Source organism: Chiloscyllium plagiosum, unplaced genomic scaffold (genome assembly GCF_037043375.1).
Source record: "Chiloscyllium plagiosum isolate Xiang-an unplaced genomic scaffold, Cpla_swu_hap1 HiC_scaffold_30, whole genome shotgun sequence".
NCBI lineage: Eukaryota > Metazoa > Chordata > Chondrichthyes > Orectolobiformes > Hemiscylliidae > Chiloscyllium > Chiloscyllium plagiosum.
The window spans coordinates 25589235-25661323 of NW_028270168.1; the positions used below are offsets into that span (position 1 = coordinate 25589235).

The 72089-nt window shown below is 41.6% G+C and overlaps 1 long non-coding RNA gene across 1 annotated transcript; it reads left to right on the plus strand.

Moving 5' to 3' along the window:
• Window positions 1-36687: 36687 nt before the first annotated feature.
• Window positions 36688-58628, plus strand: LOC148142166 (uncharacterized). The gene is made up of 3 exons (XR_015752213.1): window positions 36688-36809; window positions 53905-54091; window positions 58544-58628. It is a non-coding gene; the product is annotated as an uncharacterized LOC148142166 (long non-coding RNA).
• Window positions 58629-72089: the final 13461 nt, after the last annotated feature.

Here is a 72089-nt window from a genome sequence, read left to right on the forward strand (position 1 = left end):
CAGCGACATCAACCTGGAGAGCAAATCTACAGGGGAAGATACAAAGAGAAGATTCAACAGCTGACCTGTTTTGAAGTTTGATTTTTTTCTGTAAACCTTAATCAGGGGTTTTATTGGACCAGTATTGTGGAGGGGAAGGTAAAAGATAGGTTTAGATAAATGAGTTATAAATAGTTGTTAGTTAATTATTCTCTGTTAGACTTTAAAAGATAAAGTTGTTAATTTTTACTTTAAGTTGTAACTTTTGGGATAGTTCTTGGCCTCTTGAATTTTCACAGGTTACAGCACTGGGTAGATCTTTCTGTGTTGCTGGTTTAAATTAGTTGGGGGATGCGTTTACCCTGTGTCATAACAGTTTGGGGTTTTTCATCCAAGATTTGAACAGGTTTAGACAGATTTAAATAGATTTGGGGTACAGAAAAGCCCAGTAGATATAAACAGTTGCAGGTTAGTGTCCGAGATCTTTAAATAAACGTAGGTGAGGCAATTTCTTTAATTTCAGTGATTTGTGAGAGAAATTGCTCTTTAAATTGCTATAGAGATTTTGGGATTTGAAGATGATTTACCAAGAAAGTTCAGAAGGAAAGAAATAAGCCATACTTTTGAATTAGCAAAGAAGTTTGATTTGGGTTTAACCAATGACAAAAGTAAAGCTGAAATTGTAATGTGGTTACTCAAACACTTAGGTGTGTCAGAGAAACAGACAAGTGCAGCAGAGTTAGAAACACTTAAATTACATTTGAGGAAAATAGAGTTTGAAGATAAAGAAAGAGAGAAAGAGGGAAGAGAGAGAGGAAAAGGTACTGAGAGGACAAAGGGAGAGTGAAAGTTCTTAGCTGAGCAAAAAGAGAGAGAAGAATGGGAGAGACAACGAGAGAGAGAACAAAGGGAGAGACAAAGAGAGAATTTGAACTTGAGAAGTTGCGACTAGTCAGCAAAGTCAGGTTAACAGGATGGAGATTAAAAGAGAAGGTATATGTCAAAACTCTGCCACGTTTTGATGAGAAGGATGTTGAAGCCTTCTTTATTTCATTTGAAAAATTGGCCAGTCAGATGGAGTGGTCTGAGAATTTATGGGTAATGCTGGTTCAGACTAAACTGGTAAGCAGAACTAGTGAGGTATTTCCCTCACTAGTAGGATAGATGGACAGAAATTTAGCATTCCCCTGTGTAAGATCAGGTTGGAGTGCCAACTCAAGACTGGGGAAGTTCCAGTGAGAGTGATTGACAGTGTCAGTTCCAGGAATTTAGTTTGTTCTTGGGAATGATTTGGCAAGATCCAAGTTGGGAGTAACACCCCTTGTTGTGGAGAAGTCCAAGTGTTACAACACGGGGTAAACCTTCCTGCTTAATTTTAAACAAGCAACATAGAAAAGATTTATCCCGTGCATTAATCTGAAAGTTTGAGAGGCCAAGAACTACTTAAAGTAAAATTTAACAACTTTATTTCTTCAAGTATAACAGAGAATAATTATTTACAACTCCTTCCTTTAACCGATCTTTTACCTTCCCTTCTATAATACTAGTCTGATAAAACCCCTGATTAAGATTTATTGAAAAATTCAAATTTCAAAACCAGCCAGCTGTCAAATCTTCTCTTTGCAGATTTGTTCTCCTGGTCACTGTCGATGTTTTTCTTTGTGCAAACTCCTTCTCGAGAAGTCACCTCTCAGACAGTTCTGAGTAGGAGTCCACATTTGTTGGTCTTGTGACAGATCTCTTCCCAACTGTTCAATTTTCCCTGGTCTTATACCCCATCAAAGCATCAGATTGTATCATTGGCTTTTACGATTGTCAATATACTACAACACACCTATCGGCTTAATCCTTTCAAAGCCAGGTAGGTCCATATGGAGGTGGAGGCCATGCTCGATGAGGACATCATCAAGCCAAGCCAGAGCGAATCGAGTTCACTGATCATCTTTGTTCCCAAACCAGACAGAACTCAACGATTTGCATGGATATTGGAATGCCAAAGCCATTACAAAATTGGACTCATAGCCAATTCTGAGATTGAAGGACTGTATCAAGAAAGTCGGACAAGCCAGTTACATCACCAAGTTGGACTTACTGAGTGGTTACTGGCAGGTATCTTGATCAGAGACGGTGAAAGAAATTTCTGCGTTTGTAACCTCAAATGGGCTATATCAGTTTAAAGCAATGCCCTTTGGAATGAAGAATGCCACATTTCAAAGACTCATGAATAGAGTTGTGGCTGGGCTAACAAATGGTGCAGTATTTGGACGATGTAGTGATCTTTAGTAAGTCCTGGAAAGATCACATGGTACAGTTAGCAGAGCTCTTTGAACAACTGGAGAAGCAAAACTGGTAATAAACTTCAACAAAACTAAATTCACAAAAGCAGAGGTGATGTACTTGGGACTTAACATTGGTCATGGACGGTTGACCTCACGGAACACAAAGATGAAGGCCATTGAGGAATTTCCATGAGCAACCTCAAAGAAAGAGGTGCTTCAATTCTTAGAACTCAACGGATTCTATTGGAAGTTTGTTCCAAACTGCAGCCATGTAGTGGCACCGATAACCGATTTGCCGATGAAGACCACAAAGTTTCGGTGAACAGAACAATGCTAGGAGGCATTCAACAATTTGAAAGCCATAATTTTAACTACACCAAACTTTTCAAAACCTTTTAAGGTCCCCAGCGATGCTAGTGACATAGGAGTTGGAGCTGTACTGCTACAGAAAGACGAGGATAGGATTGAACTGCCAGTTAGGTAAAAACAAGGACTGCAGATGCTGGAAACCAGAGTCTAGATTAAAGTGGTGCTGGAAAAGCACAGCAGGTCAGGCAACATCCGAGGAGCAGGAAAATCAATGTTTCCGACAAAAGCCTGCAGAGCACCGTGCTTCTATTCCTGATGAAGGGCCACTCTAATCTTGAACTGCCAGTTAGTTACTTTTCGAAGAAACTCAGCATCCAGCAGAGGAAATACTCCACGATTGAAAAAGAACTATTGAGTTGGTACTGGCCTTACAACATTTTAACATGTGTGTCACGAACAATGTGTTGGAGATGGTTTTGTACACAATCTGCTTACATTCTTAGAACAGTTTAAAGTCATTGGAATCTTATGTTACAGACTTTTAATTTTAGAAAATTGTATATGTTACGGGTCATAAGAATGTAATTGCAGATGCGTTATTCTAGATTTAACTGATACAGTTTAGATGAGATTTGTAGTTGTGTATATATACGGGAATAAGTTAAGGTGAACTTAGATTAAAGTTATCTGTATGTTATGGTAATGTGTTTAAAGAATAGAACAAAAAAATGAAGCCATCTTTTCATTCTGATGGTTCATTTTTTTTCCCTAAGCGGGGAGGAGTTATGAAGGTATAAGGGGTACTGTACCTTTAAGAGAGTTGAAAGCTAGCAAGGACTTAGAAAGGCACAGAGAGTCTGGAACAAGGTACAACCCAGTACTGGCTGGGTTGCTATGAGATAAAAACAAATTCAAATTTGGCCAATCGGTTTAAATTATGCCCTAAGATACCAAACTTCAATCAAGTTTGAATTTGGTATTTTGACAATATTAAAACCAACGAAACAATCCAATGTTTTGGGGCATAAAGCTGGAAAAATTGAACAGTTGAGGGAGAACTGCCAAATGACTAACAGATATAGGCTGCAAGTATGAACTCTCTGAGAGGTACCTGTCTGGAAAAGGAGTTCGCACAGAAAAAAACATTGTCACCAACCTGGAGAGCAAATCTTCAGAGGAAGATACAAAGAGAAGATTCAACAGCTGACTGGTTTTGAAATGTGAACTTTTCTGTAAATCTTAATCGGGAATTTTATCGGATCAGTATTGTAGAGGGGAAGGTAAAAGATAGATTTATATAAATGAGTTATAAATAGTTTTTAGTTAATTATTCTCTGTTAGACTTTAAAAAATAAAGTTGTTCATTTTTAAATTGAATTGTGACTTTTGGGATAGTTCTTTGCCTCTCAAACTTTTACAAATTACAGCAAGGGGTAAATCTTTTCTGTGTTGCTGGTTTAAATTAGTGGGGGGTTACCCTGTGTCGTAACACAAGCCTCTTCCGTTATTATCAAGGGTTTTGCTTTCAATCTAAAATTTGAAAGGGGCAGCACAGCAGCTTAGTGGTTACTGCTGTTACCTCACAGTGCCAGGAGCTAGGTTCAATTCCAGCCTCGGGTTACTGTTTGTGTGGAGTTTGCACATTCTCCCTGTTCCTGGGGTTTCCTCCTACAGTCCAAAAATGTGCAGGTTAGGTGGATTGACCATGCAAAATTGTCTATAGTGTCCAGAGATATGTAGGCTAGGTGGATTAGCCATGGGAAATGTGGGGTTATAGGTCTGAGTGAGATGCTCTTTGGAGAGGTGGGGTAGACATGAGGGGCTGAATGGCCTCTTTCTGCACTGCAGGAATTCTATTACTCAATGATTTGAGATTGACCTATGAAAAAAACTGGGTGAAAGAGGAATTGCAATCTTAGAGGTTAAAAGTGACCTTGTTAAAAGTTCCTGTCTAGAAAGACATTTGGATGGGGGATTAATTAAATGAAAAATGTATTAATAAATCTAGATCTGTCTCTAACTCAGTTAGCTCATATGCATTTTATATGCACAAGCTGGTTGTAGAGAATACATTGATAAGAATAGTTCTAATGGAATCAAGATGCAATAAATAGCAATATCCACCATCATTCAAAACATTTAATTTATTGATACATAGATATCAGGTCAAATGCTTGGAATCCTGCAATGAGTAACTCATCTCCTGATTCCCTGAAGCCTGTCCATGAGCTGCAAGGCACAAGTCAGGAAAATGATGGAATACTCCCCATTTACCTGGATGAGCACAGTTCCAGTCATACTCAAAAATCTTGACACCATCCAGAACAAAGCAGCCTGCTTGATTGACACCACATCCACAGGCATCCCTCCATCTTTCAAACTTAGTCTCATCAATGTGTACAATATACACAATGTACTACAGAAATGTACCAAGGTTCCTTAGCATCTTCCAAACTCACAACCACAGCAATTGATATCGATTAGAATGGCAGATATACAGGAATGCTACCACCTGCAAGTTGATTACTCACCATCCTGACTTGAAAACATATTGTTCTTTAATGTTGCTGTATCAAAAACCTGGAACTTCCTCCCTAACAGCTTTGTGGAAGTATTTATACTGAGTGCACTGCAGTGGTTCAAGAAGTGAAGGTGTCTGTGTTGGACTGGGTTGGACAAGGTCAAAAATTACACTAGACCAGGTTTTAGTCCAATGGGTTTATTTGAGAACACTACCTTTTGGAGTGCTGCTCCTTCATCAGGTGCTAGTGGCCTGATGAAGGAGCAGTGCTTTGAAAGATAGTGTTTTCAAAGAAACCTGTTGGACTATAATCTGGTGTGGTGTGATTTTTGACCATGGTTCAAGCTGGCAGCTCACAATCACCTTTTCAAGAGCAACTAAGGATGGACAATAAATGTTTGCCCAACAGGTAACACTCACATCCCATGAATGATTAAAAACAAATCTGTTCATATGAATTGTTAGTCATTGCTCAAAACAAGAAAAAAATGATTTGAGATTGACCTATGGAAAAAACTGGGTGAAAGAGGAATTGCAATCTTAGAGGTTAAGAGTGATCTTGTTAAAAGTTCCTGTTTAGAAAGACATTTGGATGGGGGATTAATGAAATGAAAAACTTATTAATAAATCTAGATCTGTCTCTAACTCAGTTAGCTCATATGCATTTTATATACACAATTAATTTTACACGAAATAATCCAAAAATGTGCAGGTTAGGCGAATTGGCCATGCTAAATTGCCCGCAGTATTAGGTGTAGGGGAATGGGTCTGGGTGGGTTACGCTTCGGCAGGTCGGTGTGGACATGTTGGGCCGAAGGGCCTGTTTCCACACTGTAAGTAATCTAAATATATGGAGAATTTAGAATAAGAAAGTGCTGCATTCAGATAAGCCTTTAAACCAACATCTCTCTTCAGATTTGTTTTCGCTATTCTTTCATAGGCTATGGGTATTGCTGGCAAGACTATCTATTATTGCCTTAGAGCTGTTTGGCTTACTAGCACATTTCTGAGTGTAGTTAGATGCTATAGGTCTGACCAGGTAAGAACATTAATAGACATGATGTTTACAACAATTAATAATACTGGTCATTGCCATCATTATTTAGATTAGCTTTATAGACAAGATTCATTTTATTCATTGAATTTAAATTCCACCAGTTTCTGTGGTATAATTTGAACCTACTTCCACGGGCCATTATGTTGGGTCTTTGGATAACTAGGAGAAAGTGAGGACTGCAGATGCTGGAGAATATATCAGAGTCAAAAAGTGTGGTGCTGGAAAAGCACAGCCGGTTAGGCAACATCTGAACAGCAGAAGAGTCGATGTTTCGAGCATAAGCTCTTCTTCAGGAATGTGATTCCTGACAAACTGCTTATGCTCGAAATGGCGACTCTCCTGTTCCTGTTCCGGCTGTGCCTTTAGATTAATAGTAGAGCAATATTACCAATACACCACTAACTCTTCAGAAGTAGAATAAATGCAATTACTATTTGAAGAGGGACAAGGGTGCCTCCCAGTCTTCAAGCCAATAATCCTGCCTCAACCCAGAGCCTTTCATTTCATTACTTGTTTGTGGATACTTGCAACATGCAAAATAGCTGCTGTCTATGTCTTCAACATTTAGAAAACAATTAATTTGTTCTGAAATGCTTGACAAAACCTAAACAAGGCACTGGAAAAATCAGAGCTGAAAATGTGTTGCTGGAAAAGCGCAGCAGGTCAGGCAGCATCCAGGGAACAGGAGAATCGACGTTTCGGGCATAAGCCCTTCTTCAGGAATGAGGAAAGTGTGTCCAGTAGGCTAAGATAAAAGGTAGGGAGGAGGGACTTGGGGGAGGGGCATTGGAAATGCGATAGGTGGAAGGAGATCAAGGTGAGGGTGATAGGCCGGAGTGGGGTGGGGGCGGAGAGGTCAGGAAGAAGATTGCAGGTTAGGAAGGCGGTGCTGAGTTCGAGGGATTTGACTGAGACAAGGTGGGGGGAGAGGAAATGAGGAAACTGGAGAAATCTGAGTTCATCCCTTGTGGTTGGAGGGTTTCTAGGCGGAAGATGAGGCGCTCTTCCTCCAACCGTCGTGTTGCTATGGTCTGGCGATGGAGGGGTCCAAAGACCTGCATGTCGTTGGTGGAGTGGGAGGGGGAGTTCAAGTGTTGAGCCATGGGGTGGTTGAGTTGGTTGGTCCGTGTGTCCCAGAGGTGTTCTCTGAAACGTTCCGCAAGTAGGCGGCCTGTCTCCCCAATATAGAGGAGGCCACATCGGGTGCAGCGGATGCAATAGATGATGTGTGTGGAGATGCAGGTGAATTTGTGGCGGATATGGAAGTATCCCTTGAGGCCTTGGAGGGAAGTAAGGGGGAAGGTGTGGGCGCAGGTTTTGCTGCCTGACCTGCTTCGCTTTTCCAGCAACACATTTTCAGCTCTGATCTCCAGCATCTGCAGTCCTCACTTTCTATTGGAAAAATCTTAGTTCATTCTTAACAGAACAAAAATTATCAAGTGTCTGCATTGCCACAAAAGGTTCAATGTTTTGTCAAAAATGGCATTGTGAACCTGTATACATTAAGAAAGGAAAATTGCTGGATTTACGCAGTACTTATCATAAGCACTAGACTTTCCTGAAGAAGGGCTTATGCCTGAAACGTCGATTCTCCTGCTCCTTGGATGCTGCCTGACCTGCTGCGCTTTTCCAGCAACACATTTTTCAGGACAAGACTTAAATAGCCTTACAGTCAATGAAGTAGGTTTTTGAAAATGTAATCACTGTTAACTTTGAGCCAATTTGCATGAAGCAAACTCTCACAAACAGCAATGTGATAATGATGTGATAATTCACTTTTGTGATGTTGGTTGAGGAATAAATATTGGCCAAAACACAACAAATAATTGCCCTGCTGTTCTTCAAAATATTTCCATATGAACTTTTACATCCTCCAAACCAGGTAGGTGGGGCCTTGGTTTAACACCTTAACAAAAAGACAAAATAACATTCCAAAATAGCATACCCGATCACACCTGGAGTCAGGCAGGACTACTGTCTCTCTGCTTATTTATATGTCATATAAAGCCTTTTGCTGAGTCCATCAGGAAGGATGTGAGCTGAAAGGTGAAACTATTCCAGGCAGTGAGGGCGTGCTGGTCAAAGCCTCTGTGTACATGGACAACATCACCATTTTTTGCTCGGATCCGCAGACTCATGAGCATCTGTGACCTGTTCGAACTGGCCTCGGGAGCCAAAGTAAATCAAGGCAAAAGCAAGGCCATGTTCTTTGGGAACTGGGCCGACCAATCCTTTATCCCATTCACTGTCAGGACAGATTGCCTGAAGCTAAGAATATGGATCGGAGGGATTGGTGCATGCTGAAAATCTTGGGAGGAGCGTATCGTCAAGGTGAGTCAGAAACTGGGCTTTTGGGAGCTTCGCTCCCTGTCCATTATGGGTAAAAACTTGGTCTTCAGGTGTGAGGTATTTTTGGTGTTGCAGCATGTGGCACAGGTCTGGCCTATTCCCCAAACCTGCACTGTTGCAGTCACCCTCCACTTCATCTGGAGGTCTAAGATGGACCATGCCTGCAGGAACTCCATGTACAAAGTTGTGGATAAATTGGGGCAGGGAAAGAACATAGCCAACACCACCCTCATCCTGATGGACACCTTTGTGCATGGCTGCATCAAGATGTGTGCTGACCCTCAGTGTGCAAACACAAAGTGTCACTACAGGTTCTACCTGTGCCGCTATTGCAAAGGACAGGCCTAGATGAGACTATCACACATCTCCTTCTGGAATGTGCCTTTGCAAAGGAAATCTAAAGAGAGATGCAATGGTTTTTGTTGAGGTTCCTGCTGAGCAGCTCTGTGATGCAGGACTCTGTGCTCAACGGTCTGTTCCTCCAGACTGACATCAAGACATACATCGACTGCACCTGGAGGACAGTCAACTTGGTGAAAGACGTTCTTTGTCTGCCCAAAACTTGGCCAAAGCCCGTTCTCTACAAACTCTTTATTCACAGAATTTGTGTATTCGCTGAGCTCCAAAGATCCTGCTGCAACCTTTACTTCCTTCCACAGAATCCTCTCCACAGAATCATGTGATATTGTACGTCATTCCCACTGATGTAGCTATGGATATTACTGGTATAACTTCTACACTTTTTGTCCACCCATTTAAGGCAACGTTTGTGTGCTAAATTCAAAAAGTATTGTTCTGGCCTACCACTGCCTTTCCACCTCCAATATTATCCTGTTGAAAACCCTCACTTCTTGTATACTGCCTGTCCAGTGTTCCCCAACAGTCCCCCAACTCCCATCATTGGTAAAAGGGGATCATGTGAATGTGGCTAATGTCTGTGTCATTCTACCTGCAAACTTACACTAATAAATCAAAGATGGTGTAAATGCAGGTAAGAGCTAACCATCAATACCTCAGAGATATTGAAAAGACCACTTTTGTTTTCCTTACTTAAGCATGGAGAAGCTTTCCCCGTACATTGATTTTTTTTTGTGGGTGTTTGTCCCAAAAGTCCTCAGAAGGTTTCTCCCAACAGTTGTGTGAATAAAGAAAGTTAATGTTGAGATTGGACAAATAGATTTCCCAAACCAGTCTATTCAAGGAGGATAAAAAAAGGAGGATAAAATTATAGAAGGGGTTTGAAGAGGATTGAAAAATCTTTGAATAAGGCATCAAAGAAGGAATTTAATTCTTATATGTGAATGCCGACCCCACAGGATTTACTAACCGAAAATAACTTACTTCGATTTCTATGTCTGTTAATGCCTCAGAAGACAATGCTCCACCCTAGAGACTATTCGGGGATTATTTCACCAACTGGTTGAAATTCTAAAGCTCACTTCCAATGGAAAACAGTATTGCCTTTAGCAGAGGCAATGGATATCTTAAAGGCACAAGCACTTTCTTGTATAATGTCTTTCAATTTTCCGAGTGATCCTTTAGTTAGTGCTTTCATTAAAATACATTTTATCTTTTATTCTGACCTTTTTTTTCAGGGAAGGATTTTTTTTGTTATCTATTTGTGGACATATTTACTTTAACTTACAGAGAAAAAGGGACAGCTTAAATCAAAAACAAACCAAATAATGTGTCTGAAATTTAAAATCACAAATGGAATTGAAGTATTTACAAGAATGGAACATAAAGACTTTTCTTTTTTAAAAAATGATAAATGTAGAGGCTCTTACAATACACAATTTCACAGGCTGGCAACCACAAAACCAAGTTGAAGTTATTAATTGGGATTTAGTTTTAAATCACTTGAAATATCAGCTTTCATTGTTGAATTAAGTTTAAAGAAAGCAAACTCAATAGATTGGAATACACAGAGCCAGACTACCTGTTTATAATGCTGTCAACCAGTTCCCAGCAAAAATATCTGGTAATGAACAAAAGCAACTGCTTCTGGGACGAAAGGGTAGCCATTGAAAAGCTGCCTCATCCATTGAAAGGACACCTGCAGCCAACTCTGTACCATAGGGACTGCATTTCACCTGGCAGTCAATTCATCACTCCTCTTTGCTATTTTATCTCTGCCCCAGGCTAGTTTTGCAGTATCAGTTAATATTGTGTCTGTAGATGTGACTGATACATCAACAGAAATTGCTGGAAGAGCTCAGCAGGTCTGGCAGCCTCTGTGGAGAGAAATCAGATCTGAAGAAGACTCACAGGACCTGAATTTTTAACTCTGTTTTCGCTCTGTTGATGCTGTCAGTCTTGCTGAGTTTTTCCAACAATTTCTGATTTTGTTTCTGATTTCCAGCATCCACGGTTCTTCGTTTTTTTTATTTGACTAATACATTAGTTCATTTCTTCTCTGGCCAAATAGGAACCGGACAATGTAAACATTTCTTATTACCCTGACACTGCCGCATCTTCCAGAGTTCAAAGGTGAAAGCCAGGTAGGTACCGATGCATTGGCTCCTGCTGCTTCTCCCCACATCTCTTTTCCCTTTGGCTGTGACTTTGACTCACGAAGTGTTACTTTCTCAAGCTTACTTGACTCTCCAGGATATGTGTGGGAAATTGCAAGTATCAGTGTAAAAGTGTTGTGAACTGCTTGCAGCTGAATGTGTGCTCTGCTGGAGTACAGGGTAAGAAAGAAAAAAGTGTTGTAGGGTTGTGTAAAGAATTGACATATGCCAATGATGAATGTGGAGCAGACTGATATATTAGCTGCATGCACGTTTGGGCTGCTGTCTAATATATGGTACTGTAGCTAGATCTTATCACCCTTTTCAGACATGTGTTTACATACCTTTGGAATGAGTGGGACTTCAACACAGGCCTCCTGGCTCAGAGTTGAGATACTACCACTGTGTCACATAACTACTACTTCTGGGTAATCTTACATTGATAGCTCCCTTCTGGTGGTGCTATTTCTTTTCCATATTGATTTGTAGATCTACCTTTACTTTGCATTCACTGCTGCTAAAACATCTGTTGTTTCCAGACTGGACCCTCCGACACACTCTCTAGCTGTTTCTGAAATTCCAATCTCTTCCAAGCTCTACAATGAGCATCCAGTTCTCAAGCATTAATGATGCATCATTCCTTCCTCACTAATGTCCAATGGTTCTTTCTATCTTTTCACATCTTTCAACTTTCACACACTTTTAATCCCGCCTATCCAGTAGCTGTGCACTCCGGTCTGCTCATTTTGACTTCCCAGAAGCCCTATGTAATGGCTAAACGATTGACATCAGAACCTTCAGCTGACACAGTTACATTTTCCGAAAATGCAACCACCTGACCACTCCTAGATCTCAATCACCACAAATAAGCAGCTTCTATATTGAGGAGAAAGTGAGGACTGCAGATGCTGGAGATCAGAGCTGAAAATGTGTTGCTGGAAAAGCGCAGCAGGCCAGGCAGCATCCAGGGAACAGGAGAATCGATGTTTCGGGCATAAGCCCTTCTTCAGGAATGAGGAAAGTGTGTCCAGCAGGCTAAGATAAAAGGTAGGGAGGAGGGACTTGGGGGAGGGGCGTCGGAAATGTGATAGGTGGAAAGAGGTCAAGGTGAGGGTGATAGGTCAGACTGGGATGGGGGCGGAGAGGTCAGGAAGAAGATTGCAGGTTAGGAAGGCGGTGCTGAATTCGATGGATTTGACTGAGACAAGGTAGGGGGAGGGGAAATGAGGAAACTGGTGAAATCCGAGTTCATCCCTTGTGGTTGGAGGGTTCCTAGGCGGTGATGAACTCGGATTTCACCAGTTTCCTCATTTCCCTTCCCCCCACCTTGTCTCAGTCAAATCCATCGAATTCAGCACAGCCTTCCTAACCTGCGATCTTCTTCCTGACCTCTCCGCCCCCACCCCAGTCTGACCTATCACCCTCACCTTGACCTCTTTCCACCTATCACATTTCCGACGCCCCTCCCCCAAGTCCTTCCTCTCTACCTTTTATCTTAGCCTGCTGGACAAACCTTCCTCATTCCTGAAGAAGGGCTTATGCCCGAAACGTCGATTCTCCTGTTCCCTGGATGCTGCCTGACCTGCTGCGCTTTTCCAGCAACACATTTTCAGCTTCTATATTGACCAAATCTGATCAGGGTTCTGGCTAATTCTCCCAACTCTCTTTTCCTTCTTAGTGAAATGCCTATTAAAGGACCTCGTTATTGCTGAGCTATAATTTCTTGATTGGCATGCTTATATTATCAATTTTTTAGCAGGCCCACTGCACTGATGAATAAACTCCTTCCCACATCTCAAGGAACAATATGTCCACTCTGCAGTCCATGAGGCAGGGTGTGTTTCCATGTTGTGTTTCTCCCTTAGTTGCCATCCATTGGCTTTTTGGCAGGATATATTGTCTTTTTTTCATATTGTCTTTGAATCATCTTAAAGTCTATGCAACCTTTGCAAAACCTGAAATGATGTTAATCACAAATGCTGCCACATACTTTCAAATTATTACATCCCCTTAAATCTGACATGTGGATCTTTAGAAGTTAATAATGGGCACAGTTTCCTATTCTCAAGTCCCCTTGGTGGACAGATAAGTCTGAATCTCATTTTGAATATTTAATAAAACACAATTTTTAAAAGAAACTGAAAGAACTGTAGATGCTGGAAATCAGAACAAAAGCAGAAATTGTTGGAAAAACCTAGCACGTCTGGCAGCAGTGGTGGAAAGAAAGCAGAGTTAACATTTCTTCAGAACTGATTATAACTATGAAAAGGTTGTTTTTTTATGCAGAAGATGGGGCCAGGGCGAGGGGTGCAAGGAGGAATAAAAGATACATGGAGATAAAGTCCAAAGAAAGAGAAAAGCAGTTGGACAGACAAAGGACTGGGTAAAAGTCAGCCTGAGAGAATGAATGGCTAGCTGACAATGTGTTGTGTGTAATAGCAGCCCACATGATGACAAGGCCTGGTATGTGGGGACTGGGGAAAGGACAAGGGAGAAGGTGCTTTAAGCCCTAAAATTGTTGAATTCAATATTGAGTCCAGAAGGCTGCAGAGTTCCTAACCGGAAAATGGGAGGTCCTTCTTACAGCTTCCTTGGAGCACTGCAGCAAGCCTGTGACAGAGATATTAGCCAGGGAATTAGAATTCCTAAGTGTGGAAACAGGCCCTTTGGCCCAACAAGTCCACATTGATCCTCCAAAGAGTAACCCACCCAGAACCATCTTCCTACCCTATATTTACCCTGACTAATGCACCTAACCGAAACATCCCTGAACACAAGAGACCATTTAGCCTGGCCAATTCACCCTAAGCTGCACATCTTTGGACAGTGGGACGAAACCGGAGCACCCAGAGGAAACCCAGGCAGACACGGGGAGAATGTGCAAACTCCACACAGACAGTCGCCCAAGGCTGGAAATCGAACCTGGGTCCCTGGTGCTCTGAGGCAGCAGTGCTAATCACTGAGCCACCCCACAGAACAAGGTGGTATGTTGAAGTGGCAGGCTACTTGAACATTAGGGTCACTTTTTTTCTGACAGAATGTTGACTCTCTTCAAAGCAGTCATCCAATCTGCACTTTGTTTCCCCAATGTAGAGGAGCCAATATTGTGAGCAGCAAATGCAGTAGACAAGATTGAGTGAAGTGCAGGTTGAGTGCTGCTTCACCTGGAAGGTGTGTTTGGGGCCTTAGATGGTGAAAATAAAATACAATGACTGAGATATAATAAAAGTGAAATCCTGCAGATGCTGAAAATATGAAATAAAAGCAGAAAGTGTAGAAGTTCAGCTGGTCTTGCAGCGTTTGTGAAGAGAGAAACACAGTTGACGTTTTGAGTGCAATATTAACATAATAACATGAAAACATTCCAAAGAGTCATATTGGACTCAAACTCTCGCCACAGATGCTATTGATTTGCAAAGCTTCTCCAGTACCTTTTTACAAAGAACAAAGGACAAAGAAAATTTACAGCCCAAGAACAGGCCCTTCGGCCCTCCAAGCCTGAGCCAATCCAAATGTACTGCCTAAACCTGTCAGTCAATTCCTAAGCATCTGTATCCCTCTGCTCCCCACCTACTGATGCATCTGTCCAGATACATCCTAAATGAATCTACTGTGCCTGCCTCTATCACCTCTGCTGGCAACGCGTTCCAGGTACCCACCACCCTCTGTGTGAAGTACTTGCCGTGTGTATCTCCCTTAAACTTTCCATCTTTGTTTCCAGAAGATTTAAATCCTTCCAAATGAAAAGCTTGCAGCATCCAGGTGTCACTTGGAAGGATTTGAAGTTTCTGGAACTCCATCCTGGACTCATAAAATAGGCCATATAGCCCCTTTTAGTGAATTAGAACTTGATCTTTCTTTTAAAAGCAACACCTGAATTCACAAACTTGAGATGAATCTTGAACACTTTGCCTAAATGCAATTCACATTAGTCATTTCATGGTATAATTAGAAAAATAACTAAAAATTATTGAACTTTTCAGTCCCTTTCTACAGATTTATTCCCCTTCTAAAAACTATTAACCTGTCAGCCATACATCAGTCTAAACTTATTAAGAATGCAGAACCATTTGCTTATTCACATACTGGCACTGTGCTTGATTCTCTCAGTCAAAGACAGTGAATGTATCAGCAGATCTCAGGCAGCACCCTGTCAGGAAACCAGTGAAATACAACTAACTGCTTTGATGAATTAGAGAAAAATAGTTCAATGCCCATGACAGGCAAATACAATATTTTCTGGAACAAATTAATATAGGTTTAAAACTCCAGTAACGGGAGTTCTATTGCAATTAATTTTGTTAACATAGATAGTGGCAGAGAAGACCTATTAAAAATATATATGTTGTACACATTAAATTGTGCAGCAGTAATGACTATGAGAATCTGGAAATTGAAAACATTGAAATCAATTCAGCTCAGACAGAGTTGCAGTTAATAAAGTCTTGGGCTATATTAGCACAGTGATGTGCTTTGTATTGTAACTAAATAAAAAAAACAATTATTTCACACATTTCTGTAATTTTGTGCTAAATATGTCAGTATTAGAAATGAATATGACAATTTCTTTTGTGACTAAAGTGCTATTGAAATTGGAAATTACAGAAAGCATTTCCATTGTTAAAGAGATACAGATTGAATTGTTACCATTATGAAAAGATTGTTTGGAACCCACTTGGAGAATAATAGCACGTGGTGCTTTTAAAATGTGCAGTAAGCTTTCATCAATCCTTGTGTTTTAAACCAGTTAATTTCCCATTTTAGTCCATAATAAAAGGTACAGAAAATAAAAAGAGATAATCTTTACACTTGGATATAGGACGTAAATGCACTATTGCCAAGTTTGCAGATGACACAAAGAAATCTACGCAAGTATTTAAACAGGTTAAAGTGGGAAAGTGTGTGGTAATGCACTTTAGCATGAAAAAAATGAGGAGTTAAACATTATTTGAATGGAGAAAGACTGTAGAAAGCCTAATCACGTCAAAACATTGAAGAGCTGAGTTCCTAATTGGAGTTAGATGTGAAAACACAGTTCCTCCTGAAGAAAGCAAATAATTCAAAACAGTTAAAAACAGATCACCTCAGTTTTAGTTTGTAGTTCCAAACCAGAATGTTTTGTTAGTACCCTGATGGGGCTATTTCTAATGGAGAAAGTCTAAGATCAGTTGTGGGAATAATCAAGGAAGACGTTATAAAATTCTCAAGTCAAGTAATTGAAAGAAAATGTTAAGTAAAACTGATAAATGTGATAAAAAAGAGAATTCTCTTTGGCATTTGAATACTGTGAGTTGATAGTCTTGGAATAGATGTGTTTTGAAACCTTTCAGTTTATGTTATTTGTAAATAGCTTGGGTTTATTCTATTCCATAATTTCTTTTGTATACTAAATTTCAATGTTATTGTTAAAACTAAATCTGCAACATTCTGTGCTTGTGTTTCACAGAATAACCACCTTGTAAATAAAAAAAAAATCTGTCAAGCCAGATTTCTCTCTATGTTCTCACTTGTTCGGTAGTAACATCAGCTGGGATTATAATAAAATGATTAGCTTTTCCTTGACTGATCTTGATGCAATGAATTTCAATGTAGCAGCCATTCATTTCAGTAATTCTCATGGACGTAGTTGTATGAAACAGATTTCTGTATTTAAAAAGATCTCCGTTCACATTTGTTCTCTCTTAGGGATGATCACTGTTGCATAACTGGTCACATCACTTCCAAAGAATGCAACATACACACAAAATGTGTCAGCTTGTTTTTGGTATAGCAATGTCTCAAATATCTGCTCCTGCTTGGTAAAGCTCTTGAGGTACACTGTTTGTCTGTATATTGTATACAGAAATTCTGTTAGCTCATGTCAATGTTAAACAGGCCATGGCAAGATGAGACAGACAGAACAAATCTAAGATTTAACAAACGTTTAAGACTAGAATTTGCAAAAAGGTGACATGGTGGCTCAGTGGTTAGCACAGCTGCCTCACAGCACCTGGGTTCAATTCCCACCTGTCTGTGTGGAGTTTGCACATTCTCCCTGTGTCTGCATGCGTTTCCTCCAGATGCTCCTGTTTCCTCCCCCAGTCCAAAGATGTGCAGGTCAGGTGAGTTGGCCATGTTAAATTGCCCAAAGTGTTAGGTGTGTTAGTCATGGGTAAGTGTAGGGTGTGGGTTTGGGTGGATTTCTCTTTGGAGGGGTGGTGTGGACTTGTTGGGCTGAAGGGCCTGTTTCCACACTGTTGAGAATCTAATCTAAAAGCTCTTTATCTGAATGCGAGAATTCTTTTCTTACTCTCACACTACATCTCAGTGTTGTCCCAGGCGTAGCAGTAGGGTAGAACAGCTTCTGCTCAGCAGTGAAGCCTGTTGGCCTTTGAGGTTTGGTCAGGCAATCTTGGAGTCATTTGTGTCTAGATGGACCAGACATGCTGAGAGTTTCCTTACCATAATCAAAGGGACTCTCCTTAGCTTGAACTTCTATGGATTGGAGGAGACCAGGCAGAGTGAAGGTCAAAGGCGTAATGACATCTGGAGTATCCTGAGAGAAGACTTCTGAGGGGCCTGAGTATGTTTCCTTATCTTTTTCCTAGCACTGCCTGTTTACTGGACTGAGTTCAAGTTTGCCTAGACCCCTGTCGCCATGCCTTCAGTCATGAAAATCAATGGCAAAGATGATGCAGTGCAGGTTTGTGCACAAATCCAGCAGACTCAGAGACCGCTGAAGCTGCATCGTCATGGCAGCTGTCAACCTGTCCACAGTGGCAGACAGACAATTGTATTCTTGAGGCAGCTGAATCCCATAGTGACTGCAGAACTGCAGCTGTACTATCACCAGGGAAAGATTGCTAGGAAAGCAATTAGGCTTTCTGTTCACAAGTTCCCAAGAACTGATGGCACAGCTCTTAAGGCCTTAAAAGAAGAGACTGCAGAAGTAGTAATGACATTGGTTAAAATCTTCCAAAATTCCTTTGATTCTGGAGAGGTCCCTGTTTATTGGGAAATGGCAAACTTAACATAATGATTCAAAACAACAGGAAATCAGAAAACTACGGGGCAGTTAGTCTAACAGTTGTCACGTGGGAATTGCTGGAATCTACTATTAAATCCACGTTGTGTTTAACTAAAATAGAATTATTTTGAGAAAGTAACAAGCAAGCTGTATAAAGGGGGAACTTGTGAGTGTTGTATTATTAGATTTTCAAAAGGCATTTAATAAGGTGTCACAAAATAAGATGTCATGGTACACAGGGTAACACATCAGCATGGATAAAGTCAACAAGCAGGATGCAGAGAGTAGGCATAATTTGTATTTTTCGGGTTGGCAAGCTTAAACTGGTGAATTGTCACAGGGTCAGTGCTAGGATTTCAGCGATTTACAACTTATGTCACTGACTTGGATGAAGGGACCAAATGTACGGCAGCTAAAATTGGTAGGTCAGAAGGTTAAGTTGTGAGAAAAAAGGTAGAGGGGCTGCGAAAGAATATAAATATTAAGTGAGTGGGAAAACAATTAGTAGATGGAGTATAATGTAGAAAAATGTTATCTTGTCCACTTTTGCAGGTAGAAAAGCTTCATACAATTTAACCAGAGAGAAATTGTAGAACATGGAGTACAGAGGGATCTAGGTATCCTGGTACATAATGTTAGTTTGCAACTACAAGTGATTAGAAAGATGTTTATTACAGTGGGAATAAAATGCAAGAGTGGGGAATTTTACTGCAGTTACACCAAGCCATGCTGAAATCACATTGGGATTACTGTGTACAGTTTGATCTCCTTATTTGAAAAAGGACATGATTTTATTAGACGCACTTCAGAAAAAGGATTGAAATAACTCCACAGTGGCTAGTATCCCATCACCAAGTCACCCTTTATTTACACGTGGAGAATCCTTCACACTGATCCATCTCCATCAGAGCTAGCTCTCAGAGTGAATAGAACCTCTGACACTCCTGTTTATATCTGTCAGCCAGGGCTCCCTGATCGATCCAGGTTAACAGCCCCAATCAGGGAACTTATACTTTATGAGGCCAATCTGGGTAACCTCATTGCACTCACCACAAGGTTCACTTGCCTCATTCCTGGGATGAAGAGCTTATGTTATGAAGAAAGCTTTAGAAGAATGAGAGGTGATTTTACTGAATCATGTAAGTTCTTAATGAAACAATGCCAATCCTGAAAGACCCCTTGAAGGAGTCTAGAATTAGGAAACATAGTATAAGAATAAGAGGTCTCATTTTTAAATAGGGAATGAGGAAATTTTATTCCTCTCTGAAGTTTGTTATTCTGTGGAATTCTTTTCCTTAGAAAATAGCAGAGTCTGAGTCAGATAGATTTCTGCTAGATAGGAGACTCCAGGGTCATGGGAGGAAGACAACAAAGTGGAATTAGCTAAATTAGCTAAAATAACTAAAGCAGATCCTAATGAACAGCAGAGCAAACTCATCATGCCAAATGACTTAATCCTGTTCCTAAATTCAATGTTTCTATGTAATTAATCTCTTAACTGTCTCAGCCAATAACTTCAATAGCATGCATTCTTCTGGGTTTGGTGAGATAGGAGTGGTCTAGAGAATCCTAGATGTGTTTACCTCTGTAGTAATGTGTTTGAATGTCAAATGCCTTCACATATCTGTGTATGTCTGCCTGTAATCCTTCTTGAGATTAGTACTGGTTCCTTCAGCAGGCTAATTACAGTTGAAACCACAAGAAAAGTTGAGTGAATGTTAGGAGCCATGTTCAAAAGCTCATTTTTATCAATTTTTAAAAAGGAACTTATAGTTTCTTGCAAAATTTAAAATATTATAACTACAAATTCATAACAAGTATGCACACATAATTTTTTTTTAAACAATTACAGATTCCATTTTAAAGAAATTACAAATTTTCCTTACCGTACATCCAAGTCAAAGGTCAGCACAGTGGGTAATTGCAGCTTATAAAAAGTAACATTTTGAAAAAAGAATCCATTCTCATTGCTGGAAATTCTATAGTAAGATACAGTACATTACTAACTGTCAGCATGGTTTCACACACAAACACAATAAATAATGTGGGACTACTCCAGCTCTCCATCATAACTAAGACGTTAACTCCAACCATCAGTCAGTAAAGCAAATGATTATACTCAGTTACCATCAAATCCACACACCAACACCTCCATGCTCCTGTGCACAGGGAAAGACAATTAAAAAAATATTGCCTGTGAATCAGAAGTCGTTGCAACTGAATAAAAGTCACAATTTTTCAAGTTAATCTCAATCAGCAAAATCAGGCCTTTAAGAAACTATAGGATGGTCTTGAAATCTGAAAATGTAATTTGATATTGATATGTCTTAAAAGCGGACCCAGAAGCAAGTTATTAAATATGATCATGAAGTAGTGCAAAATAAGTAGCTTTCATTTTAAGCTCTGGTCGACTGTGTGCAGAATGGAAATTGAAAACAATTTTGATACTTCACCACATTAAGCAGATTTCATTTGTGCAATTTTAGATTTTGAGAAAGATGCACAATTAGAATGGACTAATTGGAATGTTATGAGCTGAATATGCAGATGAAGCATCAATGGATACAATCACATGCTTCAGACTCTGGCCAACTCTTAGTCTATTTCACCTTCAACTTGTTATTTAGGAGAACAGTTACTGAGACATTAAACTGCTAGTTCTTGAGGGTATACTGCATTAATACATCCATTTGATTTTTGGTAGTCAAGGGAGGCTAAAGACAGCTGGTATTATCATTCTGACTCACCCAGCTAATCACTATTAGTCTGCCAGGGACAGGGGCAATGGATTCATTCCAATCATGCATCTGTGCAATCTAGAGAACAGAAATCCAAATGCTGGCAATTCTCAATTTCAGGCTTAGCATGTGTGAACTGTTCCATAATATCATAGCCTTGTGTGACTGTTACTAAGGAGCATGGTTAAGGACTATTCAAGAAAAGAGAATAAAGGAAAACAGGGAAATAAGACCAGTTGGCTTGATTTAGATTGTTAAGAAATTATGGAATCTTGTATCAAGGGTACTTAGAAAATTATGATATGGTTTGAGGGAGTCAACATGGTTTTATGAAAGGGAAATTTTCTTTTTGAGAGATTAGGTGATATAACTCGATGGGTAAATAAAGGGGAACCAGCAGATGTAGTAAGTTTAGATTTTTAGAAAGCAGTTGATACAGAGCACACAATAGGTTGCTGCATAAATTCTTAAGAGATTGGAGATGTTTATTAGCATGAATAGAAGATTGAGGTTCAAAAAACCAAAGTGGGGCTGTGGACACTCAGTGACTGAGTATGATCATGGCTAAGAAGGATAAATTGTTCAAAAGCAGCAATAGATGAAGGAATCCATGTGGAAATGGAATTGATGTTGTTGATAAGCTGTGGTCTTACTAAACATAGAGCAGATTCAAGAGGCTATTTGACTAGCTGCTGCTCCTATATTTGATGTTCTTGAAGTAGTGAGTCTGGATTTTCAGAAAGCTTTTGATAAGATGCTTCATAGGAGGATGATTAGAAAATTAAAGCACAGAATACAGAAGCATGGATTAATGAATTGCTAACAGACATGAAACTTGAAAGGGTTCAGAAAAGCTTTACAAGAATGTTGCCAGGGTTGGAGGATTTGATCTATAGGAAGAGGTTTAATAGGCTAGGGCTGTTTTCCCTGGAGCATTGGAGGCTGAGGGGTGACCTTACAGAGGTTTACAAAATCATGAGGAGCAACGATAGGATAAATAGACAAAGTCTCTTTCCTGGGTTGGGGGAATCCCGAACTAGAGGGCCTTGGTTTAGGGTACGAGGGGACAGTTATAAAAGAGACCAAAGGGGCAACTTTTTCACACAGAGGATGGTACATGTATGGAATGAGTTGCCAGAGGAAGTGATGGAGGCTGGTACAACTGCAACATTTAAAAGGCATTTGGACAGATATGTGAGTAGGAAAGGTTTGGAGGGATATGGGCTGGGTGCTGGCAAGTGGCACTAGATTGGGTAGGGATATCTGTTTGGCATGACAGAAGGGTCTCTTTCTGAGCTGTACACCTCTATGATTCTATGAACAGACAAAATACAGAGCAGGAATAAATGAGCTATTTTCATATTGGCAGGCTATGACTCAAGGATCAGTAGTTGGGCTTCAGAGGTTGGCAGTAGAGTCATAGAGATGTACAGCATGGAAACAGACCCTTCAGTCCAACCTATCCATGCCGACCAGATATCCCAACCCAATCTAGTCCCACCTGCCAGTACCTGGCCCATATCCCTCCAAACCCTTCCTATTCATATACCCATCCAAATGCCTCTTAAATGTTGCAATTGTACCAGCCTCCACCACATCCTCTGGCAGCTCATTCCATACACGTACCACCCTCGGTGTGAAAAAGTTGCCCTTAGGTCTCTTTTATATCTTTCTTCTCTCAGCCTAAACCTATGCCCTCTAGTTCTGGACTCCCCGACCCAGGGAAAAGACTTTGTCTATTTATCCTATCAATGCCCCTCATAATTTTGAAAACCTCTATAAGGTCACCCCTCAGCCTCCGACGCTCCAGGGAAAACAGCCCCAGCTTGTTCAGCCTCTCCCTGTAGCTCAGATCCTCCAACCCTGGCAACATCCTTGTAAATCTTTTCTGAACCCTTTCAAGTTTCACAACATCTTTCCAATAGGAAGGAGACCAGAATTGCACACAATATTCCAACAGTGGCCTAACCAATGTCCTGTACAGCTGCAACATAACCTCCCAACTCCTATACTCAATACTCTGACCAATAAAGGAAAGCATACCAAATGCCTTCTTCACTATCCTATCAACCTGCGGCTCCACTTTCAAGGAGCTATGAACCTGCACTTCAAGGTCTCTTTGTTCAGCAACACTCCCTAGGGCCTTACCATTAAGTGTATAAGTCCTGCTAAGATTTGCTTTCCCGAAATGCAGCATCTCGCATTTATCTGAATTAAACTCCAACTGCCACTTCTCAGCCCATTGGCCCATCTGGTCCAGATCCTGTTGTAATCTGAGGTAACCCTCTTCACTGTCCACTATACCTCCAATTTTGGTGTCATCTGCAAACTTACTAACTGTACCTCTTATGCTCGCATCCAAATCATTTATGTAAATGACAAAAAGTCGATGGCCCAGCACCGATCCTTGTGGCACTCCACTGGTCACAGGCCTCCAGTCTGAAAAATAACCCTCCACCACCACTCTCTGTCTTCTACCTTTGAGCCAGTTCTGTATCCAAATGGCTAGTTCTCCCTGTATTCCATGAGATCTAACCTTGCTAATCAGTATCCCATGGAGAACCTTGTCGAACGCCTTACTGAAGTCCATATAGATCACATCTACTGCTCTGCCCTCATCAATCTTCTTTGTTACTTCTTCAAAAAACTCAATCAAGTTTGTGAGACATAATTTCCCACACAAAGCCATGTTGACTATTCCGAATCAGTCCTTGCCTTTCCAAATACATGTACATCCTGTCCCTCAGGATTCCCTCCAACAACTTGCCCACCACCGAGGTCAGGCTCACCGGTCTATAGTTCCCTGGCTTGTCTTTACCGCCCTTCTTAAATAGTGGCACCACGTTTGCCAACCTCCAGTCTTCTGGCACTTCACCTGTGACTATGGATAATACAAATATCTCAGCAAGAGGCCTAGCAATAATTTCTCTAGCTTCCCACAGCGTTCTTGGGTACATCTGATCACGTCCTGGGGATTTATCCACTTTTAACCGTTTCAAGACATCCAGCACTTCCTCTTCTGTAATCTGGACATTTTGCAAGATGTCACCATCTATTTCCCTACAGTCTATATCTTCCATATCCTTTTCCACAGTAAATACTAATGCAAAATATTCAATTAGTATTTCCCCCATTTTCTGCGGCTCCACACAAAGGCTGCCTTGCTGATCTTTGAGGGGCCCTATTCTCTCCCTAGTTACTCTTTTGTCCTTAATATATTTGTAAAATCCCTTTGGATTCTCCTTAACTCTATTTGCCAAAGCTATCTCATGTCCCCGTTTTGCCCTCCTGATTTCCCTTTTAAGTACACTCCTACTTTCTTTGTACTCTTGTAAGGATTCACTCGATCTATCCTGTCTATACCTGACATATGCTTCTTTCTTTTTCTTAACCAAACCCTCAATTTCTTTAGTCATCCAGCATTCCCTATACCTACCAACCTTCTTATTCAACCTGACAGGTAAATGTCAATGATTTGGACTTGAGGACCAAATGTAATGTTTATAGACTTGCAGACGATAACAAGCTAAGTGAGAATGTCTGTAATAAAGAAAGCATCAAGTTTTGTTTTACTTTCAAGAGGTTTTGGGCAGAAGTAGTGAATGGGCTAGAATTTGGTAGATGGGATATAACTTGGAAAAATTTAAGATATTACACTTTGGTAGGAGAAAAAGATGTGTAAAGTATTTGTTAAAAGGTGAGAGGTTGGAAAGTGCAGTTGTCCAATGTGCAGATGAAGTGGCCTTGCCAATAAGTCACTGAAGGCTAACATGCAGGTACAGCAAACACAATGTTAGCCTTTGTCACAACATGTGTTCAATACAGTAGGGAAGTATTGCTTCAATTGTAGGGAAATTTGGCTTGACTGAACTTCGAATAATGTATATAGTTTTGCTCTCCTTATCTCAGGAAATATGTTATTGTCTTAGAGGGAGTGTAACAAACGTTTGTGGGATGGTGAGGCTGCCCTATGAAAAGACCTGGACCTGTATTCTCTGCATTTCAAAGAATGAGGGTGATCTCATTGAAATCCACAAAGTACTTAAAGGGACTGACAGGGTAGATGCAGGTAAGGTGTTTCCTCTGGTTGGATGAGTCTAGAAACAGGAGGCACAATTTAAAAATAAAGGGAGTGCTACTTAGAACAAAGATGAGAAAAAATAATTTATTCAGAAGGTGGTGAACCTTTGGAATTCTCTACCCCAGAGGACTGTCAAGGTTCAATTTGATGTGGGAAGTAAAACGTTACTGCAGTTTGTAATGTTAAAATTGTTTTGCTTTCTCTACCTGTGTTACTTGTGTGTATGAAACAAATGCTATTATGCAAAGGACATAAACATGATTATGAAAGAAAACACAAAATGTGATTAAACAAGGAGACAGTTTCCTGAAACTGACGTATAAATAACTACTGTAATTTCTTTCCCCGAGAGACTTCTCCTCATTGAGAGTTCCTTCCTACAAACTCGTAAAAAAGACTTTCTGACTTCAGCTTACCCTAAACTCCTGTTGGCTTTTGTTTCACAACAAATATTAAAATTGAATATATTTAAGATGTTATTTTTCAAAGTAAACATGGATGCGTGCTGTAAGTGCTTGTGTAGACTGTAATGCTACATCAATTTGATAGGCAGTAAGGTACACTGTCCCTGTAAATCTGTGAGAGTATTGTATGGGTTTTCAAAGACACAACCAGGAGAACTCTCATCTCTGGATTAGGTGGTAAAGTATATCTATCATGCAGAGTCCCATCAGTATAAGTCACCCTAATGTTCAAGGTGACGGAACAATGTGACTCTAGGAGCTGAATGTACTTTAGATAATTGAAAATGCATTTTTTCTTCTAATATACAGCAACTAGGAAAATAATTTTTTCAAGATTAAAACTATTATTAGAAGGAACTGAATTAAATGAGCATGTGTTCCTTCAAATAATAAATGTAACATTGTTATGTTTTCTCTGAGTCTGATTGCCACTGTACTTCTCAAAGAACTCAGTTGAACAATTACAGAAATGGAGCATGAATGATTTTTGTCTCATCAGTTCATGACACGATGACACAAGCTTTTTGCATTGTGTACCATACTTAAGGTTTATGCATTTTAATTAAGACCACGGATGGTAGTAGTCAGAATAATTTCCCCACATTTTTTATCTCAGCCGTAATATCAATCTCTGTTAGCTTATAGATGAAATAGATTAGATGTAACCCTGTCAATGAATTCCAAATGGCAGCTTTGGAGATTCACCATTTGATGCAATACCTCCATTTGCCACACTCCCACTGTTGTGGTTAATGTATGAGATTGATTATTTTAATTCCACGCAGGTTTGTGCAATGATTGTCTTCATTTTTCATGTGAAGTAGGTCCCAATATTATTCAGCATATCCCACGCAATCCTGGCTGTCAGCTTATCCTTGAGATGTGAATAATATGAATGATCGATTGCAAAATACACTTGAGAGCAACAATTGATTTTGCCAAAATTTGGTCTTTAAAGTCAGGGCTATTCTTAAATAATTAAGCCCCCTGTAGTACTGTCAGCATATTTAATCACATTACCCTTCCGTCAACTAGTACAAAATTTTATTGTTTCTGTTGCCATTTTCACCAGAATAAGAATGCTCTGAATGAGTGAGAGGTTTATAAAATTATAATGAAATTCCCTACTGCGCTTTTAAATACAAACTATTTGATTTCTGTGATGATTGTTGCCCACTGTGCATTCTCACTGTGAAAATGAACAGCTCTGAAACCAAAGAGCTGTACATGGTGTGATCCAGATCTGCAAGTCATGGTTCATGTAAACCTCCCCACTGAGTAATCCGAGCTTTGCTGACTTCATACAGTGACCTTCGGCAATCAAAATCATTACTGTTGCATGTTGAGTTGGAAATATTTTGAAAGTTATCTATTTACTTGTCCATTATATTTATTTTGCTTATTGGTTTCACTTCTTATTTCCCTACAGGATTCATGTGAAACCTTTCTCAGACAAGAACACTTTAATAGACTGTAACCCCTCAGTGTTGCAGTAGAATTAAATGATGAAGGGTGAATTTATAGAGAGGATACAATAATGTCATTTTCCCATGATGTTGACATTCAAATGAAAAAATAAACCTCAATTTAGTAACCCTGCATGAAACTGCTGTTTTGCATTTAGATCACTTACATTTCTCATTCAAATTAACATTTACAGCTGAGTCTCATTGCAAGGGAATTACATGTAACAGGTTTGTCAAAACAAAAGTCCTGAAAATTCAGCTTTGGGCTCTCAGTATATAATTCCGAGCAGCAGTACTACACAGTCAGTTAAAACAGTCCTTGGAACAGTTCTTTTAATTGACCCATGTTTATAATTAAAGATTAAATTAGCAATCAATTGTATTATACGCAGGAGAGACATTTTACTTGTTTATTCGCACATTGACTGTTGCCAACTCTATCAAATGGAGGGAACTGTACCTTGCAGCTATTTTTCTCCTTAGCTGAGTTACGTTGAGAGCAAATCAAATGAAACAATTGCCTATCCCAGTCCCTGCTGGGAAACAAACCAAAACGTGGCTCTGAATAAATCTGCAGTAAAAGGGGATTTGAATCTGCAAAACAGGTATTGGGTTGAGTGAGATGTAAAAGCTTTTTATTTTTCAAGCCCAAATGAAACCCATCTTGAATGTGCCTCAATTGTGTGGTCTTTGCTTCCAGCAAGGGATTTGCTCTCAATGCAACAATCCTTATGTTAGCTCCTGGAATGTTAGATTTAGATGTGGCTAATATAGTTTTGAAATATTCAACAGGTGTTTAATACAGCTCCTGGCATCATTGAATCTCTACAGTGTGGAAGCAGGCCTTTCAGTCCATCAAGTCCATACCGACCCTCTGAAGGCTATCCCACCCACACCTACTGCCCTACCCTTCGAATCATAGAATCCCTACAGTGTGGAAACAGGACCTTTGGCCCAACAAGTCCACAGCAACCTTCTGAAAAGTAACCCACCCTCTACCCTCTTACTCTACATTTACCTGTGACTAATGTACCTAAGTTACACATAGAGTCATAGAGTCATAGAGATGTACAGCATGGAAACAGACTCTTCGGTCCAACCCGTCCATGCCAACCAGATATCCCAACCCAATCTAGTCCAACCTGCCAGCACCGGGCCCATATCCCTCCAAACCCTTCCTATTCTTATACCCTTCCAAATGCCTTTTAAATGTTGCAATTGTACCAGCCTCCACCACATCCTCTGGCAGCTCATTCCATACACGTACCACCCTCTGCATGAAAAAGTTGCCCTTAGGTCTCTTTTATATCTTCCTTCTCTCACCCTCTAGTTCTGGACTCCCCGACCCAGGGAAAAGACTTTGTCTATTTATCCTATCTATGCCCCTCATAATTTTGTAAACCTCTATAAGGTCACCCCTCAGCCTCCGACGCTCCAGGGACAACAGCGCCAGTCTGTTCAGCCCCTCCCTGTAGCTCAGATCCTCCAACTCTGGCAACATCCTTGTAAATCTTTTCTGAACTCTTTCAAGTTTCACAACATCTTTCCAATAGAAAGGAGAACAGAATTGCATGCAATATTCCAACAGTGGCCTAACCAATGTCCTGTACAGCCGCAACATGACCTCCCAACTCCTGTACTCAATATTCTGACCAATAAAGGAAAGCATACCAAACGCCTTCTTCACTATCCTGTCTACCTGCGACTCCACTTTCAAGGAGCTATGAACCTGCACTCCAAGGTCTCTTTGTTCAGCAACACTCCCTAGGACCTTACCATTAAGTGTATAAGTCCTGCTAAGATTTGCTTTCCCGAAATGCAGCACCTCGCATTTATCTGAATTAATCTCCATCTGCCACTTCTCAGCCCATTGGCCCATCTGGTCCAGATCCTGTTGTAATCTGAGGTAACCCTCTTTGCTGTCCACTACACCTCCAATTTTGGTGTCATCTGCAAACTTACTAACTGTACCTCTTATGCTCGCATCCAAATCATTTATGTAAATGACAAAAAGTCAAGGGCCCAGCACCGATCCTTGTGGCACTCCACTGGTCACAGGCCTCCAGTCTGAAAAACAACCCTCCACCACCACTCTCTGTCTTCTACCTTTGAGCCAGTTCTGTATCCAAATGGCTAGTTCTCCCTGTATTCCACAAGATCTAACCTTGCTCACTAGTCTCCCATGGGGAACCTTGTCGAACGCCTTACTGAAGTCCATATAGATCACATCTACTGCTCTGCCCTCATCAATCTTCTTTGTTACTTCTTCAAAAAACTCAATCAAGTTTGTGAGACATGATTTCCCACACACAAAGCTATGGTCAATTTAGCATGGCCAATTCACCTAACCTGCACATCTTTGGATCGTGGAAAGAAACCGGAGCAAACCACACAGACACGGGGAGAATGCGCAAACTCCACACAGTCACCCGAAGCTGAAATCGATCCCGGGTGCCTGGCGCTATAAGGCAGTAGTGCTAACCACTGAGCTACCATATTCTATTTGCTGTAACCTTGCATTTCCCATGGCTAATTCACCTAAACTGCACATCTTTTGACAGTGGGAGAAAATTGGAGCACCCTGAGGAAACATATGCAGACACAGGGAGAATGTGCACACTCCACACAGACAGTTGCCTGAGGCTGGAATTGAACCCAGGTCTCTAGAGATGTGAGGCAGCATTGATCCACTGTGCCTCCCCGATCCATTGTGCCTCCCCGAACCACTGAGCCACATGTCTCAGGCACCTCAAGTGTGGGCTAACACTACGTTATTCAATTTCAAACAGTAGCATGCTTCGATCAGTGTATCATGCTTCAAATGGCCTTAGTTAAGAGAGAGACTGAGACCTTCATACCCTCAGATCACATACTACAGTATGGTGATGATATCATGAGCATGTGTATTCATAGTGCGCTGACATGCTGACTGAGATATAGTTCAAAAGGCTAGAGATTTGGGAGGCCACCAATTGCTTTCATAAGACATTTAACTATTTTCATAAGAGTCCATACCTTAGATTTCAATTTTCTTCAAGGTTTGACATTGACTGAATAACTTTTCTGGTCTTCTCAGAGGCACAATGGGGAAAGTTAAAAATCACACAACTCCAGGTTATAGTCCAACAGGTTTAATTGGAAGCACTAGCTTTCAGCGCACTGCTCCTTCTTCAGGTAGTTGACAACTACCTGATGAAGGAGCAGTGCTCCGAAAGCTAGTGCTTCCAAATAAATCTGTTGGACTATAACCTGGTTTTATGTGATCTTTAACTTTAACCGGCTCCTCCAAATCATGACAATGAGGAAAGACCACTGTCCTTCCCTATGTTATCTAGAAATGGTTGGAAACTGTATTACCCTTTGGGTTGTTTTGTAAATTGTAAATATAATCTGCAATTATACACATGGTGAAGCACCTCAGAATTCGACATATTGTATTAAATGATACAGATTGGTGTTTATCCTTTAATGTGAAGTCAACTTTGAACTATCATATAGTGTAGTTTAATGAGTAATGTATATCATTGGAACCAACATTTGCCTGTAGGACTGAGGAGATGCAGCATCTAAATAGGTGAGGATGATTGCATGAAATAACACCACATGGGTTATGGGGAGCAGGACCGCTCCCACCAGTTGACCATTCTAATACACTTCCCTCAGTCACCGTCAGACTTCCCACCACCCATCATAATCAGAACTTCGTCCAATATCACCAACCTCATCCTTACAACCACGGAAAACCACCCACAATTGGGCCACCCACTCCCAATTAATGACTCACCTAGCTCTGTCCCTTAGTCAACAATCTTGTGTGAGTAACACCTCACTTTCAAAGCCACTCTGTACCCACCTTCTTCAGTCTCCATCACCTGGAAGGACAAACCTATCTGCTTCAAGGCTTTAACCTCTTTAGGAGCAGTCTCTGACTGGATGAAAAACTTATCAGGTGAGGTTTCTGGGTCCAGACCCTGTTAAAAACAATGCAAGCAGAAATCCGATCTGCACTTGGAAATCAACTTCCCAATAAACATTCTCTTAATTGTAACATAAACAAAATTATACATTTGTGGGCAATTTTATAAAATTAATATGGTCGCAGTGTTACTGAGTAAATAGTGTAACAAAATACATCTAAAAATTATGGTGACGGGGGCTGTGTGTTGTATAAGGACTACATATGTTCAGATGGCAGAAATACACTGTTTGTTATCAAAGGAAAGGAAATCACTGACAGGGAAAAGACACAATTTCCTCCTTTTTTATTACTTATTACTCCAGACTCATAAATATTTAAAGTTGGGAGGACAAGTTGGTAATGTTTTTGGGAAAGGAGATGGGATCACAAATTTTACAAATCCGTGTGTAAATGTAAAGAAATGTGAATGTTAGCCTTGGTTCAATTAGTAGTGTTCTTATATTTGAGTCAAAAGTTTGTGGGTTTAAGTCCCACTCTAATTAAACATTAATATCCAAACTGACAGTTGTATGGTACTGAATGGATGTTGCAAGAAGGTGACAACTTTTGAATCAGATGTTAAATGGAGGCCCCAACTGCCCTTACAAGTACAGTATTATAAAATAATCCATGATGTTATTTCAAAGAAAAGTAGAGAAGGTGCCCTCACTAATATTTATCCTTTAATCAACATTGTAAGACAGACCATCTGGTCAGAATCACATCATTGCCGATGGGAATTTACTGTGTGCAAATTGGCTGCTGCATTTCTTTCATTAACTTGACTGCACTTCATCAATATTTAATTGACCATAAAAAACTTTGGGATGTCTTGAGGTTTTGAAAGGTGCTATACAAGTCATTCCTTCATGTTCAATCTAAACATTATTAAGCCACAGCTAAAGCCATTGAGGATAATATTAAATTTATCTGATTCATGAATGGCCACTTCAAATTGCCTAAATTATGTACCCAATGAAGCATATACAGGAAACACTAAATATGTAATGTAAACCTGCCTCCCTGACCAGGCAGGATGAACTCCAGCAGGATTTGTTTATGATACAATTAAGAGAATGTTTATTGGGAAGTTGATTTCCAAGTGCAGATCGGATTTCTGCTTGCATTGTTTTTAACAGGGTCTGTACCCAGAAACCTCACCTGATTATTTTTCATCCAGTCAGGGACTGCTCCAGAAGAGGTCAAAGCCTAGGAGCAGATAGGTTTGTCCTTCCAGGTGATGGAGACTGAAGAAGGTGGGTACAGAGTGGCTTTGAAAGTGAGGTGTTACTCACACAAGATTGTTGGCTAAGGCTAAGCGACAGAGCTAAGTGAGTCATCATGCTGGAGTTAAAGTCAGCAGGATCCTTATTTGTTCTGAAGAAGGGACACTGGACTCGAAGCGTTAACTCTGATTTCACTCCACAGATGCTGCCAGACTTGCTGAGCTTTTCCAGCAATGTCTGCTTTTGTTTCAGATTTCCAGCATTCCCCACAGTTTGTTCAGTTTTTATTCCTTGTTAGCACTTGCCTGTCAGTTGCCAATGATATCCTCAAGATACAACAGAAACTTTACGTCAAGCCTGAGCAGAAAAAAAAAGAGGAAAATGGATTTTAAAAAAACAAACAGTAAAGGGATATTTGTAAAAGAGAAGAGGAATGGAATAAACTACCAGAGACTGAGAACACTGCAATGAACAGAATGGTCTCCTTCTGGATTAGAAAACTGTGGCACTTTTAAAAGTACTCCCAAGAAAGACTCACCACTACTTGACATAAAATAATGCACAATGTACACTACCTATACAACAATTGTTGTGATATAATGATGTTTTCATTGCATTTAGATTGGGATGGTGTAAATCAAACAGTAACATTTTGTGTAAAGTCTTTCAAATAATCTAGACCTGAGCAATGTCACTTCCACTGAGACCTGCCTGAGCTTTGATCTCAAAGAAGAGGAACACGCAGGGATTGATTGAACTGTCAGGGAAGTCAGGCTAAAATTCAATGTCTAAATAATACACATTATAGCTAGCTATCCTCACAGCTCTAATACAAACCCTCAGATTGCTAACTCACTCGACAAGTTAAACTAGGTACAACAATGTTGCAATTGTTTTCAAGTACATACATGCCTTGGTATCTCAGCTGGTACGAATAATTACAATCCATTCTGCAAAGTACTTTACCTGCAGACTTTCTATAATGAAAATTTCACACAACAGAGGTCTTAAAAATTATAAAACCGCAGAGCCACAATTCAATACATTCAAGAGGCACCTCAGGTCTGCAGCATTCCATTCATGGATGGTTAATTGTTAACATTAAGAGACAGTGGCTGCAAGTAGAAGACTTCTGCTATCATTGAATAGATCTCATTGAGTATTAAAGGTCCTGAGATCATCCAGTAAACCTCCATGGTTTAAGACCTGGTCTTTGTGTGTCTTAGTGAAAAGCTTCACTGTAATGTTTGAGTAAAAATATTGAGGTTGACATTCCCCATGAAGGAGTTCTGCGCTGGTGGACGTGTTTGTTGGATGCCCATGAGACTATCCCAAAGAAAAGTGAGGGAGTTGTTCCATATTTATTGCTCAACCCAAATCTCAAACTACATAATCTGAGCATTATCACATTGGTATTTCAGGGAGTTTGCTATGTGCAAATTAGCTATCATATTTCTGATATTACAACAAGGATTACATTAAAGAAATGCTTCATTGGTGAAAAACATTCTGACACATCTGGATGGTCATGAAAAGGGCAATAAAAATGCGTACCTATTTTTATTTCTTCACATTGGACTGGAATTATAGAAAAGGCTGACTCAAGCCCCGTAGATAGGAAACAACTTCATAATGCATTTAAAGAAAAACAGATGCACAAACAAAAGAGAAAGCATTTTTTTTAAAAAGGGATATGATGATAGGATTAGATACGAAAGTTTGGGAATCATGACTTGTGCTTGATGAAGGAGCAGTGCTCCGAAAGCTAGTGCTTCCAAATAAACCTGTTTGACTATAACCTGGTGTTGTGTGATTTTTAACTAAAGTTTGGGAAGAAATTAATGTGGAGTGTCATTCCCTTGATTTATGTGTCTGCTGATTATCAATGATCCCATATGTTTTGTGATGAAAAAGGTACGTGTTTTCCTTATCCTCAGTGTGGGGCACAACTAAATGTTCTAGCAGCAAGCTTTTGAGAGTTTATAAATAAGTTATTAATTCTCTCAAAATAATCTCAAATTAAATGTGATTTGTCACAGACACAAAGACAAAAATGTGAATGTGGCAGTATACAGTTAAAGATGAAAATTATCTCAGTCTCTGATTTAAGATATTTGGTCCCCCTTATAGATGTTTTTGATCTTTTAAGGCTTTATAAAGTGAAGAGTCCTCCACCTGTAAGCTGTTCTGTATTTAAATTTTCATCTTGCTTCTCATATGAATTTGAGGTTGGGACAAAGATGGTGACTGAGACCTTTATTTGGTTGGGATCTCCCACTTGACGCATTCCTGGTATTGTGGTAGATTATTTTGTAAAATAATCTCAGGAGCCTCAAGGTACAGGTCAACAAGCATTTATTGAGCCAATATTGGCATAGTCATGCCAGAAAAGATTCCAAGGTAGCAGTCTAACTCAATGAGGATCCATCGGATATTTATACATTGTATACAGTAACGCAGACAGTACATTGCTTAGATTCCGAAATAGTCTGTTTTAGACAAATACCTTGTTTTTTACCTATTGCAAAGGTGGCAAGGTGCCTGTTTCCCCTTGGTCTCACCACTCCCTATCTTCCCAGGTGCCATCTTCTCTCCTCTCTGAAGTCTGTGCTTTGTTGCGATTCTTGACTCAACCATATTGTGTTGTTTTTCTCAGTGTGGTACAGGCTTATCCTCACATTCCATTCCCGAGTAAGACCTCAGGATTAATGCTGGAGCAGCCACATTGCATTTTCACAGAAACTCTGTCTATACGTGTCTGCTGCATCAACATCTGAGCGTGTCTATGCGGATCAACGAACTTTACTTTTAACCTGACTACTTTCTTGAATAGGAATAAATGAAAATCAATCTTGAATCATAGATATAATTATTGCTTATGAAGTTAACTAAAACTCTCTACCTTATTCTAATCCCACCTGGAAATTCATGTGGACTTTTAAATTCACTGATGTCATACCCAAATTTCTCTCAAACACTGTTAAATACCACAGCTGTTTGCTGACTGATGGGGTCATTTGTTGGGGGTCTGTCGACCAGTCTGAAAGCACTTGTACTGATGTTTACTGATATTTTTGCCTCACCATGTTCAAAATCCATTCTAAATAACGTGTAGTGTTTATGTTGATTCAATATTCTGTTATTATTTAATATTTGGGATTTACCGCATCAAGAACAAAGAACAGTCCAACACAGGAACAGGCCTTTTAGCCAACCAAGTCTACCGAGATACATGATGTCTTTCTAAGCTAAAATCCTTTGCCTCCATGCGGTACATGGCACATAAGTACAGGCCCTTTGGTCAATGATGTTGTGCCCAGCATTTATCTTAACCTCAGATCTACCTAACCTACACACCCCTCAATTTATTGCTGTCCATGTACTGGTCCAGCACTCGCTTAAATGTCCCTAATGTCTCTGATTCTACTACCACCGCTGGCAATACATTCCAGACACCCACCACTATGTGTGCAAAGAACCTACCTCTGATATCTCCCCTATACCTTCCTCCAGTCACTTTAAAGGTATGATCTGTTGTGACAACCGTTTCTGCCTTGTGGAAATGTCTCTGGCTGGCTACTCTATCTAAGCCTCTTATTACCTTGTACACCTTTATCAAGTCACCTCTTTTCCTTCTTCTCTCCAGTGTGAAAATCCCTAGCTCACTCAACCTCTCTTCATAAGACAAGCCTTCCAATCCAGGCAGCATCCTGGTAAATCTCCTCTGCACCCTCTCTTATAGCATGTACATCCTTCCTATATTGATGTGACCAGAACTGAACACAATATTCCAAGTGTGATCTAACCAAGGTTTTACAGAGCTGCAGAAAAATCTCGCGGCTCTTAAACTGAATTCCCCCTGTTACTGAAAGCCAAAACACCATACAGCTTCTTAACAACCCTATCAACTTGGTTGGCAACTTTGAGGGATCTGTGTATGTGGACCCCAAGATCCCACTGTTCCTCCACACCTGGCTGTTGGTGCTACATTGCCCTGAGAGTCCAACACCCCCTTACATTTTCCAAAACAGCAGACTTGTTTGAGATGGGGATAGCCACAGGAAACTCCTGCACTCTCTGCCTCCTTCTCCTACCTTTCCTGGAGGTAACCCACCTACCTGATTGTATTTTGGTTTATCTCTCTTCATACAAATACCATCCATCACACCCCTAGCTTCTGTAAATTCCTCATTGCTTCAAACTTCCATTCCAGCCTACCCAGGTGATTTGATAAAGTTGGCAACCAAATACATTTCCTGCAGACATAATCATCAGTGACATGGAAACTCTCCCTAATCTCCTGCATCCAACAGGAAGAGCACATCACTCTACTAAAGGCCATCTTTGCACCATAACAATTTACAGACCCAAAAATAGTACAGTCATACTGCTCTAAAAACACTACCCTCAGCTAGCGTGATACCTATGTGTTTATATTTTTAGAGTTTAATCTAGAGACAGATCTCAATAAAACATATAATTAACAAAGAACTGACTCTACTCCCAATTGTACATTTACAAAAGAAAAACAATAAGGTCAAACTTTAAAAAGCCACTTAGCTGCTCCCATGCTGTGAGCTCCCACATACAGGCTTTTCAAAGGTAATCTGTGACTTTTGCTGTTTGTTTTTTTTTAGAAGGAACGCCAATATCCAGAGATACTTGAAACCAAACAGCAAATGCAGCAGCCATGCCGGGTACTGTTGGATCAGGCAGCTTCAGAGTTAAAATGTTCCATGTTGGTGAATCTCCTCTGCGGGCCCTCCAGGGCAATCACATCCTTCCTATAGAGCAGTGATCAGGCTGTGACCTAAGCAAATCTTATACCCCTCCAACATAACCTCCCTGCTACGAGTGATAAAGGTATGTGTCCTGTATGCCTTCTCAACTACATTGTTAACCTGTCCTGCCACCTTCAGGGATTAGTGGACAAGCACTCAAGATCCCTTTGTTCCTCTGAGCTTCCTGAACTCCTGCCATTCAATGACTACTCCCTTGTCTTGTTATGTCTTCCAAATGATCATCTCACAGTTTTCGGGGTTTAATTCCATCTGCCACTGATCTGCTTATCAGACCAATCTGTCTAAAACTGTCTTATGTGCACCTTTTATGATTTAGATTATGTCAATCACTTTCTAGAATATTAAAATGTTGTGATGTTGAAATGGTTGAACACCCTGGATGTGGGGAACCCTTTAAACTGTTTAGGTGATATCACAACACCATAAAAACTCACTTGCAAACTGTGAGAATAGAAATTGCTGAAAAATGTGTTGCTAGAAAAGCGCAGCAGGTCGGGCAGCATCCAAGAGCAGAAGAATCAACGTTTCGAGCATAAGCCCTTCTTCCGAAACGTCAATTCTCCTACTCCTTGGATGCTGCCTAACCTGCTGCGCTTTTCCAGCAACACATTTTTCAGCTCTGATCTCCAGTATCTGCAGTCCTCACTTTCTCCCAGAATAGAAATTGCTGCTACTTCCAGTTAGCTATGGGGCAAGAACATCATCAGCCACCAGCTCAACACAAGCATGAACTGTAGATGCTTGACGTTGCTGATGCTACTGTGCCAATCTTGAAGGAGTTGGAAATAAAAGGGGTTTAGGGCTGAAATGATCTTGACTTCAAGAGGCAGTAGGTTTCCACTGAGTTGCAAGTCTTGCAGTCTTCCTAAAGAAATATCATTTTGTCACTGCTTCTGAAAACTGTCGGTTTGCTGTTTTGTGGAAGGTTAGGATTCCTGTGAGCACATTTCCTTGCTTCTCTGCAGCAGTAGCTGTACTTACCTCTTCCTCTTCTTTCTGTTGTGTTTATTTCTGGAATTGCTCAAAGGACATCAGCCTAGAGTCTTCCCATTTTCCAGCCATCTCTTTACCCCCTGTGAATGTCTGCCCTCAATCAACTTTTGAACATTCTTACCTAATACTGTCAAAATTGGCCTTCCTCCAATTTAGAACTTTAACTTTAAATCTGATCTATCCCTTTCCATCACTATTTTAAAACTAATAGAATTATGGTCACTGATCCCAAAGTGTTCCTCCACTGACACCTCAGTCACCTGCCATGCCTTATACCCCAAGAGTAGGTCACATTTTGCACCTTCTCTAGTAGGTACATCCACATGTTTTACAGGAATCCCTTAAGAGTTTAAAATATTCTCCAGCCGTGACAATCACGTGAAATTACGTAGTTAAAACACCCCAAAGTCACACATGCTGACTATCACTCAACATGTTCTAACCTCAGATTTGAAAGATCCCTTTAAATCACTGCAAGTGACAGTCCCACAATTTGTACTATTTATGATTTGTATGGAAGATCAGAAACTGCAGCAGCAGCAACATAGGCAAGGAGGAAAAATAGCGCTTTGAGTGATCAATACAACCATCAATTTGCATCTATCTGCCAAGTCCCTGCCTGTTTCTACAAGCTCTAATTGTTTAAAGTGAGGTGCACCTGAAAACTGCAGATAAGCAGAGGCAAGTTGGCATTCCCCCAGCTCTTTGGACCATATTTTACACTGTTTTTAGAAACCAACAGGGCAGTAATAACACAAATATTGCCCCCTTTCTATTTTGAAAATGGACAATGTACGTAGGGTAGGTTGACTTTGCATATGAGTCAGATTAACACAAATGGCATGGGATTTGATTTCCTATTCTGTTTGGAGATTCAGGGCAATTAACATAATGTATAAAGGAATATGAAGTATCCAATTTATAGAAATTCACTGAATTTTGTTTTTAAAAAAATCAGAAATCATTGTGCCTGTAGAGATCCTTACAGTTGTTTATATTGTCTGCTACTTTCAGCGTACATTTCTCCAAAAAAAAACAAACCTCTGTCTCCTCATTACATACACAGTAAGATTATAACAGAATGTCGACTAACACAGTGTATGATTTAAAGAAGGAGTTGAAAAAAGCACTTGGGGCTAAAGGGATCCAAAGAATATGGCGCAAGAGCAGATTGAATTGAATGATCAGCCATGAATGGCAGAACAGGTTTGAGGAGCCAAATGCCCTACTCCTGCTTCTATTTTCAATGTTTCTATAAAACAAAACCACAGATTTCAGTATCCAAAATGTTTTTTTCCCACTTTACGGATTTCATACAGGAGAGAAAACTTAAGTTTGTCAGAGCTCTCAGAATTAATTAAGCAGAGTTGAAATTTCACCTGCTGTAGTGAGGAGGGGGTTAGGGTGTTGGGGAATTTGGAGGGTGCAGGAGGGAGAATACAGCTGAATAATTCAACCAAGATTTGAAAATAAAGCCCACTCTGAGCCCACGTTTAAAAAAGGACAGGCTCTCATGACAAAAACTGTTTGTTTCATAATTCCAACAGTCCAGAGTGAATTCAATGAACAAAGAAAACTGGTGAATTGTCAGTTTTGTCACAATTTTTGCAGGGTTTCTCATTGCGAGGCTTGGTAAGATTGCACGCTATATCTCATCAAACTCACCCCGTTAACCACTAACCCTGACCTATGTCAGCCACCTTGCTCAATTCTATCCCCAGGTCACCTTTCACTAAACCTGAAACAGCCAGGATATGACAGAATAATCCAGTGTCCCTGGTGCTGCCCACAGTCCATGATCAATCCAGAGCTCCCCTGCAAGGCCACTGACAATTGCTCCACTCATGACAGAGACAGAAACACTGGCACCCAGCTTTGTGCATAGAGTCCCGGAGATCCTTGTGGAAGGTGTGATGCAGAGGCAGGACCAGCACAGAGGACCATAACACCAGATCGTGCCAGCCTGCTCTATCACCTAGGTCAACGTGCAGTCTCCATGGTGTAGAGAAACGTCCAGCACCAACAGAAGATCAATGACCTTCACCACTTCACCAGGGCTAGTGTCACCATCTTTTCTCTGCTACTACACCTACCTCCCACCAATGCTTATGCCTTACCACTGTCACTATTGCCTGCAACATAGTCCCTCATTCACTGTCACCCGTTCCACCCCTGATACCACTAACCCTGCCCACATCATTCAGAACCCGGTAAGATCCCACTCTTTGTTTTGAATAACCGAATTTTTACAGCTTGGTTATACTTGGGGCTGGGAATTATATGAGATCCATTTACAGGTTAAAAACCGACACTGTGAATGGAACAAACTGGCCCCAGCCATCCAAAACAGCCACCTCATGTTAAAAGATTCAACATGCAGATTCTTGCTATGAGCAGGCATCTTCCTCATTAAGGGGCAACCACACAAACACACACACTCTCTCCCTCTGTCTCTGACACACAGATTCCCGCCACACACACACTGCCCCCGTATCTCTGACACACACAATCTACTTCCAGCAATTCTCCACTCAATGGCAAAACTTCTCCCTCTCTGGGTGACATCTTGCATTTTCTTTTGAAAACAATTGAGATGTTCTTCTCTCTTTCAAAAGAGCGTCACAGTGGCTCAGTAGTTAGTACTGCTACTTCACAGCACCAAGGATCCAGGTTCGATTCTACCCTCGGGCGACTGTCTGTGTGGAGTTTGCACATTCTCTCAGTGCCTGCGTGGGTTTCCTCTGGTAGCTCTGGTTTCCTCCCACTGTCCAAGGGTGTGCAGATTAGGTGGATTGGCCATGGGAGATGCAGCATTACAGGGATAGGGTCTGGGTGGGATGCTCTTCAGGGGTCAGTATGGACTCGATGGGCTGAATGACCTACTTTCATACTGTAGAGATTCTATAATCTCATTTAATATAGTGCAACCTCAATCTCCTGCTGGGCAGTCATCTCCTCTCAGTTGCTGGGGTGGAGACAAAGGAGGCCTGTATAACACCAACAAAATCGTTGCCCAACTCAAGTTACCAGCATTAAGGGCTCCTTACTTTAGAATGATCACATTCCCAATGCTAATAGACATGCTGCCATTAACACCTCCAGGGAAAGGTGATGCGATGGAGCCAGTCCAATGCCTTTTAGTGAAGGCAAAATACTGCAGATGCCAGAAATCTGAAATGAACACAGAATACTGGAGAAGCTCAGTACGTCCAGTATTAGCTATGGAGAGAGAAACAAAGTTAACATTTCAAGTCTGGTATGACTCTTTTTCAGCACTCGTGACTTTAGTGTGAATCCTCACTTCAATACGGCTAGAAATGCTCTTTTGTGAAATACAGATGGAGAGTTTTTCTTCTCCAGAAGAACTTACTTTTTGCCTGATGGTGCATCAGGTTACTTTGAACACTCACTAATTATCATTCTCAAAGTCCTTCATTATTAGGAGCATTGACCTACAAAACTTTCTAATGGATTGTTCAACAATGATCCAGGTCCTTCCAAGACATCGTGATCCCTGGTCTCGAATTTCAAAAAGGCATCCACAGTTATTGTTAAAGGGAGCTTCCCATGTCTTTTCCCGAACACCACAAGTTTAATTTAGATAAACATGAACAAAGAGACCTTGGAGTCACAGGTAGACAGTGTGGCGAAGAAGGCGATTTACCTTTATCAGTCATCGCACTAAGTATAGGAGTTGGTTAGGCCATTTTTGGAATATGTCATTCATTTCTGGTCTCCCTACTATATGAAAGATGTTGTTAAACTTTAAAGGGTTGAGAAAAGATTTACAAGGGTGTTTCCAGGTTTTGAGCTATAGGAAGAGGCTGAATAGGATTGGGCTGTTTTATCCAGAGCATAGGAGGCTGAGGGATGACCATACAGAGGTTTATAAAATCATGAGGGGAATGGATAAGATGAATAGTCAAGATCTTTCCCCAGGCTAAGGGACCCCTAAAACCAGAAAGCATAGATTAAAGGTGAGAGGGTAAAGATTTAAAAAGGGACATAAGGGGCAATGTTTTCATGCAGAGGGTAGTGTGTGTATGGAACAACCTGCCAGAGGAGGTGGTGGAGGCTGGAACAATTACAACATTTAAAAGGTTACTGCAGATGGGTGTATGAATAGGAAGAGATTAGAGGGATATAGGCCAAATGCTGGCAAATGGGACTAGATTAATTTAGGATATCTGGTTGGCATGGATGAGTTGGACTGAAGGCTCTGTTTCCATGCTATACATCTCTATGTTTTTGTTATCCCCGTGATTGACTCCAGAGGCCAGGGTGAGCTTGTCTTAAGAAGAATGCTTGAGCAGTTTGGGCCCACAATCCCTCGAGTTTAGAAGAATGAGAAGAATCTGATTGAGATATACATGATGCTAAAGGGGATTGACAAAGTATGAATAAAGCGAATGTTTCCTCTTGAGGGGCAATCTTAGCTTGAGGCTCATGGTGAAAAATTTAAAGCAGAGAGCAGGAGAAATTACTTCTCTCAAAGTGTTGTGTTTCTGTGGAATTCTCTAATTCCCTAGTAAGGTGGATGCCAAAACATTGAGTAAATTAAAATGAATATAGACCGATCTTCGATTGATAATGGTTTGAAGGGTATGGGGAGTGGCTAGGAAAGTGGAGTTGACACGGAGATGAGATCAGCCATGATCATATTGAATGGTGGAGCAGACTCGAGAGGTTGAATTGCCCACTCCAGTTCCCAAGTCTTATGTTCTTAGCTTTATTATTCTGACTGAACAATGATGGTTTCCTGGATTGCCTGAGAATAAACACGTTGTGGTCACTCGCTAGTGAGATGGTGCCTAACGTCACTTACTGGAATTCAGGAAGGAAAATCCTATCGGTTTGATGAAATTGATGAGGATTTCAGATGTGGGTAATATCAATATCATCTTGCATTTGTAGGAATCCAATTTTTAGGAAATTGTGAATATATCAATTTCTCTCTCTTTTTTTTCTGGATTCATTTGGAAATGTATAAACTCAGGAGGTGTGCCTACCATCTGTGACACATTTAATGCAGCCCTGAGCTGTTGACTGACTAATTATACCAGAGGCTGCCTGGAAGCATCATGATGCAGAACAGTTTGTATTGCTGTCACCTTCACAGCCCAAGACACAGCAATGTCCCTGGTGAGAAGATGCTGTGTCAGATTTCAACAGATGGCATAACTGGACAAGTTGAGTAAGTCGGCAGATGTATGGCAAATGTACTATAATGTGGATAAATGTGAGGTTATCCCCTTTGCTAGCAAAAACAGGAAGGCACAATATTATCTTGAATGGTGATAGATTGGGAAAGAAGAAGGTGCAATGAGACCTGAGTGTCCTTATACACCAGTCGCTGAAACTAAGCGTGCAGGTGCAGCAAGCGTGAAGAATGCAAATAAGATATTGGCCTCCATTGCAAGAGGATTCTCGCTTGCCTCCATTGCTCAGGCATTTGAGTATAGGAGGTGGGGTATTATGGTCAGGCTGTACAGAATGATGGTGAGGCCTCTCACAAAGTACTTTGTCCAGTTCTAGTCTGAAAGTGAGGACTGCAGATGTTGGATGTAGAGAGAGGAGGAGAACTTCAAGGTAGGCATCCTTGAAAGAACGCCTACCTTCAAGAGGTTCTCCTCCTCTCTGTACATCCAGCATCTCCAGTTCTAGTTGCCCCGTTATCAGAAGGACATTATTAAATTGGAGAAGGTTTGGAAAAGATTGACCAGGATGTTGCCGGAAATGGAGGGTTTGAGTTCTAAGGAAAGGCTGGATAGGCTGGGATTTTTTCATCGAGCGTAGAAGGTTGAGAGACGACTTTATAGGAGGTTCATAAAATATAAGGGGTTTGGAGGAAGTGCAGCAAAAGGTTACCAAACTGATTCTTGGGATGACAGGACTGACACATGAAGAGAGATTGGATCAGTTAAGACTATGGTTACTCAAATTTAGAAGAATGAAGGGGGAATAGACACAAAAATCTACAAAATTCTAACTGGACTAGACTAAATGCAGGAAATATGTTCCTGATCACCTGGAGGTCTGAACCAGAGGGTCACAGTTTAAGGGGATGGATAGGCCATTAAATCTGCATTGAGCAAAAGTTTCTTCATCCAGAGAGAGGTGACCTGGTGGAACTCTCTGCCACAGAAAGTGGCTGAGGCCAAAATGTAACGTTTTCAAGCAAGAGTTCAATGTAACCTTGAGGTCTAAAGGGATTGAATGGGTGGGGAGGAAGCATTTACGAGGATACCGACTATAGGATGATCAGTCATGATCATACTGAATGCTGGAGCAGGCTCAAAGGGCCAAATGACTTAAACCTGCTCCTATTTTCAATGTTTCATTTATCATGGTGTTGTAGGAAATTGCTGCCTATTTGAAATAAATCACATAGAAAGTCTCTGGTCTGTGGAGACAGTGGTAAGGACATATGCTAGCCATGAGTTACCCCTATGCATGATTCCATATTGGTCCACAATGACTTAGGAAGTAGCGCTCTGGTCTTTGAAATCACAAGGTTCAAGTGAGGGCTTGAACACAAATATTAAAGTTGAAACTCTAAAAGGATTATAACACCTGACCTTTGCATGAGACATTAGATGGAGGCTATTTCTGCCTGTTTGGGTAAATATAAAATATCCAATGTCTGTGCTTTGAATAAGAGCAGGGGAGTTACCCCTCATATTCCAGTCAATCTTTATCCCTCAATCAGAATCATACAAACAGGTTGTCTAATTATTATTACATAGCCTTAGTGAGTGCAAAGGTTTCTGAAATTTGCAATAGTTGTCAAGCATTTGGAGATGCCCTGTGGATGTGAGGAAAGCTACATAAGCTTCCATCCCTTCTTCCTCCATGCTCTCCTCTGTTGTTTCCTGTAAAACAGACAGAGAATTGAACTTCAGATTTCAGCAATAAGTTTTCTTAAGGTACTGATACACCCTGAAAATACTGGAGCTGGCTGCCACTAAAATAGCATTGCAGAAAATGACCAATGTGAGTGGACCACCACATCATGTTCAGAGATGGCAAAGTAGAAGGAAATGCAGGTAAATCTCAGAAAGCAGTTGGCAACGCAATCAGGATCACTGTATGGTCAAGGGAGGGAAATCATTGCAGACATTATTAGCATCAAAACAGCTTTATCACCCAATTTTATTTGACACATCATCTCTACAATGCCCGAGATTGTAAAGCGTTCATAAACTGTGCCCAGGCTCTCTCATTTAAATCCACCATATTTCTGTTGATGTCACAATGAGATTTTAAACACTTTCTGGAGCAGATCCAGCTATGTCGATAATGCCTCTGGTACCACGGTCTTTGCATAAAATTACAGTTAGTGCAGTTGTGCTTCATTGCACCAGCTGTGTAACATCCTACATTCCATTCTGCTTAAATGAACTCTCCTATAAAATCTGACACCAATTTGCAAATCATTTTTCTTTGTGATTAGTTTGAGGGTTTTGCATACAGAAAACTTCAACAAAGTTTAAATGTTCATTTTAGCTTCCACAAAGATTTTTGCTTGCACATGATTTTCTTTTAAATCATTCAAAAATTTATTCCTGGTACCCTGGGACAAATCTCTGCTACTTTACTAGGGGAATGTGGAATGGTACATTATGTGATTATAGCTAATCATACAATGGGTTATAGTACAATAGCATACAGATAATAATGCATGAGGAAGGACTGTGAGGGTGAAAAGAATTGAGATGTTCCTCATTCAACAAAATAGTCCTGTAAGTTCAGTATCTCCTAATCAAACTCTTACAACTGGCTTCCTGTGCTAATCTTTTTTAAAATGTGGGGAAAACTGTGACAGCAAGTGATCAGTACCTTGTGTCCTCCTAAAGCAACAGACCAGACCTTTTCAGGTACAGCACTGCTCTCTCCAATCCAGGGAACAAGAATAAAGGAACCCAAAACTAAATCTGTTCTCCCTGCACCTGTCTGCTCACCCATTCACCACAGTCAAAATACAAAACAATCATATGAACCGTGATACATTGGAATGCCAGAACATTGAGACAGTAATACAAGACTAGAGCACAGAACAGGCCTCAATCAGAATGCTGGGCAGATACAATCTGCAGCTACATTCTGCGAAACAGGATTTGCTCAGAAGACTCAACTTAAAAAACAAAGTTTCCACAGGCGACACGTTCTACTAGATGTCAAATTCAAGAAGCCAGTGTTAGAAGACAGGAGTGGGCCCTTTAGCAGTCAGTCAATCTGAACTGGCTAACTTGACTCAGTTCCTTCGGATCAGGTCGCATCTCAGGACTACTTACTTAGTCTTTTATGCTCATTCACCTTGAGCCTACCTGCATGCTCTCAACATCTTTGAATGAGTGTTCAGCAACTACGAAAAGTAAAAAGAAAAAAAATAGTTTACAGCTCGACTGATGTTATCTCAATGTGACAGTAGATCAAGCCTTGATTTGCATGGCCAAAAGCAAATACTTCCCAGGAAGTCAGTGTTAGAGGAATGAATGGAGTTATTGGATTTTCACCACACTCACATCTTCAAGTTCCTTGAATCTGCTGCACTCAAATGTTGAGATGTTTTGATGGCAGAGATTTCTCCATTTGTGTCTGTCCAAGGTTTTTTTTCCTCTGTACTGGGGTCCAGCTTGTAATTCTGAAGTCAGCTTTCAAATAGATTTAAAATCTAAGTTTGTGATATCCTGTGGTGTGGGTACACATGCTCAGCTGTCTATAGAGCATTGCCTTTGATATCCAGAATCCTCCACCTGAGTGAGCCAACAAAGCTGAGCTCTGATAAGTTTGCTTTCAATGTTACATATGCGGCAGTTTGCAGCACCTTTAGTGCTGTCCTGCCACCTGCTATTGCAATCCGATCACAGGGTGAAGATGGAAAACTTCAAGCTGCTCTGTGGTGCCAGTAGTTGTCCATGTCTGACATGAAGAAATTATGTAGGAGCTACTACCTAGTGGACTTCGATCTTTGTATTTTAAAAGTATTTTTATTAAAAATGTTTTCAAATCTTTTACAAAAGCAACTATAAAACAATACCAAAATGCAAAAAGACAGAGATAGTACAACAGTGCCATATCACAATACTATGAAGAATAAACATGATTTGGAGATGCCGGTGTTGGACTGGGGTGTACAAAGTTAAAAATCACACACCAGGTTATAGTCCAATAGGTTTTTTTCTTTTTATAGATATTTTTATTGAAAATTTAACATGTTTTTACAAGTTTACAAAAGAAAACTAAAAAAAAGTCTAAACATTGATATACAGTTAAATCTTAAATAAATGATAACCAAAATCTATCAAACAAGAAAACAGAAATACCAAGAGAAAAAAAAGACAAAACTCAACTAACTACTCATCCAACTTACAACTAACCAGAATATATCATTAAAATTCTTACATTATTCAAGAGAAAAAAAAACCCAACGGATAACACATAAATTGAGCAGTGATTTACATGCTTGGAACGTGTTAACATCAGACCACAACAAAACCCGTATTCATGTGGGATTCTTCTCCCAGGGGGCACCAGACCAGCCATGTTCACCCTCTCAATTAAATAAAGGCTCTTGTAGGATGACCGAGATATCTGTATTTGTGTAATTCAAGAAGGGCTGCCATATTTTATGGAATAATTTGGCTTTTTCTGCTGGTGCATCATATTCGTAAGGAAGTCAGGGGGAGTATATTCCATAATTATTCTGTGCCAACTCGAAAGTCCATAAGGGCCCTCAGCCACCCAGTTTACCAATATGCTTTTCCCTGCACAGAAAGAGAGAATGGAAAATAATCTCTTCCCTGTCGTAATTTCAGATGTTCTTTATCCAATAAATGTGTCTCCTATAGGAGAGCTATATCAATCTTCTCTTTCTTGAGGTTCGATAGTATTCTCCTCCTTTCGATTGGTGAATTACTCCCCATGACATTCCAGGTGCACCATTTAATCAACCGATCATCCATAATCACCGGGCAAGTCCGAGACCCCTGGGAGAAGAAACCCTATCCAAAACATCCCGAGCATAGAGCATATAAAATTCACAAAAATAAAAGCTCTTTAATACATTCAGATCAATATAATAAAAAACTATTTCTAAATCGTAAAAAAAGGTATAAAACATATTTAAATGGAGATCTTCCTCCTTATTCCCAGGAGGCATCACTTCCTTTCCAAAAAACCCATCATAACCTCTCCCAAACAGTGCCCCACCCTTGACCCAGGCACCCCACGATGGGATAAAGAAAATTCAAGTATACTACTGAACTAGAACTAACATTTGGTTATATTTGGTAATGTTAATACCATATAGGAACATATATGACTATAATATTACAGTCTCAGCAAATAATAATCAAATATATTAATACAAAATAACAGGGGAAAACAACCCTGCTCCCAAGGACAAAGATAAAATAAGATAAGGTAGCCATCTTCCCTCCCCCATCTACATTAACTAGACCCCCTGGCCTATATATATATAAAAAAAGGGGGGAAAGAAAATCACTAAGCAAAGGATGAATAAATAAACCTTTCTTCCCACCTCCTGGAGATAATATTAAACAGTAAGGTAATACAAGGAAAAAAAGGGGGGTAAACCGGGGTGGGGGTAGGGCAAAACAACATCAATTAACTCTTATAATTTATCTAAGAGTGTCCAAAAGTTCCTTGGCCTTCTCCGGTGATCCGAAGTTGTACAAAGACCCTTCATGGCTGAAGCGTAGTATGACTGGGTAGCGCAAGGAGCATTGAATGTTTAAATCCCTTAAACGCTTCTTTGCTTCATCAAACGCCTTCCTCTTTCAGACCAAAGCTGGGGAAAAGTCCTGAAATAACATAATCTTGAATCCTTTATAAGTCATGGCTTGGGGATCTTTCCCAAGATTCTTGGAGGCTTCCAAGAGCATCTGCCTCACCTTATAGCTCTGCAGCCGGAACAAGACTGGGCGGGGACGCTGGTTCGAGCCAGGCCCGCGTATTGTAACCCAGTTAGCCCAGGAGGGGGAAGCTGGGAAAATACAGATATGATGACTGGTGCTCCTAGGGATTCCACCCTTACCTGGCCTGATCCAGCCTCCAGATTTAAAAGCTGTGGAAGCCACTGTACAAAGAAACTTGTAAACTGGCCTTCTTCTTCCCATTCGGGAAGGTCTAGCAAACGAATATTTTTTCGACGACCTCGATTGTGATTCTCTAAGGTCCGGACTTGCTGCTCGAGAGTCCGGACCCGATCCACGGCCGATTCTGCAATGGCCTCGGAAGTCGCGGCCTTTAGCTCCGCCCCTCCAACTCGGTATTCATTTTCTTTGATGTCTCGGCCGTGGTTTTTTTTAGATTAGATTAGATTAGATTAGATTACAGTGTGGATACAGGCCCTTCGGCCCAACAAGTCCACACCGACCCGCCGAAGCGCAACCCACCCATACTGTACATTTACCTGGCCAATTCACCTGACCTGCACATCTTTGGACTGTGGGAGGAAACCGGAGCACCCGGAGGAAACCCACGCAGACACAGGGAGAATGTGCAAACTCCACACAGTCAGTCGCCTGAGGCGGGAATTGAACCTGGGTCTCAGGCGCTGTGAGGCAGCAGTGCTAACCACTGTGCCACCGTGCCGCTCACTGTGCCACCCGTGTTTTGTAGCACGGCTGAGAATGAATTCCATTGACTTCGTGATTCTTCAATGAAAGCATCGATCTTTGCATCGGGTTTGGAGAATATTTCCGCGAGGCTCGCCACTGTAGGTAAGTCCCCCAGGGCGGCTGCGGATGCCTCTGCTGCAGCTGGGGAGGGTGGGGGAGGGGCTCCTGCCTGCTGAGAACTGTGGGCTCCTTTCCCCCTAGTCATTTTTACAGGAGACTGAACTGTTTAAATTTAGTACTGAACCACTAATTACATTAAGTAAAAACTATTTTAAATGATTTGGGAGTATGGTGGAGGAGGGTGGCCCACTTTGCCTAGGTCTTGGAAGGAGCACTATAGACTCAGTCTTGCTGAGTCACTACCATCTTGGAACTCTCATCCAACAGGTTTAATTGGAAGCACACTAGCTTTCGGAGCGATGCTCCTTCATCAGGCTACCACCTGATGAAGGAACGTCACTCCGAAAGCTAGTGTGCTTCCAATTAAACCTGTTGGACTATAACCTGGTGTTGTGTGATTTTTAACTATGAATAATAAACGATCTACTATTCTACTAGAACAAATGTATCTACTTGACTTAAACTAAACTACAATCAAATTAAATAAAAGTTAAATTAAGTTGAATTCAAATTAAATTAGATTACATCTCATTACTTTATTCTATTTCACTCACCTCGCCTCCACTGAAGCTCCCATCCCTAGGAGCACCAGTCATCATATCTGTATTTTCCCAGCTTCCCCCTCCCAGCGCCCCACGGGTCACCCAAACTGACTCCAACAGCTATCTCACGGCCCTGATCAATGCTGGCGATAAGTCTGCATCTATATAATTTAGAAAGGGCCTCCAGATCTTAAAGAACTGCGCTGTTTTATGGTGCACCATTTTTTAAGATCATCTTGGGGGAGATGCTCCATCACCAGACTGCGCCATCCCATAAGACCTGGGAGTTTTTCCAATGTTCATTCATTATAATGTTCTTCCTTGCACAGTACGTAAGAATGTTACACAGTCTCTTCCCGTGCTCCCCCAGAGACGGCAAGTTTGGCAACTCAGAAGAAGAAATACCAGATCCACATTGACTTCAATTCCCAGGATTTCCTTCAGCTTCCTTACTATGGCACTCCAGTATCTCCGGATCTTATAACATGATCAAAAGCAGTGTGTCAGAGTGCCTATACTAATTTTATATTTGGGGCATCTTGGAGACGCTCCTCACTTTAACTTAGCGAGCCTCTTTGGAGCCATATGAGCCCTGTGTAAAATCTTCATGATAGAGGACGGGAAAAGTTTCTGGCTGTAACAGCTGCTCCTTTTTTTGAGGCATTTTAGGTGTTGGAGATGATTTCCTCGAATTCCAGGAGCAGCAATTAATGTTTTATATGCTGTTGCATTGTTTTGGAACTTTGGGAAAAAAGTCAAAACAACAGCAGTTTTAAAAGGGAGAAGAGCAGACAAAGGAAGCACATGGTGAGGACAGTGCAGGAGAGAGAGAGAGCCTCACAGTTACTGCCTTTGCTGTTTGAATTCATGTATCGGTGGACATCAGAGTGCATCTGGGAAAATTAACAAACAGTGAATTTCACAACTAATCTTGGAGGAATCTGTTTGGCGAAGTTCACAACACAGACTCAGATAAGTTAATTGTTGTTTTAAGTCTGTCCAATAGTAAGGCTGCAGTAATGAGTACAGTGGGTTCTTTCTTGATTATATGTTTTGTGGAGATAAGTCTCTTGATTAAACTTAAAATATAAGCCATAACTATTAATTTAACCTGGGGCAGTATTTTGTCGAGAAATAAGACAGTGTTATTTTCTGGGTCTGTAGATTGTGAAGGAGCAAAAATGGCCTTTGCAGTGAGATGTACTTCTTGTCAGATGTGGGAGTTTAAAGAGAGTTTAAGGGTTACTGCGGATTATATCTGCCGTAAATGCTGTTGGATGCGAACCTTGTCAGATTGAGTGGATCGATTGGAGAGACAGTTCGAAGCGATGAGGAATTTGCAACAGCAACAGTATGTGATGGATAGCAGGTATAGGAAGGGGGGAAAGTCTCAGATACAGTCACATAGATGAGTTAACTCCAGGAAGGGTAAGAGAGGTCGGCACCTAGGGCAGGAATCTTTTGTGGATATACCCATTTCAAACAGGTATGCTGTTTTGGAAAATGTAGGGGGTGATGGATTCTCAGAGGAACGTCCCACGAACAGCCAAGTTTCTGGTCTTGAGATGGCTCCAATGCAACGAGGCGTACATCAGCTTCCAAGAGATCAATTGTGTTAGGGGATTCTGTAGTCTGAGGAACAGATAGACGTTTCTGCAGAGAAAAAGCAGAATGGTGTGTTGTTTCCCTGGTGCCAGGATCAAGGATGTCTCAGAGAGGGTGCAGAATGTTCTCACGGGGGAGAGGGGCCAGAAAGAGATCATTGTCCACATTGAAGCCAACGATATAGGAAGGGAAAAGGTTGAGATTCTGAAGGGAGATTACAGAGAGTTAGGTAGAAATTTAAAAAGGAGGTCCTCAAGGGTAATAATATCTGGATTACTCCCAGTGCTACAAGCTAGTGAGGGCAGGAATAGGAGGATAGAGCAGATGAATGTATGGCTGAGGAGCTGGTGTATGGGAGATGGATTCACATTTTTGGATCATTGGAATCTCTTTTAGGGTAGAAGTGACCTGTACAAGAAGGACGGATTGCACCTAAATTTGAAGGGGACTAATATACTGGCAGGGAAATTTGCTCGAACTGCTCAGAAGGATTTAAACTAGTAAGGTGGCGGGGGTGGGACCCAGGGAGATAGTGAGGAAAGTGATCAATCTGAGACTGGTACAGTTGAGAACAGAAATTAGTCAAAGAGTCAGGGCAGGCAGAGACAAGGTAGGATGAATAAATTAAACTACATTTAATTTGCCCTCATCTTGCCTCATTATCCACCAAGCTTTCACTGTACTCAAAACGATTGGGCTCTTACACTGTTCGGTCACAGATTTCAGCTTATCCATGAATAATAGATTAACTAAGGGATATCTCGACTGTGAGGCTTCAACAGCAGGCCAAATCGATCCCGAATCCCCCCCTGTAACCAGTCACCCACATATGATAACAAGGCGTTTATTCCACCCACCACCCCCCCACCCCCACTTTATGTATAGCCACTCCTCTACTTTTAGAGCTAAAGGAGGAGAAGAATACCCTCCCATAAACCCCCTGCTACAGCCTCAGATGTTCCTAATCAGTTAAATGCTTCTCCTGCAGCAGGGCAATGTCAACCCTTTCCTTCCTAAGGCTTGAAAGCACCTTATTTCTTTTAATGGGCAAATGGCTCCCTTTTACATTCCAGGTACACCATCTAAACAGATCACTAGCCATGGTCATCCAGGGCAGCCAGTGGTTTGCCAAGAGGAGGAAGATTATCTGAGGTGCAGCGAGCAAAAATAAATTAACTCTATGAAGTCTAAAAACTACTCCAATGAAAACTACCATGACTAAAAAAACTAACCACTACATTTAACTTAAACAAACACCCAAATAAACTCCAATTCACTAGAGATCTCCCCACTTGCCCATTGGGGACACTCCTCCCAATCCTTGCGACCAGGGGCGACATGGTGACTCAGTGGTTAGCACTGCCATCTCTCAGAACCAGGGACCCGCATTCAATTCCAGCTTCAGGTGACTGTCTGTGTAGAGTTTGCACATTCTCCCTGTGTCTGTGCGGGTTTGCTCTGGTTTCTTCCCACAGTCCAAAGATGTACAGGTCAGGTGAATTGGCCATGCTAAATTGTGCATAGTGTTAGGTGTATTAGTCAGAGGGAAATGGGTCTGGGCGGGTTACTCTTCGGAGGGTTGGTGTGGAATGTTGGGCCGAAAGGCCTGTTTCCATGCTGTAAGGGAATCTAATCATCCTGACTCAGTCCCAGGCAATTCGCAAACAAAAAGAACATGTTATTTACATTCCTGAGAGTTAACACCCACTCCTCTCCACACCTCTTCTCCATACATCTTCACCACAGATATAGCCACCCCTAATCCAGAAAAGGACAGCAAAAAAAAACCCAAAACAATGCGCAACTGACCAAAATGTTAAATAAATCAGGTTTTAGACCAAGGCAGTACAGAATCCATCAGACTGATAACCATAAAACGGGAGAGAGAAAGAAAGAAAAGGGGCAGAGAAAGTAAAACAAAACTGTACCATTGTTCATAATGGTGCCACTTCCCCCCTCCAACCTGAGTCCTTCATTTCAAAGAGTTCAAAAAGTCCTTTGCCTTTTTGCCGAATCAAAATTATAGATTGCCTCTCTGTAAGCGAAACACAACACTGCTGAGTACCTCAAGGAATATTGAATGTTTAGGTCCCTTAATTTCCTCTTGACTTCATCAAATGCTTTCTCTTCTTAATTTATGGCTCCAGAGAAGTCTTGAAAGAACATTATTCTTCGGCCTATGTATATTAAAGCCTGTGGATCTCTTCCCAGTCTTCTTACTGTTTCAATCATTAACTGTTTTTCTTTACAGTGCTGGAGTTGCACTCGGACCGGGCAGATGCGCTGATCCGATCCAGAGCTGTACATTGTGATTTGGTGGGCCCATTCCACACTCACCAGGCCCGACTCTACCTCCAGCCCCAGGAGCTTCGGAAGCCACTTCTCCAAGAATTCATCGAGGTTCTCGTTTTCCTCGCGCTCCGGGAGACCCACGAGCTGTAAGTTTTCCCTCTAATTTTTATTTTCCAGGTCGTCCACTTGTTCCTGAAGGACCCAAACCTAGTCTTCCAGCTTTTGGATCCGTCCTCCTGAGACCTCCGCCCTGATCTCTGATGCTGCAGTCCTCTGCTCAACTGCTTCCATTCTTTGGTCCAGTGTTTGAATCTCCTGCTCATGCTTCTTCGGCATGGCATATACCGGCTCCAGCGCTGCCTCAATCTTTTCTCAGAGTTAAGCAAACTCCGAGAGTAAATACTGCTGACTCATTAAAACCAAAGGGGCCACCCCAGTAGGGAGTGCCCTGTCTGCTGTATCCCTTTATTCATCTTCACTCTCATCCTAGACCTGTCAAATCTCAGTTTTAGCAGCTCTAGATGTTTGTCAACTTTATATCATCAATGGTTAGCGGGGGAGGGGGGGGGGGGCGGGGTGGTGGTGGCTAAAGGTCCACCTTGCCCCGGTATGGCACAGAGCCCAGCACAGCAGACCTCTCCCACTGCCACCACCATGGATCTCCTCAATCACTGTTCTTAGATAAAGCCTTTGCTCATCTCCAGGTTTATGACATTGATCATCTATTTAGGGCAGCCATATTTGTACCGGACTATCCACAAGCCTTCCCAAACTTGGCCAGTTCACCAAACATTGTAGAGAGATCCTTATTCTATTTGTGAGGCTTTTCTTCAAACTGAAGTACTGAAAAGATCATGTCTGCTATTCCCTTACCTGCACAGAATATAGGCTGTGACTAGGCACAGAATCAATAAGGGGTGTGACAATGCAATTAAGAATAAGCCTTGCAAGAACTTCTCATTGTTTCACAGATGGACTTTCACTCTTTTTGATTTGTAGAGATAAATTTTAGAGGCATCCTTGTAGCCACTAAAAATCAGAGATTGCCCATTTTAAAAAACAGTGATCAGGTGAAATCTTTTCTCTCAGAGGATTGAGAATCATCAGAGCTCTCTTCCTAAAAATGTGGTAGAAACACAGTCCTTGAATACTTCTAAGGCAGTGGTACTTTCTGGTTAAGCATGGAAGTCAAAGGTCATTGGGATAGGTGGGATTTGGGATGAGTCGTGATTTTATTGAAAGGCAGAGCAGGCTCAAGGATCCGAATGGCCAATGGTCCTTGTTCACATAGTCAGAAATTGTCTTGATGGATATCACCCTAAATTCAGATAAAGCAGAAGGCACTACTCCGTCTCTTAACCATGTGAGCATTTCCATACTTGAATATTTCAGGTGGAATGTCATCAGCTTCTGAAAACCTGCTCATTAAGAGCTGCTCTGTAGCCTTCCTGGCTACTGCTGAAGAAAAGCTTGAGAGCAAGCTGTTCCAGAGTGTGTGCTGTGGAAATGATTCTAGCAGGTGATAGGACAAGAAGTTGCTTTTAACAAGGTGAGCTGTGAAGTTAATAAGACTGGCAGAAAGTAATAACCTCCATTCATAGGCATCTCACCACTCCCTGGAGAGAATCTCATCTCAATGCCTGGAACCCTTTAGGAAAATTAAACCCGTTGCTCCCAACACCGAAAGATCTTGTCAAACTTCACATTCAATTCTCTCAGCCTTCACAGAATCACAGCCCCTGGATTTCAGGTTCCTATAAGATTCTATCCAATTAGTCTGTGGAGGGAAGCTAATTTCTCATGGAGCACTAAGTCATTGGAACACTTCTGTCATGTGGGAGTAGCCTTATGGGAAGGTAAGGGGTGATAACAGCCACCCTGGAAAAAAAATAGAATAAGCACTTGGTGACTGGAAGGTTGTTTGGGTGTAACATGTGCATTAGAGACAGGCACCTTCTTCCCATTGCACTAACCAGCAACATTGAGATGCATCGATCCCAATGTATTAGTCTTCAGTCTCAGGTTTCTATATCTGATCATGACAGATTCAGAGCCTAATTGTTCAATATCAGCCTTATTATTTCAAGCTGCTTCACATAACACAGGAAATGAAACAGCTAATTCAGTTTTCAGGAAGTTATATTTGTAAATTATAAAAGTACAGGAAAGGGAAAGAAGTAAGCCATAAATTTGGTTTTACTTATTCATGGGGGCGTGGGAGTCGCTGGCTGGGCGAGCATTTATTTCCCATCTCTAATTTCCCTTGAGAAGGTGGTTGAGATCTGACTTCTTGAACCATTCTAACCATGGGATTAGTGTGTGTCTTCACAGAGATGTACTCTGTGAAGAGTGAGTGTTGAAGAAAGTAGATTGAAGTACAGTCAATTGGGCTTAATCAAACTTAAAGAACTAATATTTTGATTTGATTTGTCCTGCATGAGATCTAACAAGTTACACACACCAGCATATTCTCAACTATATGGATCACAAGGTTTCTGGCTCAACCACTGATGTTAAGGGTAATTTTTGCAAAGTCAGCCAGAATGGTAGCAAATTAAATGCAGTGATTGCAGTAATAAATTCTTCTTGCCTTGCCTTGTCAACCTCTATTTGCAACCAGTTTGATAACAAGCACAAGCCAATGTTTGCTCTACCACCTCTATGTCAGCTCTTTTGTTTGATTTTTTCTTGTATCCACATTATATACAAGTCTTTGAGTTATACAATGATGGTAGTCGATTGCAATTTATAATGAGACAATTTGCATAACTGCTGTAATTTGGACTTTGTGACAAGGGTTTGAGCTTCACCGAGAATTCTGCAACTTTCACAGCACAAATAGGGCTTGTGCCAAGTCAAAAGAAAATCAATACTTGTTTTGGAAATTTTTTTTACAAAGATGGGAGACTATGATTAAGGAGATTTATGACACTTGGACCGTTTCTACCAGAGCAGCAAATGCCAACAAAAAAATTTGATGGAGGTTTTTAAAATTTATATTGGGTTATGACAGGATGAATAGAGAACAAATATTTCTATTAGATGGGAAGTCATTGTTTCATGGTCATCAATTTAGAGTTGCCACTAAAGAGGCTAGGAGAGAAATTGGAAGACATTTACACTCAATGGTTTTGACAATGGATTGCTTTTGCCAAAGGTAATAATTAAAGCACAGGCTGTGTCATTTCTTAATGGAGAAAGTGGATAAATATTTGAAGCTGAATGAAATGCAGAGCAGAGGAACTGGACAGGGAACTGCAGTTGGTTTTAGGTGCTGCAAGAGCAGATAGCAGACATAATACACCAAATTGTGATCTTTTATAGTGTAGATGTCTAAATCTGCATCTGTGAAAATTCATTATCTGGATTCTACAGAAGTATAGGCTAATCTTAACTGCCAGAAATTAATATGTTGGATCAAGTCCAATTCAAAAAATGTGAAACAGGAAGCCTATTCTGCCAGGAAGTTCATGCCCACTTCCAGTTTGAATAGAAGTGGCAAGGGTGTGTATGACTAATCTGTTTGTAGGATCCTGGTTGGTCCTTTAAAACAGCCAACTGTCTTCACTTTAACAATCATTCTATTTTTAATTTCCAAGTCTCAGAAAACCCCAGCATGTGAAAATAGACTGGAAGAGTTGAACTAATTGGTGAGCATCCTTGTATCATTGCTTGTGGGCCAAGAGGAGTTGGATAGTGTATTGGAAGAGGAGGTTTTTATGTTTGGTCTGGCCACAGTCTGGTAGCAGATGGCATCACTTTCCATATATTGACCCTTAGCCGAACCCAATTAATCAAGTGTCAGCAGCAAACATTTTGTTCCCTGCTTGTAGCTGCTTCAATATGATTGGAACACAAAAACCAAGCTTGCATTAATATTTTTCCCCATCCCAATGTCTCCCCAATGTTGGGGAAGTTCTGCAACATGTGATGATGTCACATTGGTATTTGATAAAATGACTCAATGAGCACTGTGGAGAGGTCTGGTTTTGGAGGCCACTCAATGCAGAAGGGCTTTCTCTCAGACCTACAAACTGCCCATTAAAACACCACACCCTTTCACCTCCCCCAGAATCTCTATGGTTCCCCTAAACCCCCACCGTCAACTCCAATCCCAAGCAGCAACAGCCTCTCCTGAACAAATCCCATGCACAGAAGCAACACATCTCTCCTGTATTGTGATTCAATCTCATCCTTCAATGGGATCCTTTCACCTACAACTGGACCTTGGCCCCACTGGAAGGCCTTGCTGTCCTAAGTTAGTTAAGCCTACAACATTAGGCTACAGCTATCTGGCAGGGTCTCCAACTTGTTAAGCAAGTTGCCTGTGGAAACCATTTGTGAGGAGGGGGCGATGGGGTGGTAGAAGAGGTGGAGAAAGAATGAAGCACATTTTTAAACTACAGGACCTCTGGAAACCCACTGTCAGATTTTATTGAATGAACTTAGTCATTGGGAAAATGGCACTGCTTCATCGTGATGTTTTGAGAGCTGTCTCCATACATTATTCTTACATTCTTATAATCATTCTGCTCTACTAATCCTCAATTTTAAGTCTATTGGAATGACTAATAATGTTCTCTTAAACCTACTCTCAGGTTTGAAGATTCTCTGACTGACAAGGCCCTATTACCAATGATGGATGCAAAACCAGATGATCAGAGCCTACCAGCTTCTCGCAAGCCCAACCTCCCAGTGGAAACCCAGAACCGATGTTCAACCGGCATGGGAACAAGACCTGACCCCATAGCGACCTGACATTGAGAAGGCCTGACCTAATCAATCTCAAGACCTCCCACTCCCCCAACCCCCCACCAACTCCACCCCCCACCCCCACCCCCCACCAATTCCCCCTCAATCCCCACCAACTCCCTCCCCCCACCCCCCACCAACTCCCCCCCAACCCCCACCAACCACCCCCCCAAACCCCACCAACTACTCCCCCACCCCCCACCAACTCCCTTCCCCCCAAACCCCACCAACTCCCTCCCCCAAACTGTTTCCACACTGTAAAAAAAAAACAGTAAGAATCGGCAACAACACCTCCTCCGTGACAATCCTCAACACTGGTACCGAGCAAAGCTGCGTATTCAACCCCCTACTGTACCCCTTACACACCCACAACAGTGGCCAAATTCTGCCCCAATTCTATTTACAAGTTTGCCATTGTAGGTCAGATCTCAAACAACAATGAGACAGTACCAGAGATTGAGTGCTTGGAGACATGTGCAAAGACAATCTCTCCATCAACGTCAACAAAATGAAGGAGCTGGTCTTTGACTTCAGGAAGCAGAGTGGAGGACACCCCCCTATTTACATCAACAGTGCTGAGGTGGAGATGGTCGAGAGCGTCAAGTTCCTAGGAGTGTTGATCACTAAAAATCTGTCCGGGTTCACCCATGTCAACGTAACAGTCAAGAAAGCACAACAACACCTCTATGTCTTCATGAGGCTACGGAAATTCAGGATGTCCAAAAAGACTCTTACCAATTTTTATAGGACACTTTCTATGGTGCATCTATCTGGGTTCATCACAGCATGGTATGACAACAGCTCTTCCCGAGACCACAAGAAACTACAGAGCGCGGTGAATACAGCCAAGTCCATCACACAAACCTGTCTTCCATCCATTGACTCCATCTATACTTCTTGTTACTGTAGCCAACATAATCACAGGCCCCTCGCACCCCAGTTATACTCTTCTACCCTCTACCATCAGGCAGAAGATATAAAAGTTTGAATATGCATGTGAGCAGATTCAAGAACAGATTCTTCCCCACTGTTATTAGACTTTTAAACAGCCCTTTCAAATGTTAATGTTGAAATTTGTCTCTCCGTACCTTCTCTGTAAAACTGTGCTCCGCACTCTGTCCTGTTGTGCTGATGCACTTTGTATGGTATGATCTGCCTGTAGAGCATGCAAAACAACACTTTTCATTGTATCTCAGTACATGTGACAACAAAGCAAATCAAAAATTTGTTTTGAGTGAGCCACCAGGCTAAAGTTCGTGATTAGGCTTTACTTTATCAGACAATTGAATACTGGATATGGCAGATCGGAAAGATAGATTCTGAAATCAGTTAAGCAATTGGGATAAAAATCTAGAAAAGATCAGCTTTTGCACATGTCGAGTGATTTTATTTTCCCCCTGAATGTTGCACACAGCTCTTTGGCCCGAATGGATAAGTGAATATCAATAACAGTCAAGCATGAGAAAAGTAACAACCTGAAAAATAACCCGCACAACTAGCTCTGAAAAAACAAACTATCAGTCAAGGCTGGAGTCACCCTGAGTGTAGAACATGGCATGTGAGAGCAGGGAGTCAACTGAGTTTTGCAACTTAACCTATGGGTGTAGCCAATATTCCTTCCCTGATATTACATGGAATCAAACATAACTACTGGAAATCCTGTCGGGGAAATGCAAATGTCAGAGGTGCCAAATTGTTAGACTATTTTTAGGAGGCTTCTGGGGGATTAGTCATCCAGAAAGTTGAATTTTTATATTAAAAAAGTCAGGAATTCTGGCTAACTTTAAACACTATCTATTGATGGATTCAAAAATAAAGGAAAAACAAAGTTGACTCATGTTTTGAACGAACTAACTACAACTGCACATACAAGAAAAAGGCTACTTTAACATATCCACCTCTCCCCACTTTCTTTCAGACAACTGATCCTCCTCCAACCATCCAATTTATGGTGATGCTCCTCTCCCACTTCCATCTATTAATTCAAAGGCTTTTCTTGATATTTGCCCCACAATGCGGCCATTGTGCACTCTCCAGTATGTCTGGGACGATATCAGTCTGCCTGACCCTCCCTTCCAAGGTGATACTGTTCTCCTCCTTTCATCCCACCAAAGAGACATTCTTGACCCATCCAGTTCAAGATCATGCATTCTTCACCTCACTTCACCTTACTTCTTCCATGCCACCAGTTCAAACTAGAGTCTTCCAGTCCTCTAATTAATGCTATATCCTCTTCTCCCTCCCTGAATGCCTGTATTCTCCAGCATTTCTCTCTTTCTCAGTAGAAATGGTGCCCTTTCTGTCTCTATCCAAAAGCATAGTTCACAACCTTACCCCTTCCCTTTCCCACTAAAGCACTACTCTCAGCTCCTGTCCCTTTAGCTGTCTCTTTTAGTTTCTCGCTGCCTCTCCTCATTTCTGCCTCATTTAGCACGAGTTGAATAAATGAGAAAGTTCTAGATCACTGGGTCTTGGGACTTCATTTACATCAGGAGAAGTGTGCTGTAGATACTTGCTGAGTTTTCTCTGTTATATCACCAGCAAAAGATCAAGCAATCCCACAAACAATAGGTCTGATTTAAATTCGGCATACTTGCCAGATCCACCCATGAATTGTTATGGATAACTAAACAACTAATAGGAGAAGACAGATCCACAAATATCCCCATTCTCCACAGTGAAGGAGCCCAGTATACTAGTGCAAAAGACAAAACTGAAGCATTTACATCCATCTTCAGCACGTGCTGAGTGATGACCTATCTAGCGATGAAGAAATGATCAAGAAATAGCTGAAGGCACAAGAGACTGCAAGAGCTATGTACCCTGACAACAATAATAAGACTTGTATTCAGAACTAACCATTCCACCAAACCAAACCATTCTAGTACAGCTACAGATCTGATATTTACCATGAAATCTGGAAAATTGTATTTGTGTGTCCTATCCATACACAGTAGAAATCCAACCTGGCCATTTATCACCCCAACAGTCTACACTCAATCATCAAAGTGTTTGATGGGGCCATTGACAATGCTGTCAAGCAGCAGTTAGAACATAAAACATAGAACAATACAGCGCAGAACAGGCCCTTCGGCCATCAATGTTGCGCTGACCTATGAACTATTCTCAGCTCATCCCCCTACACTATCCCATCATCATCCATGTGCTTATCCAAGGATTGTTTAAATCTCCCTCATGTGGCTGAGTTAACTACATTGGCAGGTAGGGCATTCCACACCCTTATCACTCTCTGATAAGAACCTGCCTCTGACATCTGTCTTAAATCTATCACCCCTCAATTTGTAGTTATGCCCCCTTGTACAAGCTGACGCCATCACCCTAGGAAAAAGACTCACTACCCACCCTATCTAATCCTCTGACCATCTTGTATGTCTCTATCAAATCCTCTCTTAGCCTTTTTCTTTCCAAGTCTCTCAGCCTTTCCTCATAAGACCTTCCCTCCAGACCAAGCAACATCCTGGTAAATCTCCTCTGCACCTTTTCCAAAGCTTCCATATCCTCCCCGAAATATAGCGACCAGAACTGTACACAATATTCCAAGTGCGGCTGCACTAGCGTTTTTTATAGTTGCAGCATAATATTGCGGCTCCGAACCCAATCCCTCTGCCAATGAAACCTAACACACCGTATGCCTTCTTAACAGCACTAAGGTGGCAACTTTCAGGGATCTACGTACATGGCCACCAAGGTCCCTCTGCACATCCACACGACCACTAATCTTTCCATTGACCCAGTACTTTGTCTTCCTGTTATTCTTCCCAAAGTGAATCACCTCACATTTAGGTGCATTGAACTCCATTTGCCACCTCTCAGTTACTGAGCAATAACTTGCTCACTAACACTCAGTTTGATTTCTGCCAGGACCACTCAGCTCCTGATGTCATTGCAACCTTGGTCTACAAATTGGCTTAACTCTACCTGTCCTTGATATCATGGTCACATTTAATTGAGTTTACCACTAAGAATCCCTAGCAAACTGAAAGAAAAATACTAATATTGAAAATCTGAAATAAATAGAGAGTACTGGAGAAACAAAGCAGATTTGGCAGGATCTGTGGAAAGGGAAACCGGAGTTAATGTTTTGATCCCAGTCTGTCTTCTTCAGAACTCAAAAGTCACTCGGAGATGGGGGGTAAGTTTTCCAAAAGGTCAGTACAAAGGAAGATGGTGCTGGTTGTTGAAGGTCAATAATCTCAATCCCATCACTGGACAAATTCCCCCAGGGTAATATCCTAGACCCAACCATTTTCAGCTGCTTCATCAATGACACTTGCTCCATCATAAAGTCAGAAATGGGATGTCTGATGATTTCACAAAATTTCTGCATCATTCAAGACTCCTCAGGTCCTGAAGTAGTGTGTATCATATACAGCAAGGCCTGAATAACATTCAGGTTTGGGTTAAATGGAAAGTCATTTTCACATATACAGGCATTGACCATCTCCTCAAAAAGAGAGAGAATCTAACCATTGCCCTGAACATTCAATCGTACTATCATCTCTGAATCACTCACTATGTTCATCTTCGGGGTTACAAAAACTGAACTGGACTAGCCGTATAGCCGCTGTGCCAAATGTGAGTCATAGGTTAGGAATTTTACAACAAGTAACTTACCTAACTCCCCAAAATGCCCAACATCCACAAGGCACAAATTAGGAGTTTGACAGAATACCATGTACTTGCCTGGATGAGTGCAGTTCCAACACTCAAGAAATTTGATACCATCCATGACAAAGTAGCCCAAAGTTTGTGAGAAGATCTGTAGCTCGGGTGCTCGTTGTTGTGGTTCTGTTCGCCGAGCTAGGAATTTGTGTTGCAGACATTTCGTCCCCTATCTAGGTGACATCATCAGTGCTTGGGAGCCTCCTTTGAAGCGCTTCTGTGTTGTTTCCTCTGGCATTTATAGTGGTTTGTCTCTGCCGCTTCCGGTTGTCAGTTCCAGCTGTCCGCTGCAGTGGCCGGTATATTGGGTCCAGGTCGATGTGTTTGTTGATAGAATCTGTGGATGAGTGCCATGCCTCTAAGAGTTCCCTGGCTGTTCTCTGCTTCGCTTGTCCTATAATAGTAGTGTTGTCCCAGTCGAACTCATGTTGCTTGTCATCTGCATGTGTGGCTACTAAGGATAGCTGGTCGTGTCATTTCGTGGCGAGTTCGTGTTCATGGATGCGGATCGTTAGCTGTCTTCCTGTTTGTCCTATGTAGTGTTTTTTGCAGTCCTTGCATGAGATTTTGTACACTATGTTGGTTTTGCTCATGCTGGGTATTGGGTCCTTTGTCCTGGTGAGTTGTTGTCTGGGAGTGGCTGTTGATTTGTGTGCTGTTATGAGTCCTAGTGGTCGTAGTAGTCTGGCTGTCAGTTCAGAAATGTTCTTGATGTATTGTAACGTGGCTAGTGCTTTGGGTTGTGACATGTCCTCATTCCGTTATCTTTCCCTTAGCCATCTGATGATGAAATTGCGGGGGTATCCGTTTTTGGTGAATACATTGTAGAGGTGTTCTTTTTCCTCTTTTTGCAGCTCTGGTGTGCTGCAGTGTGTTGTGGCCCTTTTGAACAGTGTCTTGATGCAACTTCTTTTGTGTGTTGGGGTGGTTGCTTTCGTAGTTCAGGACTTGGTCTGTGTGTGGTTTTCCTGTATACCTTTGTGGTGAAATCTCCGTTAGGTGTTCTCTGTACCATCACGTCTAGGAATGGGAGTTGGTTGGCCTTTTCTTCCTCTCTAGTGAATCGGATTCCTGTGAGTGTGGCATTGATGATCCGGTGTGTGTTCTCTATTTCTGTGTTTTTAATGATTACAAAGGTGTCATCTACATATCTGACCCAGAGTTTGGGTTGAATTTGCGGTAAGACTGTTTGTTCTAATCTTTGCATTAAGCTTCTGCTATGAGTCCAGAGATGGGTGAGCCCATGGGTGTGCCGTTGATTTGTTCATATATTTGGTTGTTGAATGTGAAGTGTGTTGTGAGGCACAGGTCCAGTAGTTTGAGTATGCAGTCTTTGTTGATAGGTTCCCCGTCTTGTTGTCTGTTCTGTATGTCCAGCAGGTTGGCTATTGTTTCTCTGGCTAGAATTCCTAGAGGCATGGCACTCATCCACAGATTCTATCAACAAACACATCGACCTGGACCCAATATACCGGCCACTGCAGCAGACAGCTGGAACTGACAACCGGAAGTGGCAGATACAAATCACTATAAATGCCGGAGGAAACATCACAGAAGCACTTCACAGGAGGCTCCCAAGCACTGAGGATGTCACCTAGACAGGGGACGAAACGTTTGCAACGCAAATTCCCAGCTTGTTGAACAGAACCACAACAAAGTAGCCCACTTGATTGGCACCCCATCCACTACTTCCATATTTGATCTTCAGTAGCAGCATTGTGTTTATCCATGAGATATACTGCAGCAACTCGCCAAGGTTCCTTCTGCAGCGAGTTCCAAAGCTATGATCTCTACCTCCCGAAGGACAAGGACAGCTTGGGAACAGTGCCACATTCAACTTTCCCTTCAATCATATCATCCTGACTTGAAATTATATCATAATTCCCTGGCTGTTGCTGGGTCAAAATCTTGGAAACACCTTCCTAACACTGCAATAGGTTTACCCTAACTCCCATCCCCCAAGGATTGTAGCAGTTCAAGAAAACAGCTTACCACTGCCTCCTCTTGGCAATAAGGGATGGCAATAAATGCTGGCCTAGCAGTGATGTCAACATCCCATTAGTGGCTATGCAAAAAATAAAATCTGAATTTTGGGTTACTATACTGCTGGCAGAAGTCCTTTGATAAGTCTTACAGAATGTGGAATTGACCTTAAGGGTGACTGGGAAAGGATGGAGAAACTAAAATCAGGATAAGGAAGCATTTAGGAACAGCATTTGCTCTCAGGACAACTGGTTAGGTTGTGTGAAGCTGTTTCTATGTATTTAGACAGATATTAATCAACTGCATTTGAGGAAAGTATTTTTTAGGAAAAGGTGTATCCATCATTTAAAAATACAAAATCAGTTGCCTGTTTCAGGCATGGATCTAGGACCATTTTTTTGCTTTTACTAATATAGCAGATGCACCTCCATGTTGGTCTGTTTAGTATTCATTTTATACTTGTAAACAGCAGATCATTGTCAAATTTCTCATCTTGTATTCTTGCTCCCAACTAATAGTTACCGATTTGAAAACATACAAAAATGAATACTGGGGAAGACAACTCCGACTGCAACTCAAAATCAAGTGATTTATTGACACCTATGGAGTGTTTAACCTAATTAAACTAATGGGACTAGGTCATGTAGGGGATTAAAATCTGGTAAATATGTTTCCTGACCCAAAACCTGTCTTCAACCTGGCCACTTCTGATTTTAACTGAGGTGGGAAGGTGCACAGGAGGTGATCCAAGGACGTATGTTCGAACTTTAAACATGTCACAGAGGAGGGGACATGTATTAGATAGTTTCCCTAACCAACCTGTTCAGAGATGCTATCATACACCTCTGAAGCAGAAGGGACTTGAATCCATGCCTCCTAGTCCAGAGATAGGGACACTAACACTGCACCATACGAGATCGCAGGGTGACTCTAAGATTTCAACCGTAACACAGTCAGCTGGGTTTTCTGAACATCACTGTTGTGACCTTTCAGATTCCATAGAATTTCTATGATGTGGAACCAGGCTTTTCGGCGCATCGAACCCACACCCACCCTCCAAAGAGCATCCTGCCCCAGATCCACCACTCCACCCTATCCCTGTAGCCCTGCGTTTCTCATTGCTAACCCACTTAGCCTGCACATCCCTGGACACGATGGGCAATTTAGCATGGCACATTCCTGGACTTTGGGAGGAAAGCAGAGCACTCGGAGGAAGCCCACGCAGACGCAGGGAGAATGTTTGTGTGGAGTTTGCACAGTCAACTGAGGGTGGAATGGAACCCAAGTGCCTGGCGCTGTGGGGCAGCAGTGCTAACCACTGAGCCACCGTGCCGCCCCTTCAACGTTGATCATGTTTGGTGATTTTTGACATTTTACCACAAAGAAAAGAATTGGAAAAGTCACCAAGTCCAAAAAAACAAGCTAAAGGTGACTGGAGCTGAGCAGGAGAAAACAGAGAGCAGCCTGGGAAGGTGAGAGATTATAAAAGCTTACCTTGTGGACTTGGGGCCTGCACTTTGGACTAGAGCTGAGCAGGAGCAAATGGAGAGCAGCTTGGGAAGGTTCCAAATGGTTTTCACTGAGGAGAAACTGAAATGATTTGAAGATGCCAGTGTTGGACTGGGGTGTACAAAGTTAAAAATCACACAACACCAGGTTATAGTCCAACAGGTTTATTTGGAAGCACACTAGCTTTCGGAGCGTCACTCCTTCATCAGGTGATAGTGGAGGACACAATTCTAAGGCACAGAATTTATAGCAAAAATCTACAGTGTGAAGTAACTGAAATTATACATTGAAAAATACCTTGATTGTATGTTGAGTCTTTCATGTTCGAATGCCATGATAGTTTCACTTCTTTCATGTGTAAATCACAAAACCTTTTTTTAAAATGTTGCATTCTCAGGTTAGCTGTTAACAATTGGCGTTAGCTAGACAATATGTTGGAGGTTCTAGATTAGTGGTGCTGGGAGAGCACAGCAGTTCAGGCAGCATCCAAGGGGCAGCGAAATCGACGTTTCGGGCAAAAGCCCTTCATCAGGAATAAAGGCAGTGAGTCTGAAGCGTGGAGAGAAAAGCTAGAGGAGGGTGGGGATGGGGAGAAAATAGCATAGAGTACAATGGGTGAGTGGGGGAAGGGATGAAAGTGATAGGTCAGGGAGGAGAAGGTGGAGTGGATAGGTGGAAAAGGAGATAGGCAGGTAGGACAAGTCCAGACAAGTCATGGAGACAGTGCTGAGCTGGAAGTTTGGAACTAGGGTGAGGTGGAGGAAGGGGAAATGAGGAAACATATGTTGGAGGTGTTAGCCCTCTATGTTCTCTGTCTATATCATGATGTTTTGATTGATTCTAATCTAAAAAGTGAGATAACGGAGTTTTACATGAATTCATGCAGTTTTTGAGCAAAGTCCAATGTAACTCTGCAAGTACAAATTCATCCCACAAAATATATGTGTGCATGTGGGTCTTTGTCTGTCTGTGTGTGTCTGTCTGTCTGGGTTGGGAGTTGTGAGTGTGAGAGAGAGTGTATATGTGTGTGTAGTGAGTGTAGAGTGTCTTAAGTCTGTGAGAGGGTGCATGTGTGAGTGTGGGAGTATGTGCGCGTGTCTGAGGTGGGGGGTTGTGGGTGTCTGTGAGAGAGAGTGTATATGTGTGTGCATGAGTTTAGAGTGGTCTAAGTCTCTGAGAGGATGCCTATGTGAGTATGAGAGTGTGAGAGTCTGTAAGGGTGTGTGTGAGTGTCTGTGTGTGTGTCTGTGTATATGTGTGTATAGGAGTGCCTGTGTGTGTGTGTGTGTGTGTGTAGGAGTGTCTGTGTGTGTGTATAGTGCAATGGTGGTCACCTGTAATGTGACATGAATCCAAGGTCTCGGTTGAGGCCCTCCCTATGGGTACCGAACTTAGCTATCAGCCTTTGCTCGGCCACTTCTCGCTGCTGCCTGTCCCAAAGTCCGCCTTGGAGGATGGTCACCCGAAGATCCTATGACAACCAGTTCTTCATCCAGACACATGGAACAGCGATGGGGACCAAATTTCCACCCCAATATGCCAACATTTTTATGCACAGGTTCGAACAAGACTTCTTCTCTATACAGGACCTCCAACCAACATTATACACCAGGTACATTGACGACATTTTCTTCCTGTGGACCCATGGCGAGGAGTCACTGATAAAACTACACAGTGACATCAACAAGTTTAATCCCACCATCAAACTCACCATGGACTACTCTCGACTATCTGTCTCATTCTTGGACACATGCACCTCCATCAAGGATGGACACCTCAGCACCACCCTCTACTGCAAACCCACAAACAACCTCATAATGCTACACTTCTCCAATTTCCACCCAAAACATATTAAAACAGCCATCCCCTATGGACAAGCCCTGCACATACACCAGATCTGCTCAGATCAGCACCTGGAAGTACTCGGGGATGCCCTCACAAGAACGGGGTACGATGCCCAACTCATTGACCACCAGTTCCGACGTGCCACAGCAAGGAACCGTAATGACCTCGTCAGGAGACAGACATGTGCTGCAACCGACAGGATACCCTTCGTTGCTCAGTACTTCCCAGGAGCTGAAAAACTACACCATGTTCTTTGTGACCTGCAACACATTATCAACGAGGATGAGCACCTTGCCTAGACCTTCCCCACACTTCCACTACTTGCCTTTAAACAACCGCCAAACCTCAAACAAATCATTGTTCGTAGCAAACTGCCTGGCTCTCAGGACAACTCCATACAACCCTGTCACGGTAGGCACTGCAAGACGTGTCAGAGTGTGTTCATAGATACCACCATTACACATGGGGACACCTCTCACCTTGTACGTGGCAGGTACTCATGTGACTCAGCCAATGTTATCTATCTTATATGTTGCAGGCAAGGATTCCCGGAGGCATGGTACATTGGGGAAACCAAGCAAAGGCTACGACAACGGATGAATGGGCACCGCACAACAATCAACAGACAGGAGGGTTCCCTCCCAGTTGGGGAACACTTCAGCGGTCCAGGACATTCAGCCTCGGACCTTCGGGTGACCATCCTCCAAGGCAGACTTCGGGACAGGCAGCAGCGAAAAGTGGCCAAGCAGAGGCTGATAGCTAAGTTCGGTACCCATAGGGAGGACCTCAACCGGGACCTTGGGTTCATGTCACATTACAGGTGACCACCATTGCACTATACACACACACAGACACTCCTACATACACACACACACACACACACACACACACACAGACACACAAATACATAGACACACACACAGATACTCACACACACCCTTACAGACTCACACACTCCCATACTCACACAGTCATCGTCTCAGAGACTTAGACCACTCATGCACACACATATACACTCTCTCTCACAGACACCCACAACCCCCCACCTCAAACACACGCGCACACTCCCACACTCATACATGCACCCCCTCACAGACTTAAGACACTCTACACTCACTACACACACATATACATTCTCGCTCACACTCACAACCCCCAACCCAGACAGACACACACACACAGACAGACAAAGACTCACATGCACACATATATTTTGTGGGGTGAATTTGTACTTGCAGAGTTACATTGTACTTTGCTCAAAAACTGCATGAATTCATGTAAAACTCTGTTATCTCACTTTTTAGATTAGAATCAATCAAAACATCATGATATAGACAGAGAACATAGAGGGCTAACACCTCCAACATATTGTCTAGCTCACGCCCATTGTTACAGCTAACCTAAGTATGCAACTTTTTTAAAAAAAGGTTTTGTGATTTACACATGAAAGAAGTGAAACTATCATGGTATTCGAACAGATGAAAGACTCAACAGACAATCAAGGTATTTTTCAATGTATAATTTCAGTTACATCACACTGTAAATTTTTGCTATAAATTTTGTGCCTTAGAATTGTGTCCTCCACTATCACCTGATGAAGGAGCAACGCTCCAAAAGCTAGTGCTCCCAATTAAACCTGTTGGACTATAACCTGGTGTTGTGTGATTTTCTTTTCTTCTTTTTTTCTTTTTTTTCTTGTTTTTTTTTAACCCCCACTCTACCACCTAACTGCGGTGGTGTTGTGTGATTTTTAACTGAGGAACTGAAAAGTGATGTCACAGGTGGCCTGCGATTTGATTGGCTAATATTGCTAATTTGATATGGCTAGTCTGCTAAATTTGAATGTGCTAAATTGGAACTTGTTAATTTATTGGTTACAACTTACTTATTGGTCACAATTTGCATAAGTAGTGATCCAAAAATAGTTAACATTTTTTTAAAATTCAAAACCAATTAAATAAAGTAAGGATGAAGGGTCAGGTGATGTGTTGTTTCTGCATGAAATGGGAGCTGCTGGACCCCATTGTGGTTCCCAGTGACCATGTCTGTAGTAAATGGGTAAATCACTTGGACCAGATGGACTACACCCAGAGCTCTAAGGGAGATAGTGTAGAGATAGTGGAGGCATTAGTGGTGATCTTTCAGAAATCGCTAGAATCAGGGAGGGTTCCAGAAGACTGGAAAATTGCTAACGTGTTTAAAAAGGGAGTAAGGCAAAAGACAGAAAATTGCAAAACGATTAGCCTAACCTCAGTCATGGGTAAGACCCTAGAATCCACTGTGAAGGATGAGATTTCTGAATACAGTGAAAAGTAAAGTAGGGCAAAGTCAGCATAGTCACTTCAACGGGAGGGCATGCCTGACAAATCTGCTAGAATTCTTTGAGGAAGAAATGAGCAGGTTAGACCAAGGAGAACCAATGGATGTTATCAACCTGGACTTCAAGAAGGCCTTTAACAAGGTGCAGCACAGGTTATCTACAGAGTAAGATAAGAATCCATGGTATCAGAGGCAAGGTGCAAGCATGGACAGAAGCTTGGCTGTCTGGCAGAAAGCAGAGAATGGGGATAAAAGGGTGCTTCTCAGGATGGCAGCTGGTGACAAGTGATGTTTCGCAAGGCTCAGTTTTGGAACCACAACTTTTCACTTTGTACATTAATAATCTAGATGAAGGAACTGAGGGTTTTCTAGCTAAGTTTGCAGACAATACAAAGATAGGTAGAGGGACAGGTAACATTGAGGAGGTAAGGAGGCTACAGAAAGATTTGAATAGGTTAGGAGTGTGGGCAAAGAAGTGGCAGATGGAGTACAAAGTGGGAAAGTGTGAGGTCATGCACTTTGGTAGGAAGAATAGAGGCATGAACTATTTTCTAAATGGGACAACATTTAGAAGTCTGAAGTGCAAAGAGACTTGGGAGTTCTAGTCCAGGATTCTCTCAAGGTAAGCTTGCAGCTTTAGTCAATAGTTGGGAAGGCAATGCAATGATGGCATTTATTTTGCGAGGACTTGAATATAAAAGCAGGGATGTACTTCTGAGGCTCTATAAATCTGGTCAAACCACATTTAGAGTATTGTGTGCAATCTTGAGCCCCATATCCCAGGAACGATATCCCTGGAGTGTGTTCAGAGGAGGTTCACAAGAATGGCCCCAGGAATGAAGAGCGTTACATATGAGGATCGTTTGAGGACTCTGGTTCTATACTCGATGGAGTTTAGAAGGATGGGGGGAATGTAATTGAAACATACGGAATACTGAATGGCCTGAACAGAGTAGATGTTGGGAAAATGTTTCCATTGGTAAGAGAGACCAGGACTCAAGAGTATATCCTTAGAGTAAAGGGAAGACTTTTTAGAATGGAGATAAGGATAAA